General features: G+C 45.6%; 1 protein-coding gene and 2 pseudogenes across 8 annotated transcripts; 2 read left to right on the forward strand and 1 right to left on the reverse strand.

Moving 5' to 3' along the window:
* Positions 1-17,482: 17,482 nt before the first annotated feature.
* LOC136454433 (laccase-20-like) lies at positions 17,483-42,182 on the forward strand (annotated as a pseudogene).
* On the reverse strand, positions 33,194-34,639 carry LOC136451826 (NAC domain-containing protein 20-like; annotated as a pseudogene).
* Positions 42,183-46,096: 3,914 nt separating the features above from the next.
* LOC136451827 (uncharacterized) lies at positions 46,097-49,133 on the forward strand. 8 transcript variants are annotated; one of them, XR_010758655.1, is made up of 7 exons: positions 46,097-46,684; positions 46,795-46,937; positions 47,297-47,387; positions 47,589-47,740; positions 47,864-48,517; positions 48,608-48,678; positions 48,760-49,133. XR_010758655.1 is itself a non-coding variant. In XM_066452512.1 (6 exons), the coding sequence occupies exons 2-5, from the start codon at positions 46,881-46,883 to the stop codon at positions 47,919-47,921; spliced, it is 372 nt and encodes a 123-aa protein (XP_066308609.1). In that variant the 5' UTR covers positions 46,097-46,684; positions 46,795-46,880; the 3' UTR covers positions 47,922-47,927; positions 48,758-49,133. The 8 variants fall into 8 exon arrangements, 4 of the variants coding, with proteins under 4 accessions (XP_066308609.1, XP_066308607.1, XP_066308608.1 ...); XR_010758654.1 differs by having other exon boundaries at positions 47,864-48,678; XR_010758653.1 differs by having other exon boundaries at positions 48,608-49,133.
* The last annotated feature ends 22,956 nt before the right edge of the window (positions 49,134-72,089 follow it).

Raw genomic sequence — 72,089 nt, forward strand, 5'->3', positions numbered from 1 at the left:
TGTCTCAAATTGAAAAGTTTTGAATACCAAGTTTGTTTAGCTCATCAAGATCTACAATCATTATATAGGCTATTTTTTCATTTGAGAAAGTTTGAATAAAATGTAGTTTAAATTTCACAAGTGTGTGACATAGTTTTAGAAAGTCTATGAGATTCAAGAATTTGTGACTAGTGTTTGATAAAATTTTCTCAAATGGGAAAATAAGCTATGTAACAATTGTAGATCTTGCTAAGATGATCAAACTTGGTATTCAGAGATTTTTCATCTGAGGTCATTTAGTGTCTCATTTGAGCAAGTTTGACAAAGTCAAATTTGGTTAAATGAAAAAACAACACTTTGACTCTAGTATTATGAACTCTAAATGACTTCAAATTGAAAAGTTTTGAATACCAAGTTTGTTAAAATCATCAAGATATACAATTGTTGTTTTGGTTAACTTTCCATTTGAGATAGTTTGGATGGTTCAAATTTGTGATTTTTAAATTTCGACGCCTACAAACTAGTTTTCGGAACCCTAGATTGTCACAAATTGAAAAGTTTTGAATACCAAATTTGTTCAGCTCATCAATATCTACAATACTTATATAGGACATTTTTTCATTTAAGAAAATTTGAATAAAATGTAGTTTAAATTTTACAAGTGTGTAACATAGTTTTAGAAAGTCTATATGATATTCAAGAATTTATGACTAGTGTTTGATAAAACTTTCTCAAATGGGAAAATGAGCTATGTAACAATTGTATATCTTGCTAAGATGATCAAACTTGGTATTCAGAGATTTTTCATCTGAGGTCATTTAGTGTCTTATTTGAGCAAGTTTGACCAAGTCAAATTTGGTCAAATGAAAAAACAAAACATTGACTCTAGTATTATGAACTCTAAATGACTTCAAATTGAAAAGTTTTGAATACCAAGTTTGTTAAAATCATCAAGATCTACAATTGTTGTTTTGGTCAACTTTCCATTTGAGATAGTTTGGATGGTTCAAATTTGTGATTTTTAAATTTCAACGCCTACAAACTAGTTTTCGGAACCCTAGATTGTCTCAAATTGAAACGTTTTGAATACCAAGTTTGTTCAACTCATCAAGATCTACAATTGTTATATAGGCCATTTTTTATTTGAGAAAGTTTGAACAAAATATAGTTCAAATTTCACAAGTGTGTGACATAGTTTTAGAAAGTCTATATGAGATTCAAGAATTTGTGACTAGTGTTTGACAAAACTTTCTCAAATGGGAAAATGAGCTATGTAACAATTGTAGATCTTGCTAAGATGATCAAACTTGATATTAGAGATTTTTCATCTGAGGTCATTTAGTGTCTCATTTGAGCAAGTTTGACCAAGTCAAATTTGGTCAAATGAAAAAACAACACTTTGACTCTAGTATTATGGACTCTAAATGACTTCAAATTGAAAAGTTTTGAATACCAAGTTCGTTAAAATCATCAAGATCTACAATTATTGTTTTGGTCAACTTTCCATTTGAGATAGTTTGGAAGGTTTAAATTTGTGATTTTTAAATTTCGACGCCTACAAACTTGTTTTCGGAACCCTAGATTGTCTCAAATTGAAAAGTTTTGAATACCAAGTTTGTTCAGATCATCAAGATATACAATTGTTGTTTTGGTCAACTTTCCATTTGAGAAAGTTTAGATGATTCAAATTTGTGATTTTTAAATTTCGACGCCTACAAACTAGTTTTCGGAACCCTAGATTATCTCAAATTGAAAAGTTTTGAATATTAAGTTTGTTCAACTCATCAAGATCTACAATCCTTATATAGGCTATTTTTTCATTTGAAAAAAGTTGTATAACAAAAATACTATATTTTCTTTATTTTTATAGGTTCAACAAAAATTTCCTGTCATTTTGGTCAAAAAACCAAGAAAAAATTGAAACATTGACGTTACAATAATGTGATAATAAATTTCCTATCGAATAATATTAGTTTTATTAATTTTAAGTTACAAATATATTTTTGCATTAACAAAATACTTAGTATTAGTAACATTTATATTCTATATTCATAAAAGAAATTAAAAACTTTAGGTTACAAAATTTTCCTATTTACAATAAATAATTATTTAATCAATAGTATTTTTTAAAATAAATATTACAAAGTATTGAAGTTGCTATAGAATTAATTAGTATTAAATAAGGAGAACAAAATCAAAATCCCAGGCATTTCCAATTACTTTGGCGGGCTGCCAAAATTTTCAGGCCTTCAGTCCCGGCCGAGGCCAGGAACCAGAACTAAAGATCCTTTAGTCCCAGCTGGTAAGCCGAGCCAGGACTAAAGGGTTGGGCGGACTTGCCCGCCCAAAAATACCTTTAGTCCCGGCTGGTAACACCAACCGAGACTAAAGATCCTTTAGTCCCGGCTAGTAAGCCGAGCCAGGACTAAAGGGTTGGACCTTTAGTCCCAGTTCGGCTTACCAGCCGGGACTAAAGGGTCCCGGCCTATATATATCGAACGGTTCCTCTGTTCATCTTCTACTTTTCGATCTACAACGTCGATCTCGTCTCTGCCGCGCCTGGCCGCATCGAGCTCTGCCGCGCCGCCGTCGTCGTCTACCCCCGCTCGGCCTCGTCGTCGATCCCCGCCCGGCGGCCGTCGAGATCGTCTCCGCCGTACGTCGTCCTCGCGCGGCTCAGCTCGGCCCCGTGGCCGGCCAGCACGCTCGCCATGGCCATCCACCCCTAGCCTGCTAGCTATAGCGCTCAGCCATATTTTTTTAGATATTTTTTAGATAGTTTTTTAGATAGCTTTTTTAGGTAGTGTTTGATATATATGTTAGATTAAAATGTATTAAAATTTAATTAGTAGTTTATTCTTAGTTTTTTAGATAGTTTTTGATATATATTAATTAGATTTAAATGTATTAAAATTTAATTAGTACTTTATTTAGATAGTTTTTTTAGATAGTTTTTTATTATAGTTTTTGATATATTTAGTAATTATTATTCTATCTCTCTCTATATATGTGTTAGATTTAATTTTGATTTAGTAATTCTATCTATGTATATATGGTAGGTTTAATTAGATTTAGTAATTAATTCTATCTAGAGATTCTATATGTATACATATGTACTTAATTATTTCTATGTGTATATATACATGTACTTAATTATTTCATGTGTTGAGAGAGAGAAAATTGTATCTAGAGAGACATTCTATGTGTTATCACATGCATATCCTAGAGATATATACATATGCACTTATTCTATGTGTTGAGAGAGAGAGAGAAAATTGTATCATTCTATGTGTATATATACATGTACTTATTTCTATGTTTTTGGATCGAAAGTGTTTTTGATTCGATTCTAAAGCCTATACCTTATTATTGTTTATCCTTATAAAATATTATGTGTTATTATATTTAATTGGATTTAGTAATTCTATATGTGTTATCACATGTACTTATGTTATGTGCCATAGTAATTCTATCTATGTGTTATCTTGAAGATACAAATGGCTGCTCCGGATGATAACTTAAATGATGACATAATGGCGGATATTATCAACGCCGGCACCAATGCGGATGTAGATGACACGAGTCAGTACTTTGCTGATTATGAGGATATCCTGAATATCCCGGTGGTTGAAGATCAACAAATTATCACGCAAGAAAATACTGGCGAGGTATATTCGATTATCTATCATCTCTTATAGATGCATGCATACGTATATTTGTTGTTAATCGTTGTGTTTCTACTCATGTAGCTGGTCTCTGGATCTACATCAACCACCGGCAAGAGTAGGAAAGTCCGATGGCCAAAAAAGCCATTAGAGGGCCGTTTCATAATATCAGAATTCGACACCGACACCGGCAAACCATTGGGACCACATGCTCAGACATATGTCAATCAATGTGGGTTCATTGTAAGGGATAGGATCCCAGTTAGTGCTCGTGAATGGAAGCAGAAGATATCCGCTCCTAATGTTAGTTTTGTATCTGATCGTGACAAGAACCTAGCTTGGAGAGATATCACTCAGGCATTTCACATTACAAGCAGATGATGCTTTGAAGGAGCTAGTGAGGGATTGGACATTGAAGAAGATGGCAACATTGTTCCAGAGTTGGAAGAAGACATTGTATAAAAAGTTTATCTTGAAGAATGAAACGCCGAATTTCAATGCTAAGACGTTTGTCAAGTTGGAGTCCCATTGGGATGACTTCGTACAATACAAGACATCTCAAGAGAGTGAGAAACGTGTGATGAGGAATCAGCAGAATGCCCGACAGAAGCAATACCATCATCGCATGGGATCAGGTGATTATAGGAGTGCTATTCCCAAGTGGTAGAACCTAGAAGCAGAGATTACTGCCAAGGGAATCATACCTGAAACAATAGAGAAGAACTGGCCTCAACGCGCGAAGAATTGGTTCTACGCTCATGGGGGAAGCCTAGACCCAGACACTGGCAAGCTAATTTTCGGCCAAAAAATTGAGAGAGCAACACAGAGACTAGCTCGTGCTAGGGAAGAAGCTGATAGTGGTGTTTTCAAGCCCAACAGAGAAAAGGATGAATTGACATATGCCCTAGAGAATCCCAAACACGGTGGTCGAACAAGAGGCTATGGGGCGGTTCCGTGGCTACAAGCATTCCCAGTAGACAAGGATACCTATAGAAGCCACCAGAGAAAGAAGGTTGAGGAGGCAGACCGAATCCAGTGTATTAGAGCAATTTGTTAATGAGTCACGACAAGCATTGCTTGAATCACGTGAACGAGAAAAATCTCTTGAGGCAAGAATGTAGGAGGAGATCAAGAGGCAAGTGCAGCTAGCAATGAGTCAAATGCAATCGCAATCAACGCCGGGAGTCACCATTAGCCCCGTTGGTCAGATGAAAAGCAGTTGTGCTTCCACGGAGCTGCTAGTTATTCAAGGTGACGCTGGGTTGCGCTTCCCTGTTGATGACATTACCGAGCCTCTAACAACATGTGAGCTGCACATTCCAGATGGTAATAATGCATCAATCATGGTGGCTGTCAGGGGTTGTATATCCAATAGACCGAACAAAGACACCAAGAATCCATAGGGTCAATTATTCAACCTGGATATGCTAGCGTCTCGGTCGATAGAGTGCTCAAAGGTTACAACAATGTTCCTCTTGACATTGAAGGCGGTGATGGGGAGAAGACACCAGGAGAAGCAGAGAAGACATTTATTCAATGGCGCAAATGCTTCATCATCATTCCTAGGGCGCCACCGCTTCCCATACCTCACCCTAGGTACAAATGAAAGTGAATGAAATATTATTTTCCATTAATTTTATATTGGCTTCAAAAATAATTGACCCATAACTTGTTTTTGTAGCAGGGTCTCCCCCTAGCCTAGCCCAATCATTCATTCCCCATCACATCACAGCGTCGCGGGGGGCGAGACGACTTCATCCCCACGGCGATCTCCAACTCCTACACCGGCCTCCATCGCCTCCACAACGATCTCCAACTCCTACACCGGCCCCACCGCCTCCACAACGATCTCCAACGCCTCCACGCCGGACTCCAACACCGGCCTCATCGCCTCCACGCCGGTCTCCAACACCGCCCCCACCCCCTCCACAGCGACACACTACAAAGACGTCTAAGGTCCCGACGGCAAAGAAGACCCAAAAAAAGAGTTATTTCTCAAGAAATACTTCCTGAAAAGACTGATGAGCAAATAGTAGCTGAAGAAGACAAAAAAGTGAAAGATTTTTTTATAGATATCCAAAAGCAGAGACAAGCGAAGCTTAAGGAGAAGTCGTACTTTTACATACCACGAGATCAGCTGAGGCAGAAGGTCGAAGCTCACAAGAAAAAGATGCTTGAAGTTCGTAAGCCTCCGCCACTATCAAACTATGACCGCTCCCTCGTGAAGTCACATGATGCACATAAGAAAAGGAAAAGAGCATCAGGGAAGGATGTCCCACAGCTCGGACAATAGAAGCAACCAATGCAAAATCTTGTTGTTGCTAATGAATATGGTTCCAACATAGAAGTCTATCGACCAGACAACTCTGGAGAAGTGTCGGTTCAAGACCTTAATGCTTTTTTTGAACAAACTGGTTTAACCTTGGATCAATTGACGGGCAAAGCTCCAATCCAGAACCTGGAAGTTGATACCTGGAAGACTTATAAATTTGGCAAAAGTCTGTACAACCCTGCGGCTCTGAATGAATTGGGTACGTAAATGTACTTGCTCAACAAGTGGTACATGCAGGCGTGTGGTAGGGGTGAGCAGTGGATCTTTGTCAGATTTAGAGACCATCATTACTTCCGTGCCGATGACATCTTACATATTAGTTTCGAAGAATTGCATCAACTATACCACTTGGACGCTCTAGACAAATCAATCATTAGCTCCTTTTGTTTGTAAGTGATTCTTACTTTTATTTAATAAACTCACTTCCATGCGTACGTGTATATAATTATCCTCACATGTAACTTATATTTATATACAGATTCCAGATGTCAGAGCTCCAAAGAATACAAGACACCAGTGTTGGCTTCATTGATCCTTATATCGTATTCAAAACCGATATTATTGTCAAGGAGCACTGGGTATCTGAAGCACAGACGAATATCATGAAGTTCTTCGTGAAGCAGCACGACAAGACAACAATACTTTTCCCGTACAACTTTGAGTAAGTGTTAATAATAATGTAGTCTACACATTTTATGTAATATCAATACAACTTATATTCATGTACGTGTGTGTATAAACCAATACAGGTTTCACTGGATACTCATTGTCATTGAGTTAAACTCAAGTCGGTTAGTAATCTTGGACTCATTGAGAAAAGAGCGGGCACTATACCAAGATATGATAGACATTATCTAGGGGTAATTTCGATCTCTCGCGCACAACTATTATTGAATAGACTTTGCCATAATTTATTAACGATCGTACATTATTGGTCGCACAGGGTTTGGAAAGAGTTTATTCGGCAACACCGCAAGGATTGCAAGGCACCACTTAATGTAGTTGAAATACTAGTAAGTTGTACTATATATACTTCCCCACGTGTTTAATTACTATATCGTACTTCAATTTACGTGTGAGATGATGAGAATAATCTTCTTCTCGTACAGGGGTGTTTGCGGCAGCAACCAGGTAATAACTTGTGTGGATACTACGTTTGTGAATTTATCACCACACACATAAGAAGAACTCCTGAAGATGTCCTCAGAGTACGTATATATCAATTTTTTATTTATTTTAAATGAATATATATATATATATGTATTAATACTTTTCCTTTTATTTCAAATGCAAGACTGAATGGTTGAAACGAATAGGTCATGTAAAAAGACCATCTGAAAGCAGTTCAAGAGTCAATAGCAGGATATCTTCTAGAAAAAGTGCTAAATCCCAACGGCGAGTTCTACTTTGATCCTAAGGAACTAATGATGTAAATTAAATGTTTATTGATATCGTTATTTTCGAGAACAAGATTATGAAAGTGTTGTATATATACATATATATATCTATAATATATATAGTTTCATACTTTATTCGAATATAATAATGCTCGAGATGAGAATTAGATGTAATTATATGCGTGCGTGTATTTATATTAGCAGCGTTAGAATACGTACATAAAAACATATTATATATTAAACAAATATGTGTACCTGAACTGAAAATAAATTAAACAAAAAAAAAGAAAAAGAAAAGGAACCTTTAGTCCCGGTTGGGGTTACCAACCGGGACTAAAGGGTGCGGCCACGTATGCTCGGCTGGAGGGCCTTTAGTCCCGGTTGGTAACACCAACCGGGACTAAAGGTCCCTCTTTAGTCCCGGCTCGATGATCCGGGACTGAAGGTTCCACCTTTAGTCCCGGGATCGTTGTCCCGGCGCAGTAACCAGGACTAAAGGCCGTTACCGCCCGAGATAACAAGTCCATCCTGTAGTAGTGGAAGGAGCAGCAACAGAGATAGAAGCAAGAGCCCATGATAGCAGTGCGAGTGTTGTAGACCTAGTTTCCCGTTCCAACTTGTAATCTCTGTAGTCCCAAGCAGGAGCAATGCCTCGCCTGTAGTGAGGTAAGTCCACCATAGGCCCTTCACACCGTCCTCCAATCCACTGTTGTAGGAGACCGCTCACCACTCGCCGCTATCCACCACACCCGATCCCGCAAGACACTAGTGGCAAACCTTCGCTAGCCTCTTTCGACACCAACACAAACTACTTCAAATCTCACCCCCTCACGCCGCCTCTTCAACTACCGATGAACTAGCCTCCCTGAAGTTCACTTTATATGCAGTCCCTGACCACAAGATCCCTAGCCTTGACATACTTAAATCTAGAGGAGGAGGACAACCTACCTCATGAGGTGCCAATGGTTTAGATCTAGAGTGCACGGATCGGAGGTGGGGGGTTGTTGGGGGGTGGAGGTGGAGCGGGGGAGCGAGAACATTGCGTTGCAAACTGTTACCGATAGAAAGCAAATATAAGCTTGAGCTAGCAGTGTAGAATTTGTTTGATTCATATCTGATAACCGCATAGGTGTGCAGACGTGACAACTAACGCAAGCATATGCGGTAATAAAAAGCCATAACAAAAAGGTCACAATATAAACTCATACAGTTTAATGGTCAATTAATTTAGCAATCAAGTTTATATAATTAAACAATATACTATAATTCACATGCACACACACGCACACACGCGCGCGCACGCAGACTCACATATGCGCGCACACCCACACACACCGGTGTTCCTTGAACACAGGACATGAGGAAAGTGCAGGAGAATCCTGAGCAGTGTCATCATTCGATCCCAAGAATCCGGAAGCGTGGTTGTCATCTGATCCTAAGTACGCGTGGTGCGCGCAGCAGCAGCAGATGACGTCTAGAGCGCATGCGAGCCCTGCCAAGCGGTGGTGCTGCGCAGCGCTACAGCTGTTGACCACCGTACAACAATGACCCCCTCGATGCTGGTATAAAAGGCAACATCAACGGATGTAAGAGTCCAGGATAGCAGTGCAAAGTGTGAGAGCGAGTGCTGTAGTCCTAGTTTCCCTTTCCAACTTGTAATCTGTGTAGTCCCGAGAAGGAGCAGGGCCTCGCCTGTAGTGAGGTAAGTCCGCTCCTGTAGTTCGTGTGTTTGGGGCCATCCGAAAGAAAAAGCGGTATGTAAGTTTTACGGTTTTAATGGAGTAGTTTGTCTTTGAAAATCCATATTGTTATTTCGTTTGGTCGCATGAGATGAGTCTCTAGACATGCTCGGGACCCTATAGGAGAAGCCTCTTCGTTTGTTTTTGTTCTCGTTATAGCCGAAGATAGACGTCCGAGAGAACCCGATTGCCGTCCAGAAGTGTTCCCTTGGCTGGAACTTCCTAGGGAGACGTCAAAGTGTGCCACGACTAGAAAATATTAGGGAAAGGCAACCCATTCCTTAAATATAGACTCACGATAAATATGATAAGTACGAGTAGGACCAACACAACTGCGTCTGTACAAACCGGTCGTCTTGTTGGCTTCGCCAGCCATCAAGATCCTACACAGTCCGTCCATATATTTTATATTAATATATTATTTAATTAGTGTGTCTGGTATTTCTAAATTGAGATTTCTTATGCTTTTGGATATATTCTTTTGCAGCAGGCCCTATATAATAATTCATACCGCATCTTTTTCTTGCTTGTGTTAATATTTTGTCGATATCTTCATATTCTTCCACATTATTAGTTCTCCCTGATTTGTTCCTTTTAATTTTAAAGCTACTATATGATGCATTTATTCCTGGCTGCTTTCCATTAAATATTAAATATAAGGGTCTATGCTCTGGCAGGTTATCCTCTTCTAGTATATGAATCTTTCCATTCATCGTATTGAAATATTCAGCTAGGCTGTTCAATATTGAGAGCATGTATCCTTTTTCTTATCTTTTGTTGTTATATTGATACTAGAAATAATTCAAAATGCATTCTTGGACTTTATCTAGTACCACATGGTCATTTTTGGGTTCGAACTTGAATGAATTTGGGGGAAATATTCTTAGCTTATTTTCTGGCCCAAAAGTAAAATGTTCAATACCAGTGAAGCTCATTCCTTTCTTCATTCCTGTAAAATAGATGCACGAGAGAATATAGTCGTTATCCTTTCTTTAATATGTTCAAAAACTACTTTATAACAATTTCCAATAATAGTATCTTCGAACCGCGCCTGCTACACATACTAGTACTCCCAGCTGAAACAAAGCTTTGCAATTACAGCAGGCCGGCCTGGTTGCCCATAAATTTCAGATCCCGCATCCAGTTATATACACTACTAGTAGTAGTACTAAAAAAAAACTTTGGTCGCTCGATCCGTGTCATGTTCTTGTACACGTGAGACGAGACCTTGGAGCCAAAGTTTTTGATCAAACCAATTTGTTGACACAAACAGTCCATGGGCGAAAAGTAAGTGTTAGGATTGATCTCCCACCAGTTAGGCCCAACGGCCTAACTGGGCCTTATTCTCGCGCCCTGATCGGGGGCGCCCAACCCTACATGGTTGGTGGGCCCCCGTCGCACAGCGCTATAAAGGAATGGTGGGGGCCGGGGCTCGCAGTACGAGGTTTGCCACGCCGCCAGTCACCCCACCGACATCCTAACCCTAGACCCGATCTTGAGAAGGGGCGCTGCCAGCGATGGGAAGCACCACCGACGCCGGCAACGCCACCCCGACGCACACGCCGCCGCCGAGGACGCCACAGCGCCGACTCCCTCTCCACCGAACGTCGCTGCCGGCACGCAGATGGCGTCCGTCAACGAAACCCCGGCCGGAGCTTCGACAACTACGGCATTTGATGGTTTGCAACCTATCACCCCCTTTCTCTCTGTCTCTCTGTGATCCCGAACACCTATTCCTACTACCAATACATCCCGATCCGATGAACATGACTAAAAAGAATTCCTAACAATGGTACCGGAGCCACGGTTCGACAAAAATCAGATCGGGGAAGTGAAACCGACCGATCTGATGTGGATCGGGAAAGAAAATAGAAAACCGAACCCTAAGACCTAACCCTAATTCCCCAAATCAAATCGGAAGAAGGGGAAAAGGGAGGGTCGGATTCCGAGAACCCTAGACGCAAATCCGAAAGAGAGAAAAGGGGAAGAAGAAAGAAAGAAGGGTCGAAACCCTAACCCTAACCCCAAGTTTTCCATTCGGATGAACGAAAAGAAAGAAATCAAAAGCAAAGAAAACAAATCGGCAAGAACAAACCCTAACCCTAACCCTAGTTGTTTCCCCATTCGGATAAACCCGAAAAGAACAATTCAAAAGAAAGAAAGGGGAAAGTAGCGGTAGGGTTAGGGCGCATCAGATGAACCTTTTCGCCGGTGCGGGAGAAGAAGCCGAGCCGGGGGCGCGGGCTCACCGGGCTCGGCCAAGGAAGCGTCGCGGCCAGGCCGCTCGACGGCGGCGTGCTCACCCGTTGGGGAGCACGCGCGTCGGCGAGGGGGCTGGCAATGGCGCCAAGGCTCGCCATGGCCGCCCGCTCTGCTTTCCTCGCTCGCGGCTGCTCGGTGGCGGCTGTCTTCGCTGCGGCTGAGAAGAGAGAAAGTGCGAAGAGAGAGAAAGGGGAAGAGCCGAATGACCTAGGGTTTTTAGGCCCCCCGCGCGGCGTTGGTTTTGATCCGGCCGAAGACGACACGCGACCGTCCGATCAAAACCAACGGCCATGGATCCACGGGCCATCGCCGGCCCAGGCGGGCGTGAGGGCGCGCGGCGCTTTGCCGGCCCAGGCCCAGGTTGCGGCCTGGGTGCGGCCTGTGCGCGCGAGGACCGCTGGGCCGAGCCGGTTTTAGCGCGTCTTGGGTCGCGCTGGGCTGAAAAGAAGAAGAAAATTTTTCTTATTATTTTCCAGGAGCAATTTTAATGCATAATTTTTGATGAATTTGAATGATTTTGATACAATTTTCTGTGCAAATTTTATCCAACGATATTTTGCTCAGAAAACAGTGAATTTTTTAGTGCTTCTGGAAAATAATAATATGAAAAGATTATTAATGTTTCCATTGTGCATGATAATTATTGTTCTCTTTGATTAAATTTGAACCAACGGGATAATTTAATTTTAAGAGAAATGAATTTCTGATAATTTTGATGCGATTATGATATTGTTATTTTCTGACCAACGTTGTTAATAACAATATTATAATTTTTGATCCATGAGAAATTGTGCATTAATTTTACTTCTGCCCAACGGTGATGTAAAATGTTTGCATGGATGAATTATAAGTTTTAATTTGACCAACGTTGAGTTAAAGCATGGAATTTTATGTATAAATATTTCTTACTTACTCTGATGTGATTTCAGGAGGCAAATGCATTGTGAACATTGCCAACATCTCGACACTCAACGGAACCAATCACCAGTGTGTGGCGGAAGAAGTATGAATTGGAACTTGCGTTGGGAGAGGTCGATTTTGCCATCACCTCACCGTGTCCTACTGAGCCAGAGGACCCGGTGAGAGGTGACAATGAATCTGACGCTGATTTCGCTTCTCGGAAGCGTGATCATACTGAAATAAGAATGAAATATGACCTTGAACATAGGCAATGGACTCTCTCCAACCGTAAGTGCCTGTTGGTAGCCAAAGCCACCATAGAAGAACAGATAAGGGGCTCAATCCCTGAATGTGCTACTGCCAAAGAATATCTTGAGAAAATCAAGAGTCAGTTTACTGGGTCTACCAAGGCCACAGCAAGTTCACTGATTAAGAAGCTTGTGAATGAGAAATTCACTGGTGGTAGCATAAGAGAGCACATTTTGAAGATGAACACTACGGCATCCAAGCTAAAAGAAATGAATTTGAAGGAGAAGGATTTCCTGATTCATTTGATTTTTGCTTCTTTGCCAAAAGAATATGACACCTTCATTGTGAACTATAATATGCAGCCTGAAAGATGGGGTATAGAAAGACTCATCTCAATGTGTGCTCAAGAAGAGGAGAGGATAAAGTCCTCACAAGGTGAATCTGCTCATTTTGTGAAGGACAACAAAAGAAAGAACTTTAATGTCAAGAATTCTAAACCACAAGGGAAACCTAAGTGGGATAAGACCTCTTCCTCCAGTTCACAGGGAAAGAAACCCCAGGATTCTGAGAATCAGCAGTATGGTGGAGCTGAAAAAGATCAGTGCAAGCACTGCTTCAAGAAGGGACACTACAAGAGGGATTGTCCAGACTTCCTGAAATCTCTGCTAAAGAAAGGTGATGAATTTATTACATTTGTAGATGAATCCCTGTATTTATGTTATGATAAATCCACTTGGTGGGTTGATTCAAGAGCAACTACTCATGTTATAAATTCTTTATAGGGGTTAAGTGGGACGAGAACCTTGCAAAGAGGAGAAAGAACGATTAAAGTTGCAAATGGAGTGCAAGCCAATGTTGAAGCCATTGGAGTTTTTTCTTTAGAATTGAATAATGGTTTTGTACTTAGACTTAAAGAAGTACTTTATGTTCCCTCTTTGCGTCGAAATTTGATAAGTGTTTCGAAACTTGATGATGATGGAATTGATTGCCATTTTGGTGATGGCAAGTGTAAGATACTGGTTAATAATAAATGTGTTGGTCTTGCCTTCCAACAAGACAAGCTTTATTTATTATCTCTTGCTGAGAATGCGAACAATGTATGTGATGAGAATGTGAATGATTCCCCATCTGCGGATGTAACTAAGAAGCGGAAGAGAATTGATACTGTCTCTTTGAAATTATGGCATTGTCACTTGGGCCATATTTCGAGGGGGAGAATGGAACGATTGGTTAAGGAATCAATTCTCCCACACTTAGAATTTTCAGATTTAAAACAATGTATTGATTGCATAAAAGAAAAGTATGTCAAGAAAATTAAGAAAGATACCAAACGAAGCATAGGAATTTTAGAAATAATCCACACAGACATATGTGGTCCTTTTCCTGTGAAAAGTGTGGATGGTTATGACTCGTTTATAACATTCACAGACGACTACTCTCGTTATGGCAATATTTATCCAATTAAAGAAAGATCGGAAGCATTGGATAAATTCAAAATATTTAAAGCTAAAGTTGAAAATCAGCACAATAAGAAAATAAAGATAGTACGATCAGATCGAGGTGGAGAGTACTATGGGCGACATACCCCATATGGTCAAATTCCTGGACCATTTGCAAGGTTCCTACAGGAAAATGGCATAGTTGCTCAGTACTCCACACTGGGGGAGTCTCAGCAGAATAGAGTGGCTGAAAGATGTAACCGTACCTTAATGGATATGGTAAGAAGCATGATGAGTTACTTCACATTACCGATTAGTGTATGGATGGAGGCACTGAAAACCGCCATTCACATACTTAATCGAGTACCAAGTAAATCGGTGCCTAAAACACCGTATGAATTATAGACAGGAAGGGAACCCTCACTTAACCATTTGCGTGTGTGGGGCTGTCCAGCTGAGGCAAAAGTGTTTAACCCAAACATAGGAAAGTTAGACTCAAGACAGTCAGCTGCCATTTTATTGGCTATCCAGAAAGATCGAAAGGATATCGCTTCTATTGTCCTGACAGACATACGAAGATTGTAGAAATAAGACACGCTGTATTCTTGGAGGATAACATGATCAGGGGGAGCATGGTAGCACGAGAAATCAGCCTACAGGAGAAGCGGGTACATATACCCACTCCGATGGTTGAAGAACCATTCTTCACGCTACCTGCTGCTGTTGCACCGACAGTGTAGGACACTGTAGTGCCAACACCTGTTGCAAGTTCTCCCATGGCGACAATGAATGAACATGAGGAACCTGTCCTTGAGAAACCTATCCTTGAGGAACCTATAGAACCAAATGTTGCACATGAGGAAGAACAACAACAGCCAAATATGGAACAAGTGCCGGAGGCACCTAGAAGGTCTCAAAGAATAAGAAGATCAGCTATTACTGATGACTATGAAGTTTATGAAACAGAAGAATGTCAGATGGGGGATGATCCCACCTCATTTGAAGAAGCCATGAGAAGCGACCACTCATCAAAGTGGCTTAAGGCCATGGAAGATGAATTGAAATCAATGAGTACCAATAAAGTTTGGGACTTAGAAAATATTCCTAAAGGAGCCAAAACAGTAGGCTGTAAATGGGTCCACAAAATGAAATATGACTCCCAAGGGAATATAGAAAGATTTAAAGCGCGACTTGTGGCGAAAGGCTTCACGCAAAGAGAAGGGATTGATTACAATGAGACGTTTTCTCCAGTCTCATGTAAAGATTCCTTCAGATTATAATGGCACTTGTAGCCCACTATGATTTGGAGTTACATCAAATGGATGTAAAGACGGCTTTCCTAAATGGGGATTTGGAAGAAAATGTTTATATGGCACAACCGAAAGGTTTTGTCATAAAAGGAAAGGAAAATATGGGATGCCGCCTGAAGAAATCAATCTACGGATTGAAGCAAGCTTCAAGACAGTGGTATTTGAAGTTTGATAGAACGATAAAAGGTTTTGGGTTTGAAGAAAATGTTGAAGACAATTGCGTTTATGCAAAGTTCAAGAATGGAAAGTAGAAAGTACATATTCCTAATTTTGTATGTGGATGATATCTTGCTTGCTAGTAGTGATATCAATCTACTAATGGAAACGAAGAAATTCTTGTCCTCAAACTTTGATATGAAGGATCTCGGTGAGGCCTCGTTCATTTTGGGAATAGAGATTCACCGAGACAGGAGAAATGGGGTTCTAGGATTATCGCAAAAGGCATACATAGAAAAGGTCCTGAAGAAATTTAGTATGCATGCGTGCAGTCCTTCACCTGCTCCTATAGTCAAGGGCGATAGATTTGGGAAACATCAGTGTCCCAAGAACCAATATAAAATTGACCGAATGAAAGCGGTACCGTATGCTTCAGCTGTTGGAAGTTTACAATATGCTCAAGTGTATACACGCCCTGACTTAGCTTTTGTTACCGGGTTACTTGGCAGATATCAAAAGAATCCAGGAATTGAACATTAGAAATTAGTGAAGAAAGTCCTGCGTTATTTGCAGGGTACGAAAGGCCTTATGCTTACGTATAGAAGATCTGACTCCCTGCAGATAGAGGGGTATTCAGATTCTGATTATGCGGGAGATGAAAGAAAATCCACGTCAGGATATGTATTTACTCTCGCAGGAGGGGCTATATCGTGGAAAAGCTCCAAACAAACCGTAACTACATCCTCGACAATATATGCCGAGTTTGTAGCATGCTATGAGGCAATGGGGCAGGTGAATTGGCTAAAGAAATTCATACCCAGATTGAAAGTGATTGATGATATAAATGAACCACTGAGATTGTATTGTGATAACAATCCAGCGGTACAGTACGCTCACAACAATAGGTCAAGTGGTGCTGCCAAACACATTGACATAAAGTACTATGTTGTGAAAGATAAAGTTCGGAATCATATAATAAATCTTGAGCATATAAGTACAGAGAAAATGCTCGCGGATCCGCTCACAAAGGACTTACCACCCAACGTGTTCAGAGAACACGTAGCCGGCATGGGTCTAAGGGAAAGCCTATGATACCCGAACATACGAAGGGCCCAAAGAAAGTTTACATTTCAAAACGGAGAATTGTATTGTGGCTGTTAGTCTAACGGCACTAATTGCTGTGACGATGGGACAGTTCTATGCACTAATCTGTGATGAAATAGGATGGAAGCAAGAAAAATATGAATTGAAAGTTTTGAGTATGAAATTAAAGAACGAAGAATAGATGAGAGATCAAGGGGGAGAATGTTAGGATTGATCTCCCACCAGTTAGGCCCAACGGCCTAACTGGGCCTTGTTCTCGCGCCCTGATCGGGGGCGCCCAACCCTACATGGTTGGTGGGCCCCCATCGCACAGCGCTATAAAGGAATGGTGGGGGCCGGGGCTCGTAGTACGAGGTTTGCCGCGCCGCCAGTCACCCCACCGACATCCTAACCCTAGACCCGATCTTGAGAAGGGGCGCTGCCAGCGACTGGGAAGCACCACCGACGCCGGCAACGCCACCCCGACGCACACGCCGCCGCCGAGGACGCCACAAGCGCCGACTCCCTCTCCACCGAACGTCGCTGCCGGCGCGCAGATGGCGTCCGTCAACGAAACCCCGGCCGGAGCTTCGACAACTACGGCATTTGATGGTTTGCAACCTATCACCCCCTTTCTCTCTGTCTCTCTGTGATCCCGAACACCTATTCCTACTACCAATACATCCCGATCCGATGAACATGACTAAAAAGAATTCCTAACAGTAAGTTGTTTGGGTCCTGGAAGATTGACAGGGAGAACTGCAAATTTTTGGAGCCGAGATATTCATCCGCGTCACTATGGGCGTATTTGTCCAATTGACACGTCCGAAGTAATCAATGTTAGGCTTACCAGATCGTTAGGTATTCATGCGAGAATTGATCACTTGTGGGGATATATAGAGAGTCCCTTTTACGAAATATCTGAGAAAGCAGAAGAAAAAAAAAGAGGCAAGCACACGCATAACGTCTGCATGCCTTGTTCTTCAGCAGGCATCGTAGAAGACAACTTCCTTCTGAACGTGGAGCATGGCAAGACGTACATGCTCATCCGGCTAGTGAACGCGGCGCTCTTCTCCGAGTACTACTTCAAGGTCGCCGGCCACAGGTTCACGGTGGTCGGCGCCGACGCCAGCTACATCACGCTATACACCTTACACCACGACGCCATTGCGCCAGGAGAGACGTACGGACGCAGGGGCAGAGCCAGGATTTGGATATAGGGAGGGCCGAGGCTTCTACTATCCACAAAAAATATATGGTACCGCTATCAAATCTTGATGTCAGTTTAAAAATTATCATTTTGATGTTGGCTTAAAAAATTATTACAAATCGTCTTTAGAGCATGTCTAGAAGTTTTCTAAAACAACTCCCATTTTGATTTTTTAGAAAAAGAAAAAAGGTGCCCTCCAATAGTTTGGTAAAAGGGCTTCTTAAAAAAAAAAGATGCCAAATATCCTCTCCAACTCATAAGTTTCTGCACTCAAGAGAAACTCCGTATTCGCTCAATGTCTGGCATTTTTCTCGGTAGATCGACGTTAATTGGACGCATGAGAGTAAATTAAAATATAGGATTTCAGATGAGAAAGCGGTAAAAGACAAAGAAACTATTAAAAAAGTTTGGTTCGTTAAAAATAGTTCGGGATTCTCATGCAAAATGTTTAGAAGTTATTATAGGAGACTTTTGAAGAAGGACAAAATTTAAGGTTGCTATTTTTCTGTTAACCTGCTAGATCTATTAGTTTGGCAAGTAAACTATACCAAATTCATAGAGATGCTCTTAATCTTTTTATTTAGAAAAATGCTAAATGTCTAAATTGAAAATAAAAAGGTTGTTCATATGTCAACGATACATGGCCGCGCTAGACAACCAGCCGCCGGCCCCGGATCCCTAGATCCCAGTGTTCATATCCAGAGGGATAGTGCAGTACACGGACATCCCCACGACAGCGCGGAAGGTGCAGAGACCGGTCGCCGCCCATGCCGGACATGCCCAACCAGCACGACACGATGACGACGTTCTACTTCCATGGCAACCTGTCCAGAATGCCCACCCACCAGCTGCTGCCGCAGCTCCGGGGCTGTGTCGACGAGCACCTCTTCATCTCACCCGGCAAGGGCACCATCTGCCGAGGCGGCAGGCCGTCCTGCAAGAGGGGAGGCAGCGAGGAGGCCATCGAGGTGGCCTACATGAACAACGTCTCCTTCGGCCTTCCGCCTCCCCGAGAAGACGTCGTTGCTGGAGGCGTGGCAGTACAACGGCAACGACATGGCGGTGCAGGAGCTGAAGACCAGGCCGCCGAGCGTGTTCGACTTCACCGACCCGGCGCTGATCCCGGTCGGCCCTGGCGTGCCGCTGGAGAAGCTCGAGGCCATCACGCGGAAGGCCACGACGACGGTGCGGTGATTCGCGCACAACGCTACGGTCAAGGTCGTGTTGCAGAGCACGGCCACGATGCAGAGCGATTCCAACCCAATGCACCTCCACGGGCATGACTTCTACGGTGCGGCGGTTCGCGCACAACGTTTCATGGACATTGGCTGCAACATCTCTTCGAATGGAAACAAAAGGTAGACCGAGGAGGACAAACAAATAAAACGGCACAACCCAACAATTGGCCTTTCCTGAAAGGATGTACCTATAATACATAGCTGCACAACTTATAACAAAAAAAGAAATGAGTAGGATAAAAATAATACTATTAGAAATATTTTTGGCATTAATTCCTTTTGCTGGAGGCCTCCGCCACCGTCCACCATAGGCCTTTCACACCGTCTTTGTGGGGGGTACGACCCCGGATATCCTACGGCAGATCACATGGGCTGCGCCCTCAGGGGCGGCCTAGCCCACAAGACGAAGCCTTACGGAGCACGACTCTGGTCGGCGGCTTCCGCAAGACATCTGGACGATATCTTGAAGATACTACGAGATCTGTTAGGATATGTATGATCCCAAGATTTCTGTAATCAGTTATTACTTTCCGGTTATCTCTCAGATCTAACCGACTTGTAACTCTACTCCCCGGACTATATAAGGCGGGCAGAGACCCCCTCTAAACACAGGCAATATCATACGATAGCTAATACAAACCAACAGACCACAGTAGTAGGGTATTATGTCATACTGACGGCTTGAACATGTCTAACTTGTGTGTCGCTGATGCCTTCTTGTTCTTAATCTCACGCTCCTCAGCTGATCAATCTATCTTCATGGGAAACCCCTCGGAGGACTGCCAACGATGTTATGTCGACAGTTGGCGTGCCAGGTAGGGGACTGCGTGTTGTTTCCTTGTCGAACGAGATGGTTTTTTTCGCAGGCTCTTCGTCCCTCCTGTAGCCCGACCAGATCTTCACGGTCGGATTGATCTCCTAGATCATCAACGCTGACGGAGTCAGAGAGCTCCTCGAGCCGGCGCAGATTGTTTCTGCGCCAATCATCCCCGCACCTGTGACTGTAGATCCGATCTCAGAACCACCTCCGAGGTCGCCTTCATCAGCAACTCGCTGCCCGCTTCCTCGCTACCAGAGGAGGCAGATCAACAACGACGATTTGGTCGAGTCCATCGATTGGGTCGGTCTGAAGCTTGTTGATTGCCTCTCCATCGCCGAATCGGCCCTGAACACTTTGGTTCAGCGCTGACCACCCCCCGATCCAAATCTATCGGAGGCTGCTCGAAAAACTCCAGGAGTTGCGACTATGCCCTTTGGGCTCATCAACATCGCCGCTACTTACCAAGACGCCCTGAGGGGAAAATTCGCCAACCAGGTGGAAGACGCCCATCCACTCACCGACCAGCTCGCCGTCCAGCCTCCGCCAGCAGTCAACATGCTACACATAGGCCGGTGCCCCGGGGCGTCCCTCCAGACCATCCCGGAGGAAAACTCGGGCTCCGAGTCTCAGGACTCTATGGAGACCCTCGCCGAAACCTTCTCCGAGCAACTCCTTCTCCCACCCTTCCGGGGTGGCACAATCTTCAACGTCAACGTCGGCAGCCCTCCTCGGAACGGCAAAACCGAGGAGGAACATGACACTCATGAGAACCGGAACGTCAACTGCGCGCAGCGCTGAGAAAATAAGGCAGCCATTGCGAGTGCCGAGGCTGCTCGAAATAATCGGCTCGACTCACAAGGAAGGCCACTCCAGCACCACCGCGACCTCGACGAATAATTTCTTCACGTTGACGGCCACTGACGTCTTTAAGACTCCAAGCGCCAATCTAGCAGTGGCTGCCAACGAGCTCACCCGCCTCCCCAGACTCCCAAGCTCGCCAAGGTCGCCGCTATGCTTAAAGCGACACACTGTCAAGTCAATGAGATCTGCGAGGATTAGAGACCTTCGTGCTCTACGAGCATGATTCATCGATCAGCTGTGCCAAGATCCAATTGCCGCCCTAGTCAAAGCCATTTCGCCGACCAGTCACTGCCTCTTCAGGGGGGAGCCAAGGGCCACCGTGCCGAACACCATCACCAACACGACTAGGAGGTCGAACAGGACACTCGAGTGCACCTCAGCAACCTCCGAGATGCACGACGGTGTATCGAGCAACGTCGCTTCGGTCACCATGAAGACGAAGTACGCCGCCGCTAGGAGTACGAGCAGGAGTACGGAAACCCGGACTCAGCTCTCGAACCGATCAACGTCGGCAACGCTGCGGCTGACGCCGACCACAACCCCGAAGGCCCCCCAGCATTTACGAGGGCGCTCCGAACACTTTAGTGGCCCAGTGGTTTCAAAATCAGTGGGGTTGAGCCCTACGAGGGAAGGATGAATACAACACAGTGGCTACAGGCTTACGCCACCGTTGTCCACGCCGTCGGAGGAGACACCAGTGTGTCATGGCGAACTATCTCCTTGTCATGCTCACGCCACCCGCCATGAGCTGGTTTACTAGACTTGCCCAGGACTCCATCGGATCCTGAGAAGAGCTAAAAAAGTCTTCACCAACAATTATATGGCTACGTGTACTCGGCCGGGCACCAAGTATGATCTCAACCGCATCAACCAGAAGCCGTCTGAGCTCCTCCACAGCCACATCCGACGCTTTTTTGAGATGAGGAATTATATTCCCAACATCATGGAAGCTGAGGTCATCACCGCCTTCACCTGAGGACTCCACCATCGCGAGCTTCACTCCAAGTTCAACCGCAAGCCGCCCACAAGAATTGGCGAGATGATCAATACTGCCAACCAATACGCCGATGCCGAGGAAGCCGAGGTGCGCTTCAATGAGGATGCAGGCACTCATCGCCCACCTCGCCGCTACGACGACCACCCTGACGACAGACGCCACAACGACCGCCGCTTCGATGACCGCAGTTACCATCATGACAATGACTGTGATCGAGCAGAAGGACCCAAGTCTGGCCAAAATCGCCACCGCCGGCCAGACCACATCGTCGCCACCGTCAGTCAACCTCGCGGCAAGCGCAACTACGACGAGCAGTACCAAAAGATCCTTGATGGCCCGTGCCCTCTTCACAAGAACACCAAGCACAAGATGAAGAACTGCCTCGGCTTGGCTAAGGAGTTTCAGGACAAAAAGCTAGAAGACGACACCAACGACGGAGCCGGAGGCTGCCGACCGCCTGGGGGCAACAACAATGCCTTCCAGGACCACGACAAGGTGGTTGCCACCATCTTCGGGGGCCTCGCCTCCACCGAAAGCAGAAGAGAACGGAAGCTCGCTGCACGGCGGGTGCTCTCCATCGCTACGGAAGACGCCACCGCTAACCCTAGTTATCGCCCATGGTCTGAGGTACCCATCACCTTCAGCAGGGCCAACCAGTGGGCAGACATCCCCTACATAGGGCGTTTCCCCCTCATCCTCAACGCAACCATCCAGAAGGTGCTTTTCAAAAAGGTGCTCGTTGATGGTGGAAGCGCTCTAAATCTCCTCTTCGCTGAAGCCCTAAAGGAGCTGGGCCTCGGGTTATCAGATCTCACACCCTCCGACTCCTCCTTTTGGGGTGTGGTACCTAGCAGGGCCTCCAAACCACTTGGAGAGATCACCCTACCAGTACAGTTCGGCATGGCAAGCAACTACCATGCCGAACACATCAACTTCTACGTCGCCGACTTCAACACCGCCTATCATGCCATACTTGGTCGCCAGCTCTGGCCAAGTTCATGATTGTACCGCACTACGCGTATCTAGTGTTGAAGATGCCTTCGCCTACAGGAGTTCTGGTCCTGCGGGCCAACCTCTCCATCGCCTACGCCTGCGAGACAGAGAGTCTCGCTCTCGCCGAAGCCACCGACCTCTCCATCCAGATGGCCAGCGTGATCATCGAAGCCAAGACGTTGCCCGCCGACGACATGGAGATCCCAGAGCTGGAGCCTCCCTGTGCCTCTGCCAAGTCTAAGGAAATAAAGGAGGTCGGCCTCGGCCTCGACGACCCCTCCAAGAACATAAGATTGGGGCTCACCTTGACCCCAAATAGGAAAGCGCGCTTGTCTCCTTCCTACGTGCCAACGCCGATGTGTTTGCTTGGAAACCTACAGACATGCCGGGGGTACCACGGGAGAAGATCGAGCACTCCTTGAATGTCTCGCCGACCGCCAAACCGATCAAGCAGAAACTCCGACAATTAGCACCAGACAAGAAGGAGGCTATTAGGGTAGAAATAAAATGGCTCTTAGCTGCCAGATTTATAAAAGAAGTGTATCATCCTGAGTGGTTGGCAAACCTTGTTCTCATTCGAAAAAAGAATAAAGAATGGAGAATGTGCGTTGATTACACTGATCTTCACAAACACTACCCTAAAGACCCCTTCAGTTTGCCTCGGATAGACGAGGTTGTAGACTCCACCACCGGCTATGAACTGCTCTCCTTCCTTGACTGTTACTTCGGCTATCACCAGATATCCCTCAAGGAAGTAGATTAGATCAAGACATTGTCCATCACGCCCTTCGGTGCGTACTGCTACACCGCCATGTCCTTTGGACTCAAGAACGCCGAGGTGACCTATCAAAGGGCCATCCAGATGTGCCTCGATCAACAGATCGGCCACAATGTCGAAGCTTACATCGATGATGTGGTCGTCAAGTCCAGGACCGCCAACAATCTTATTGCCGACCTCGAAGAAATGTTCACCAACCTGAAAAAGTACTGATGGAAGTTGAACCCTTCAAAGTACATCTTTGGAGTTCCATCCGGAATACTGCTGGGCTACATCGTCAGCGCTCGTGGCATCGAACCCAACCCTGACAAGGTCTCCGCCATCACCAACATGAAACGGCCAACATGCGTCAAGGATATACAGAAACTTATAGGCTGCATGGCTGCTTTAAGCCGCTTCATATCGCGCCTCGGTGAAAAAGGGCTACCGTTCTTCAAACTCCTCAAGGCCTTCGAGCGTTTTTCCTAGTCGGAGGAGGCAGATACGGCTTTCGAGCAGCTCAAGTTGTTTCTAACAAAGCCTCGATCATGACGGCACCATGGCCAGACGAAACTCTCCTGATCTACATCGCCGCTACTTCTCGCGTCGTCAGCACAGCCATCATGGTCGAACGCGAGGAGGCCGAGCACGCCTATAAGGTGCAACGTCAGGTATACTTCATCAGCGAGGTCCTTAACGAGCCCAAAACTCGTTATCCTCAGGTCCAAAAGCTGCTATACGCCATCCTGATTACATCGCGTAAGCTCCGCCACTACTTCGAGTATTACAGGATCGCCGTGGTCACCGAGTTCCCTCTAGGGGACATCCTCTGTAACAAAGAGGCCAACGGCTGTATCATCAAGTGGGCTATCGAGCTCAGGCACTTACTCCATTGAATTCAGAAGCAGGCCTACGATCAAGTCTCAGGCACTTGCTGATTTCATCGTTGAGTGGACCGAGATCCAAGAGCCCATCGCCGACACCTGCCCTGAGCACTGGGTGATGTACTTCGATGGCACCCTTAACATTAATGGTGCTGGTGCAGGCATTCTATTCATTACGTCAACCAAGGATAAGCTCCGATACGTTCTCTGGATACACTTTTTGGCCTCCAACAACGCCACCGAATATGAAGCATGTCTCCATGGACTCCGTATAGCCATTGAGCTTGGCAGTCAAATGCCTCATGGTATACGGGGACTCCGCGCTAGTCATCAACTAGCTTAACAAAGACTGGTCTTGCTCCAGCGAGAAGATGGATGCATATTGCGCCGAAATCAGGAAGCTTGAAGGAAAATTCTATAGCATCGAGTACCACCACATGGTACGCGACCAGAATTAGCTCGCTGACCATTTATTCCAAGTTGGTCTCTTCTCACGCCACGATCCCACCTGGGGTCTTCGTTCAAGATCTCCTAGCGCCATCCATTAAAGAAGATAAGGAAGTTTCCCCCACCGAGCAGCTGGTACTGGCGGTACCTTCGCCGGCCACTGATTTGAGGGAATAATTCATCAAGTACCTCACCAGCACCGACATACCCTGCCAATAAGACTGAAACCGAACGCCTAATCCGTCGAAACAAACATTACGTGCTGGTGGACGACAACTTGATGAGGAAAAGTGTCAAGGAAGGGATTCTGCAAAAATGCATCACCCAAGAAGACGGAGTGAAGTTACTTCTCGAAATTCACTCTGGTTCCTGCGGCAACCACGCGGCTTCAAGAACACTGATTCGCAAAGCTTTCCGAGCTGGTTTTTACTGGCCCACGACCATCTCCGATGTAGAAGACCTCGTCCGACATTGTGAAGGATGCCAATTTTTCGCCAAGCAAATACACGTGCCGGCACAAGAGCTGCAGACCATTCCAGCTTCCTGGCCCTTTGCATGCTGGGGACTGGACATGATTGGCCCTTTTAAGCCAGCGCCAGGTGGCTTCTGGTACGTATACGTCGCCATTGATAAGTTCTCCAAGTGGATTGAGTATAAACCGCTCGTCTCAGGCTACTGCAAAGAAAGCAGTCGAGCTCTTCGAAGATATCATCCACAGATTCGGTCTCCCGAACAGCATCATCACCGACCTCGGAACTACATTTACTGGCCATCACTTTTGGGACTTCTGCGAAGACCATTGCATCTCCATCAAATACGTCTCCATTGCTCATCCTAGAGCCAACGGCCAGGTCGAACGGGCGAACGGCATGATCCTTGATGCCCTCTAAAAAGAGACTATATCAGAAAGAAGAAAAGCACCCTAGGCAGATGGATCAAGGAGCTACCAGCTGTAGTCTGGGGACTATGTACTCAAGCTAGTCGCAGCACTCGGTGTGTCTCCATACTTCTTGGTCTACGGCTCAGAAGCCATACTACCAGCGGACATTGCCTTCCGAGCACCTAGGGTGGAAAACTATGATGAAGGGCAGGCCACAGCTGTTCGGACAGAGGACGTCGACAGGGCCTGAGGAAGAATGCCTAATCACCTATGTCCACATAGCCAAATATCTAGAAGGCTTGTGGAGGTACTACAATAGCAACATCAAAGGTCATTCATTTGCTATCGGCGACCTCGTTCTCCGAAGAAAACAAAAAACCGAAGGGATGCACAAGCTCTCCTCTCCTTGGGAAGGGCCTTACGTCGTCAAAGATGGTCACCCGACCAGGGTCTTATCGCCTATGTGACTTAGAAGGAATCGATGTTCCCAACTCGTGGCACATCGAGCACCTCATACGTTTCTATCCTTGAAACGCCCCTAGATATGTACTCTCCACTTTATGATGAACAAAGTTTTGGTCTCCATAAATTGTCTCCACTTTTTCTCCTATTATGGTTTAATCTCCACTTATGGTCGCCTAGCACCATGCTACTCTATAGCGAACTCCAATATGAAATTGCCATAACTGCGACAACCACGTTTCTCCAAATCTCCAATGTTATCGCCGAACGGTTTTCTCCAAATCGCCGAACGATTTCTCCAAATCGCCGGCACATTTTCACCAAAAAATGCCGAATAAGTTTTCTCCAAATCACTGAACACGTCTTCTCCAAATCACCAATGTATTTCGCCACACATTTTCTCCAAATCGCCGAACACGTCTTCTCCAAATCGCCAACGTATTTCACCACACGTTTTCTCCAAATCGCCGAACACGTCTTCTCCAAATCGTCAATGTATTTCGCCACACGTTTTCTCCAAATCGCCGAACACTTTGCTCCAAATCTCCAAGATTTTTCACCGATCAATGAGCAACATACTTTCTTTTTTATTCTTTTTGGAGAAGACCTAGTCTCCGATCTCTCCCTACATGTGCCACGGGCTCCGCGCTCTACGTTATGGGTGGTCGGCTATGGTTCCTTGGTCACGCCTGTTCCTCCTATACAGCCCACGGGCTCCGTGCTCGACGTTATGGGCTATGGGCTGGCCAAGGCCGAGAGCTCAGCACAGAACTAATTGCTCGGACGCCGCTTATACTGTCTATATCTCCAAGTCATTTCGATAACCACCGAGCAGCACACGTTCCGCTCTGTTCTCTATAGAGAAGACCCAGTCTCCGATCCCTCCCTACATGTGCCATGGGCTCCGCGCTCTGCGTTATGGGTGGTCGGCTGCGGTTCCTTGGTCACGCCTGTTCCTCCTACACGTGCACGGGCTCCGCGCTTGACGTTTTGGACTATGGGCTAGCCGAGGCCATGGGGGTCAGTAGGGAACCAACTGCTTGGACGCTACTTGTACTACGTATAATTGCGTTATGGTTAAAACTATGAAGATTTTTTTGCCGAAATATAAACTAACTGCATACACATGCACCTTATAACATTTATCATATACACAAGTGTTTTTTGCGCTTTCGCGCATTCTAACTACCCCAACCAAATGTTACAAATGTTACCCTCTAAGCAGATCATCGAGCTTCACCATCGCCATCTGTCTCACCAAATAGGTCGATGTCACCGGCCAGCTCATTCGCCGCAGTCCTCTACCTCATCCTCCAGCTGCTGAATCTCTGCCTCACCTAGCCCTTCAGCGAATCTGGCCCCTATCGCCTGAAGGTCAGTGTCTGATAGTGGGACCGAAACCATAGCAAGGGCATGGGTAGTGGCGGAAACAACGGCGTCGCGTTTGAAGCTCTCCCACGCCGTCTTGTACCTTTCAATGACGATGTCCAGGGCGCGGCGGCCTAGCCATCGAGCTAAGGAACCACCTCTGGGTCGATGCAGTCGAGCACTGGTTTGATGCCGGCAACTACAGCTTCAAACTTGTCCCTCTAGGTCCGAGCATCATGCTCCAGCACATCGAACTGTGCCTTGACCCTCCGACGGTAGTCTGCAAGCATTACAAAGTTCCATCAAGCAAGGAAATTACTTCAGCAGTAACCCCGACCAGGGAGTACTCACCGTTCAGCTCTTCGGCCAGTTTGTTTCGCTCGCCCTATCTCCTTCGCCTTCTCCTCTCGGAGTTGTTCGAGGACCTGGCACAGCTGGCCGAGCTCCACATCTTGCTCTACAAGCACAACAGTCATCACCAAAAATAAGCATATCCAACTATGCAAAGCGCTTTCGCCGATCACACGTACCTTTCTTCTGCTCGAAGATTTTCTATAGCTGCTCCAACTGCTTGGAAGCGTCCTTCAGTTGTGTGGAGGCAGTGGCCAGCTGCTCAGACTTGCTCCATAGCTATTTCGGACACTAGCTGCCAGCTGCTCAGACAGGACCCCCCTCTGGTGTTCTAGGTCCCGCACGTTGGACTCAGCGAGGTCTCGCTCACGCCGGGCCCTCTAGGTATTTCTCTTCGAGAGGTTCATCGCCTCCTTGAGTTTTTGGTTCTCCTCGGCGAAGGGGCTCCATCCTCTTTATCAACTGGTGCCGGTGTTCGGCAGTCCGAGTTATCCCCTGAAAATGCACGGTGACAATGATGGAATTCGATCTCCAACGTCAAAGACGAGTACTCAGGATTCAGTACTAACCTCGATTTGTTTTATTACTCCAGCGAGGGTGGATTTCAATCTTCTCATCTCCTTGGGGGTGTCCTCCTCTTCGACAATTACCACTTTGTCACCAGCTTGTGGAGGATTCGACGGATTGGGTTTGAGGTTCGGCACGAATGATCTCTTCCACTTCGTCCTCCTCCGCTGTAGCTGGAGGCACCGCCGGGGGGCTCTGCGGCTGACAGCGGGACCGACCATGCCCTGCGATGCCTCAGGCGGCGCCAGTTAGCTCCTCGGAACGCCACTGGATTCGCCGACCCAGATTCTAGTGCATCACTGGCAACTCCAGCTTCAGCTCCCAAGGGTCTGGCAATACCCGCCGTTGCTTCAGGTATTGTCAACGACCGCCCCCCCCTGGTGCTGACCTCTTCGACATCTCCAAGTCCACCCCCTAATGGTGGTTGACTCTTCTGCCGGCTACCGAGCACTCGGGGATTCCGATACGGGAACCGTCGGTGCTGCCTCCACTCCTAGGATCAGCCCAAGGCTGCTCGTCAGTGTGGGCAGATGGGTCTAGACCCTCCATATGCCTTGCACTACATCAGATCATTTTATCAAAGTGCCAAAAAAGCTAAGATAAGACAACAAAGTAACTCCAACACAAGGATACTTACCGTTTGTTCTGCTGGTAAATTTTTTGAATCGGTGATGCCCGCCCGAGCCCCCAGAAGGGGCTGTGGGGTTGACTCCCATGCACTGGGGTAGAGGTCTTGCCTCTTCCACAGTCAGCCTCTGCTCTGCCTGCTGCTCTAGGACTTCCCCGCCCATCGCTCTAGGTTTACCTCCGCCTGTTGCTCGGGGACTCCCGTCGCCCACCTAGCGGGGACTTTCGTCGTCTGCTGCATGGGGATTTTCTTCACCTGATGCTCGGGGAATCCACTTGCCCACTGCTCGGGGACTTCTTCGTTTCCCCTTGATTGCTCCTCCACGCATGTGCTGCGTGAGGTGCCTGTGTGCTCGGAGAAGGAGCAACTGGAGTTTCAGTCGTCATCAGACCACTCGATCACCGCGGTCCTTCGTGTTCGAGTGGTCTGGTCACCTTCAAGCGAGATGCCACCCAGTTTGAGGGGAGCGGCAGCCACCGTCTTTCTCTTCTTCTGGGCTGGCTCATCTGCCACTGCCCTCTTCCCCCGGACTTTCTCTAACACCGGGGGCAAACTCTCCGTCCGACCAACATCGGTGCCTCCGGACTCTGAGGAGGCGCTGGCAGCATCTTCCTTCAGGCCGAGCCGGTGGCCGGGCATCTACCCCCCTTGGCCAATCACCCCTAGGCACGCCAGAGAAATACACCGCTCTTTCCTAGCGAATGGATCTTTGCATAAGTGAATCAGTTCACTGCTCGGCAATGCTTCAGGGTTAAAAGTATCGGGAATAAAAAATCGAGATGATTACCTAAGGAGGCGGATATGTGCAATTGAAGGCCCTCGTTTGCTTTGGCCAGATGAATGAAATGTTGGGAGTGAACAGCTCTACGGCCCGCTCTAGGACATTCTTCTTCGTCAGCCGCTCCATCCTCTCCCGGGTCCCGTCGTCATCACCTCTGTAGTCAAAGCCCGGGTGGGCCCTCTCCTTGCATGGCTGGACGCGGTGCACTATGAAGCTTGCTGCCACCAGTTCGCCTCTAATTTCCACTGCCTTTAATCAGGTCGAGGAGCTCCCTCACTTGTTCCATGTCAGCACTGTTTGGTTTCTCCGACCAGCTCCTCTGGTTCTCCGGGATATGGTGGACGTCGCAGCGGATTGCAGGGTGACTCTATTTCATGTAGAACCACTTGGAATTCCACCCTTTCAGAGAAGTGTTCAGTGGTACATTAATGTACTCACTGGCCATTCCATCCCAGAGCTGCAGATATACGCCGCCGACCACCTTGGAACCACCGCCGCCTTTCTTCTTCAACCAGAACAGGTGTCTAAAGAGGTTGAAGTGCGACAGAACCCCTAGAAACGTCCTCACAGAAATGGATAAAGATCGAGATGTGTAATATGGTGTTGGGGTGGAGATTGCACAGACTAATCGCCTAGAACTCCAGCAGATCCCGCAAGAACGGATGAACAGGGAACCCCAACCCACGCCAGAAAATAATCCTCAAAGACTACAACTTCATCAGTGTTGGGCATCAGGAAGGGCTCACCGTTGGCTGGCCGCCATCCGGCGGTGACGCGGTCAGGAAGCACGCCCGCCTCCACCAATCTCTCGAGCTCCGCTTCCCCCATGCACGATAGCACCCACTCTTCGTCATGACTAGCTCCTGCTCCTGCTTTCTTTAGGCTCGCCTTCTTCGGGTTCACAGCTCTCCTCTTCGGCGCCATCTCTCAGATCTGGATGGGGACTGGCGTCGGAGCGTGCGTGGATTCGAATCTAGAAATGTGAGGACTGAGGATGAAGACGGGATGGCAAAGTGGCAAAGGTATGAACGCGGGATGCAGCGGTTGCTGTTATAAAGCACTTTCCCCATCCTTTCGCTATTCGAGGGTTTTTGGGAAACCGTTCCTACGATTTGCTGCCCCTCCGAATTCTCCGGACGTGGCTTAATGGGGCCATAGCCTGGGCTTTCACACAATCGCAACCCATGTCGCTCATTTATCGCCGCCGATTGGTTATTACTCGCCGAATAATCGCCTGACTTCTCTGCCATTTATTGAGGCTCAGAAACAGTTTACTGTACAGCCATTACTCTGGTTTTCTCTCCACGGTTGGGTTTTTCAGATATGTCCGTAAACGGCTCGAGGACTGGCTGCCTGCTCGGCTGGTCTTTTACTATTCTTCTACTTTGGACCCTGGCACCACATGACTACATCATCTACTGTTCAGGCTCGGGGACTAAGTGGGCACACTTCACCTTGCAGGTGAATGTGCTCTCTCTCATTTCAGGGCTACGCTCGAGGACTGAGCTGCCTGCTCGGCTGGTCTTTTACTATTCTTCTACTTTGGACCCTAGCACCACATGACTACGTCATCTACTGTCAGGCTCGGGGACTAAGTGGGCACACTTCACCTCGCGGTGAATGTGCTTGCTTTATTCCGGAAGACTCCACGCCTCTTGAAGTTGAAGAAGACTATCTCCTTTTCTCAGTGGTCGGACTCTAAGTGGGCACACTTGTTCCACTGCGAAGAAATTTTTGATTCTGAAGTTGAGCTCCTTACACCCTTATGGCAAGCCGTGCTTGGGTTATGCTGCTCAGCTACGGTTTGTGCTGCTCGGTTACAGTATGCGCTGCTCGGCAACTGCTAACAACTGCTCGGCAACTCTTCAATGTGGTCGGACCATGAGTTTCGACTGCTCGGCTTCGTTCGCACCTGCTCGGACAAGCTCAAGACGGCGTTGCACTACGGGTACAAGGCGCTCGGGGACTAGCTATGGGGGGTACGACCCCGGATACCCACGGCAGACCACATGGGCTGCGCCCTCAGGGGCGGCCTAGCCCACAAGACGAAGCCTTGCGGGGCACGACTCTGGTCGGTGGCTTCCGCAAGACATCTGGACGATATCCTGAAGATACTACGAGATCTGTTAGGATATGTATGATCCCAAGATTCCTGTAATCAGTTATTACTTTCCAGTTATCTCTCAGATCTAACCGACTTGTAACCCTGCTCCCCGGACTATATAAGGCGGACAGGGACCCCCTCCAAACACAGGCAATATCATACGATAGCTAATACAAACCAACAGACCATATTGACGGCCTGAACCTGTCTAACTTGTGTGTCTCTATTACCTTCTTGTTCTTGATCTCACGCTCCTCTGCCGATCAATCTACCTTCGTGGGAAACCCCTCGGAGGGCTGCCGACGATATTCTGTCGATAGCCTTCCAATCCACTAACCAAGGAAGCCGCTCACCACTCGCCGCAATCCACCACACTCGATCACGGACGACTCTAGTGGCAAACCGTCGCTAGCCTTTTCCGATACCAACACAAACTACTTTGAATCTCAACACCCTCACGCCACCTCTTCAACTACCGATGAACCAGTCTACTTGAAGTTCACTTTATATGCAATCCCTAACCACAAGATCCCTAGCCCTGACATGCTTAAATCTAGAGGAGGAGGACAACCTACCTCATGAGACGCCAACGGTTTAGATATGGAGTGCATGGATCAGAGGTGGAGGTTGTTGGGGGGTGGAGGTGGAGAGTGGGAGTGAGAAAATCGTGTTGCAAGCTATTACTGATAGGAAGGGAATATAAGGTTAAGCCAACACTATAGGATTTGTTTGATTCCTATGTGATAGCCACACATGTGTGCAAACGGGACAACTAACATACACATGCATATGCAGTAAGTAGCCATAACAAAAAGATCACAATATAAACGCATACATTTAATATTAATTTGGCAATCAAGTTTATATGATTAAACAACGTACCATAATTCAGAGAGAGAGAGAGAGAGAGAGAGAGAGAGAGAGAGAGAGAGAGAGGTTCACTATAATATTGTACCAAACTCCAATATGCTTCATACAATACAACTATCAACACAACTAAGCAGATGTTATATATCTAGATATGCATACCACCGTGCCCCAGATTACTAAAACCAAACAACACACACATACCACACATGCAACGGGTGCATATACTAGTACATGCATACACACATATATAGCTTATTACCGAATAGTTATTACGGAAATATACAAACGATGCATCATTTCACAAAATGCAAATGCAATGCAGATATATATATATATATATATATATATATATATATATATATATATATATATATATATATATATATATATATATATATATATATATATATAACATGCATATTTATGCGAAATTGTCTTTGCCTCCACCCTCCATGTTCACTTCTTCAGTACTTGTACTTCCATATGCCATCCATCTCTATGGTGGTGGTCGCGGAACCTGGGCCAGTCACCGACATCATCGACGAGATCTCAGTGGCATTAGCCTGCTCGTCCTTCTGCGACACCATCGAGGACGGACTACTCTCTGTTGCAGCACCATCGAAGCCGCCAGCGCCAGCTACTCCCATGTCCATTTGGGCAACTGCTGCTCCCAATCCCATCTGGCCTGCCGCTGCCCCCATGTTCATTTGGCCAGCTGCTGCCCCCATGCCCATCTGGCCAGCTGCAGCCACCATGCCCATCTGGTGGTACAAGTTTATCTGCGGCGGCATGACTATCGGAAGGCCGAACAGGGCGCCGTTGATCTGGAGCCCACCGGCACCACCGATACCTACCATAGGCGGCATCCCAGCCCCAATGTCGGGGTAGTAGGGGGCCACTAGGTCCACGGCGAAGTCTGGCAGGATGGGAAATTGCATCGGCACGGGCACGGGCACGGGCATGGGCACCGGCAGCTGCAAGGGCATGGGGATAAGGATGGTCGGGATGTTGTTCTGATTCTGATCATTCTCAGCGTTGGCCATGGGCACCTGGTATGCTGGTGCAGTCGTCTTCTTGATCCCAGTGGTCTTGTGGAACACACGACATACCACCCACTCATCCTGCGCGAATTTCATTTGTATGTCAAGAGCGAAATCAGATTAGGGTAAGCAAATAAGGCAAGTAGCATATGGATGTATGCACCATGCAGTGATGTTACCACTACCACACACCTTGGAAGCTGAAGTTGGAGCTTTCATGGCCGCCGCGGCGTTAGCGGCTGAGCTGGATGCAGATGCAGGGCCGGACAACTTGTCGCTGCCTTCGAGCCTGTACTCATGCATCACCCAGTTGGTTTTATCGCCCCTGGGAGCCCTGCCCTTGTAGAAGACGAGCGTCTTCTTCATGCCGACCAGCAGCAGCACCCCTTCTATGGTGCTGTAGACCTCCTTGTCCTTGCCAGTTGCTTTCCAATAACCGGCCTTTGTGGCCCGGTTCACCCTCGGCCCCATCGGGTACTTGCGGTCCTTCTGGAAGAAGAAGTACCCGTCTTTCTCACCCCATTTCGCTTCCTCTGCAGCATGCGAATCAAGCAGCATATTTTAGTCGATCACTAGCATAGCAGTATGCACCCACTGCACAGATCAAACAAGAACAAGGAGTATATGTATGTACAAATCGAGGCTGCTTGTTACATACTCGGGAGGTCCCATGGCTCAATCTTGTTTACATCGACCTCTCCAATGGCGGTGCAGGGTGAAGTCTGTGTTGCGCACCTTGTTCATCAAGTAGTGGCTGACAATCTCATTATCACTCGGGTAGAAGCGAAACCCTGGAGGCAGTTCGTGGCCACTGGCATGAACAACGTTCATCTCCTCCTGCTGGGGTTGCGGCTGCTGCTGGTCCGCCATGGTTATCTTGCTCCTCAACTGAGATAAGAATATCAGATCCAGGAAGCACCAACAAGGAACAATCTCTAGATAGTACTGAAAAAATAAAGTATACATACATGCACAAACTCTTCTTGACCTGCCAGTCAATCTAGGTCGTCTCTCACTCACTCACGAAGACGGATGCAGGATGGGTTGTTCTGGTGCAGTGAGCCGGGCACTGCAGCATGGCTGAAATAGGCAGGAGGCGTGTTCGCGCAAGCATCTTTCCGCTGAAGCTTCCGACCCCTGCCTGACTCCCCTCTTTTTCGGTGGTGTCTGTTTCAACTGGGCATTGGACTCTTGTTCTTTCCAACAGTGCCACACTTGTCCTCACTCACCCGGGCTTGCTTTTCGTGCCGGGGCCTCGGCTGCTGCTGGCAACAGGTGCCCGGGTTGTGGCGTGCAGCCTGCCGTGACCTCCCTCCGGTTTGCCTGCCCTGGCCTGGGATTCCTGTGGGCGTGCGCCACTCATGCATGTAGGCCTGCTCCGGCTGTCGTCTCATCTGCATGGATAATAGGGCTGCACGGCTGGAGATGTGCATGCATTAGGGAACGAGGGCTGCTGTACAAGGCCATGTGGCTATTATATGCTACAAGGCCTTCATGATGCAAGGCTGCGGACAGGCCGGCCGGCGCGGAGTCCATGTTGTCTCGCATGCGGTGCAGGGGCTGTTGTAGATGTAGGCATCCATCTAGGAAAAGCAGGCTAGTGACAGGTCGTCGTGATCTAGTGTTGAGCATTGCAGCTGTTGGAGCGTCGTGTTCTTCACTACTCGATCAGTTTCAAGTGCACGGAGAAACGCTTGCACGCTCGGCGTTGTACCGATGTGGTGTGCTGTCTGTGGTTGTGTATGTATGTAGACACCCTAATGTATCTATCTGTTGGACGACATGATGTGTATAGCATGTACTCATTGTCACTCAAACACCGTCCACAGATTTAGTGTGCGTTCAAGCGCGCCGGCCCTGGAAACCATGGTCAGTTTGCATGTTATTGAGCCAGCCGAGGGACAGGGGTGGCAACGACTGCTTGATTTATGCATGCACGCAGGGGATATTTTCCTTACTTTTTAAGGAATTAATTTAGTAAACTACATTCTGATCCATATTGATTTGTCATACATTGTGCATGTATACAGATGACTAGAGTCCATGGCTACGTGCAATCTAGGCTGGGTGAAATAGCATGGCATGCTAGCTTTCCCTATAAAAGTGGCGACAACGTGCGCTTGTCTATGGGCGCCATCTCATCCAGGAGTGGCTTTTGGTGTGTATACGTAAATGTACATGCATGCTTATCAATTTGCTTAGCTTGAATGGGGCTAATCCACTACAATCATCCTATGGGCATGCCCCAACCAAAAGGAATCGACCCAATTACCACACAAGCTACCGCAGCCACACTTTAGATATGGTATCAAGGAATATGCCCGACATCACTCTTTTTCCTATTCTGGTGCACTCGTCTCATCAGCAGGGTCTAATTTCATATTGGTATAAAAACTATATAAGTAACATATAATTGTCACCATACGATAGACCACCCGCTGCATGCTGCCGTAGCTCCGGGGCCGCGTCGACGAGCACCTCTTCATGTCGCTTGGCAAGGGCACACCATCGAGGTGGCCTACATGAACAACGTCTCCTTTCGCCTCCCCCGAGAAGGTGTCCACTAGTACAGAAACGGGCTTTACTTCCCGGTTGGGAAACCCCTTCAGTCCTGATTTTCCAACCGAGAGCACGAATCCAGGACTAAAGGGGCTTCTCCTTTAGTCCCGGTTTCTCGTCCGGGACTAAAGATGCATCTTTAGTCCCGGTTGGTCTTACCAACCGGGACTAAAATTTTTTTTTCTATTTTCAATTGATGATTCGTTTTGGTTTTCGAATTGGTTTTTGAATACGCATTCTACACTGCTAGTAATATACGTATTCTACACATTTATAATGTTCGAACATTTTGTACAAACTAAAGGATGAAACTAACGTATATATTACATGCATATACATATATTGTACGTTATTTTATGTACATATAATATGTGTGTGTATATATATATATATATATATATATATATATATATATATATATATATATATTATATTCTATCATATCCTTGGGATAACAAATTCACTCCATCTGGTTTGGCTTTCATGTTTCGTTGACGTTATTGTAGAACTCGCCAGCGGGGTTGAGGACCTGGTCATTAAGAAATCCTGCTATGGTCTCTTGAATTGCTTTCAGTTGGTCACGTCGTATGACTTTTTCCTTCAACTATAGAGTCTTCAATAAAAGTTAAAGGAAAAGTATTAATATATATCTATGTTGGTCATGTGATTACATATATATATATATGAGCAACAAAAGAAATTGTGAATATATGAATATATTTATATAACATACTTTGAGGATCTCTTCAGGAGTTCTTTTTGCGTACGCCATAATGAACTCGCAAACATAGTATCTGCATTAGTTGTTCCCCTGTTCTTGCCTCAGAACCCACTTTTACGAGAAAAAATATCCGGTGAATTGAAAGCATGCATGGTGTTAATTGAATTATATATATATATATATATATATATATATATATATATATATATATATATATATAGTACTTACTTTGTGTGCGATTACATCAAGTGGCGCTTTGCAATGTTTCATGTGGTGTTCCTCAATGAAACTTTTCCAAACACTGTGCCCAATAAAATAAAAAATTAATTTAGCCTTTAATAATTGTTGCAGTTAAGAGATCGGGGTATATATAGTTGCTAGAGAGACCAAATTACCCTTGGATAATATCTATCATGTCTTGGTACTCTGTTTGTTCTTTTCTTAACGAGTCTAAGATGCTCAACCGACTATTGGCCATATCGATGACCATCAATATCCAGTGATTGCTGCATATGTTTTTATACACAAATATGATCGACATTAACTAGAATCAACATATATATATATATGGAAGATAGCTTAGCCAGTAAGCAAATAATTGAACAAATGTCCATATGATCGACATTAATTATTTAACACTTACTTGAAGTTGTAGGGGAAGAGTATGTCCTTGTTTTGTTGGTTCACTAAGAACCTCATGAGATTTTTCTTGAGTTCAGCTTTCCATTAAGGCGGGGGTTAGGGTGTTTGAATACGACATTTGGATCAATGAAACCAACATCATTATCCTTTCTCTTTCTGAGTTTTGTCATCTCATATCTGCATATATAAAAATATAGTGTGAGGATATATAATTTATATATATACATGTAGCTTTATATATATACACTTTAATAGTAGAAAACAATCACACTTATAGACAATAGCAGCTAATGAGACTTTTGTCGAGAGAGTCCAGGTGGCATAGTTGGTGTAATTCTATAAACTCGACATATATAATGTCATCGCCACGGAAGTAATGTTGGTTTCTAACTCTGATAGGAACAAAGGCCTCTCCCCGTTCACACGCCGTCATGTACCACTTGTTTAGCAGGTACATTTACGTACCCAGTTCACCTAAGGCCTCAGGGTTGTATATACTCTTTCCATGTTCAAATTTTTTCCAAGGATCCACTTTCGGAGCAGATGGTCCTTCAGCGAGCACTTGGGCAAGGTCCAAACTAGTTTCCTCGTAAAACCGAGCCAGCTCCTCAAAATCGACGTCTAAGTCTAAGTTCGAACCATATTCATTACGAACAACAAGACGGGGGACTGATTGTTGCGATTGTTGTCCGAGTTGTGCAACACCTTTCCCTGATCTAGTCTTTTTCTGTGCCGCCTCAAATGACTTGGTGAGAGAGCGGTCGTAGTCCGATTTTGGTAGGGTCTTTTGAGATTCCCTCTTTTTCTGGTCCACCTTCTTTCTTAGAAGATCTAGAGGTAGGTAGAAGTACGGTTTCTCCAGGTTCTCTCTCGCTTCTCGTTGCTTTTTTCACTTTTTCGAAGAAACTGTCCACATCTTTTTGTACTGCAGCATTTAATTCCTTTTCACTTTTCTTGTAAGATAGTTTTTGAGGAATAACTGGATTAGATGAGGCTTTCTTCTTTGTCGGCTGGTGGGCCAACGGCTTCGTTTATGAGGGCGGACCTCTTAGGAGCTGGCTTCTTCTTAGTCATCAAGGGAGGCGGGGAAGCTGTTGGAGACCTCTTTGGAGGCGTTAGAGACCTCCTTGGAGGTGGCGGCGGTGGCAGCGTTGCCACCTGATTGCCCGAAGCACTATGATGATCTGGAGATTGAATAATTGGACTTAGGTTGGCAGAGACCCTACTGTGTGAGTATAAAAAAGAATAATTAGATATAAGAAATTGTTATTTTTAATCATGCATGTCAATAGAAAATTAGAGAAAAAATTTTCGTTCACTTTTGTCCGCACCTATTGTCTGGCAATTGAGGAAGCGGCGGTGGACTCAGGTTTGTGCTCATCCCACACACGTACACCTGGTCTGTTCCACAAAAGTAGAAGTTTTTCAACTAGTGGCCTCAGGTACACATCAATGTCGTTGTCAGGTTGCCTTGGCCCTTGGATGAGCACTGGCATAATAATAAACTTACGCTTCATGTATAACCAGGGAGGAAGGTTGTATATACATAGAGTAACAGGCCAAGTGCTATGACTACTGCTCTGTTCCCCGAAAGGATTCATACCATCCGTACTTAAAGCAAACCTTAAGTTTCTTGCGTCATTTTCAAACTCCGGGAATTCTCTATCGATTGCTCTCCACTGGGACCCATCAGCAGGGTGTCTCAATATATTGTCTACTTTACGGTCTTCTTTGTGCCAATGTAACAACTTTGTATGGTCTTTGTTTCTGAACAGACGTTTCAAACGTGGTATTACAGGAGCATACCACATAATCTTGGCAGGGATTTTCTTCGTGGGACGTTCGCCCTCAACATCACCAGAGTCATCTCGTCTGATCTTATACCGCGATGCATGACATACCGGGCATGCATCTAACTTCTCGTACTCCTCACCATGGTAGAGGATGCAGTCATTAGGACATTCATGTATCTTCTGGATTTCTAATCCCAAAGGGCAGACTACCTGTTTTGCTTTGTACGTAGTGGCAGGTAATTCGTTATCCTTCGGAAGCATCTTCCTTTGGATTTTCAGTAACTCCCCAAATCCCTTGTCAGATACACCATTCTTTGCCTTCCATTGCAGCAATTCCAGTGTTGTACCCAACTTTTTCTGCCCCGTATCACAAGTTGGGTATAGCAATTTCTTGTGATCCTCTAGCATGCGCTCGAACTTGATCTTCTCCTTTTCACTTTTGCATTCTCTTTGTGCGTCATGAATGGCCTGACCAAGATCATCAGCGGGCTCATCTTCTGCCCCTACCTCTTCTTCAGCTTCCCCCATTGCAGTATCATTGAAGGCCCCATATTCAGCAATAATGTCATCATCGTCCTATTGTTCTTCTTCACCTTCTTCCATTACAACCCTGGTTTCTCCGTGCTTCGTCCAACAAATATAGTTTGGCATGAAACCCGACTTCAACAAGTGTGAATGAAGACTCCTTGAGCTAGCATATTCCTTCAAATTCTTACATATGGCACATGGGCAGCACATGAAACCATCGCGTTTGTTTGCCTCGGCCACACGTAAGAAAGAATACATGCCCTCAATGAACTCTTGGGAGCGGCGATCAGCATTGTACATCCAATGCCGACTCATCTGCATTACATGACATACATACCATATTAAAATCTAGAACATAATTAGTTAATTATACGACATGCATACCATCACACAAGGTATTAATTTATGAAAGTCTCGCTACAATGTAGACAATCCCAACTACCACTAAAAAAACTAAAGCTAAAATGCACTTCAGCAGCATAAGGATTTCGCGACCAATCCCAACTAAAACAGATAGATCATGCGTTTGTTCAACATCTATGGGCTTCTTCCGCAGGATCACTACCTCATCAACCGCCGTAGCCGCCTGTGCAAGAGAGTTTTGCACGTGTTCAACATACTCTTCCTCCCAGTACCAGCCTGAGCATCCAGTGCCATCCCACTGAAATTAAAACAAAAAATTAGAACTTTAATCACAATCATCATGAAAATAAGTATAAATTAACCATAATCATCAAATGCGACAAAATAACTCACAATGTGATCCGGACACTTGTAGAAGATACGGCCCTTGTTGGGGCACTCCTTCCTCACCCGGTACTCCATCACAATCTTCTCCTCACACTTGCCGCATTCAATGAGAGGGAGGTCCGGCCTCAGTCGCTTTGTAACTCGATGAGAGGCCGAGGACCCAGAAGCAGTTACCATATACTCTCTATACTCATTTTTAATATAATATAAATTTCTCATTTTATAAACAAATAAAATTAAAAAAAACTCTAAAATTCTCTATATCTCTAAAGCATGAAGTGTGCTATGCATGCTAGAAATGAAAGCTCAATACTAGTTTTGAATAACTACTTTAACCTTCCTTCATCCAAATATGCAAACTTTAAAGTGATTTTGAGCTTAAATGGCTTACAAATAAAAAAAATCTACCATAAAAAACCACATATATCTAGTCCACAAAATGAAATAAGCTACTGATAAAACATGAGAGTATAAAGTTGGTAACCTTTAGAACCGAAGAATCGATAGAGGAATGGAAGAAATCTTGTGATCACCGATGATGAGGAAGAAGAGAGGCCGGCGATGAAGCAAGAACATTGAGCTCGAAGTGGCTCGGGCTCAGGGAGGAACAAGGGGTATATAGGAGGGGGCCTTTAGTCCCGGTTGTAGACAGAAACCGGGACTAAAGGTCCCTTTCTAGTCCCGGACGGAGCCTCTAGCCGGGAGTAGACCTTTACTCCCGGTTGGAGGGACCAACCGGGAGTAAAAGTGAACCTTTAGTCCCGGTTGATAGCTCCAACCGGGACTAAAGGTTTCTCTAGTCCCAGGCGCGAAAAATACCAGGACTACAGCCAAATTTCAAAGTGGATCAAAGGTCATTTCTCTGCTAGTGGTCACTGCTGGAGGCACGGCAATACAGCAGCAATGACATGGCGGTGCAGGAGCTGTCGACCAGGCCACCGAGCGTGTTCAACTTTACCGACCCGACGCTGATCCCGGTCGGCCCGATGCACCGCTAGAGAAGATCGAGGCGACGTGGAAGGCCATGACGGTGCGGTGGTTCGCCCACAATGCCACGATCGAGGTCGTGTTCTAGAGCATGGCCACGATGTAGAGCGACTCCAACCTGATGGACCTCCACGGGCATGACTTCTTCATGCTCGTGCAGGTACATGGCAACTACGACTCAGCCAAGCACGTGAGGAGCTACAACCTGGTGGACCCGCTGCTCAAGAACACGGTGCAAGTGCCGAGGCTTGGATGGGCGGTCGTCCGGTTCATCGCTGACAACCCAGAGGCGTGGTTCATACATTGCCACTTTGAGTTCCACATCACCATGGGCATGGCCACGGTGTTCGAGGTGGCCAAATGGAGCCACGTTGAAAGACACACTGCCCCCGCTGCCATCAGACTTCCAAAGTGCATACACAAGAAGGAATAAGAATATAGGAAATGCAATACAATATTAGTATATGTTTATATTCGAGGAAGTTTGCAGAAGATGGACATCATATTTATATTTGAAATGAAAAGAAGATCCACACTATGGTTGTTAAGGCATCTTTCATTGGAGAAATGCTATTGTATTAATTACCTTATTTTTGAGTAATTCTTGTGACGACACACAAGGTCTGCCTAGTCCTCTACCCAACAATGGTGGGTAGACTTCAGGCCACCGGGACCTTTCAGGTATAGGTTCAATTCTGGTTTCATAAGCCTTCTTGAACTTAGCCACTGAGTAGTATTCATGGACATAATCTTCAATTTTGATGCCCCTATTGGACAATATCCAGGCCAATGCATGTATGTAGGGCTTCCTAGTGGCTTGCCACTCCCTACAAGAACATTTGTTATTTGCAAATCTACTGTATGCCTTCTCTAGTTGTCCAAAATGGTGACTTCTGCAATGTCATCATCACTTACTGTGACTTTGATCACCTTGAGTTGGTTGCTAATCAGATTGAGTTCTTTCATCACATTAGGGGAAATTTTGTCATGCCACTGCCAAGCCAATTTCTTCCTCAAGTATCTCTTCTCCATTATCAACTTCCTCAGCTTAGCTCATGCAGCAACAAACCTTTGAATTTCTTCACTTGTGCATTGAAACTCTCTAACATATTATTTGTTAAGTGATCACACTTGTTGTTCTCAGAGAACCCACATCTGTACCATATCCTATTGTGGTGGTTCTCAAGATACTCAATAGTATCAGGTGCAAACTCAAAAATTTTCTTCATATGCCACTAAAAGAGTTTAGCTGCATAGCTTCTAGCTGCTGGATACAAGTGATCAGTGAAAACATCACTTGTGTAGTGCTTCATGAAGTTCTGGTACAGGTGTCTCATGCATTCCCTATACTCAGCATTTGGGAATACAGCAGACTTCTCTAACCCTTTACTTGCATTTGTACAAATAACCAATTTTGGAAAATCTCCAATGACTCTGTGCAACTGCTCCATAAACCATTTCTAGCTATCTTTCATTCTCAGTGTCAAAAAATTGCATATGCAATATGATACAGCCAATTGTGACCATCCACACCAGTTGTAGATGCCAATTGTCCTCTATACTTGCCATACAAACAGAAAGCATCAACACCTATAAAGGGTCTGCACCCCTCTAGGAATCCATCAATACAAGACCTAGGAGCTACAAAAATCCTCCTAAACCTTTGCTTCTTTCCAACCTTCTCTAACTCTATCTGCACTAAGTTGCTAGGTGATGATTTCTCAATCTGAGCTGCCCAATTGAAATGAAGCTGAAAACTCTCCTCATACTTTCCATGGATCTGCTCTAGTGCTACCTTCAGCCAGACCATGCCTTGGAGTACTTGAGCTTGATACCATAGACCAAAGGCACATTGGCCCAGCTTATACTGAAAGCTTAGCTTGATACCGTAGTCACCTTCTAATTTGTCTTTACAATTCAGTTGGACCTTTAGTTGGATTCCTCTTTACCCAATCCCCTAACCTATCTGCACACTAGCCTTGTGTTGCCATTTTCCATTCTCTGAGTTTAGTAGTAGGACAATTATGCTTTGCAAGGAGTACTTTGATCTGCACACACAGAAATAACATTAATGTGAGAAGGAGGACTTTAAACTGGTAAGTAAATGAAGGAGATGTGATAACTTCAAATAACCTCTATTGTCTTGCCATTATAGATCCTTGAAGCATGTATACACCAAGGACATCCCTCAGCTTTACACATGGCAATAAACCTAGTCTTGTTTGTAATGATATTAGCAAATTCAAACCCTGTGACCACTACATGATGTCTCACTGCCTTCCAGAATGCAACAATATAAGGAAACCTTTCTCCCTTCTCTATCCTGGGGTTTTCAGGATCATGGATAACATGAACCTCTTGTGAATCTGCATAATTTACCTCTGCCTCAAGAGGAACACCTCCTTTAGCAGCAACAACATCATCAAATTCATTAGCATCATCAACAGAATCATCAGCATCAGCAGTACGAGTATGGTTGTTAGATGGTTCTGCATTTTTAGCTGCATGTGCAGATGCTATACAGTCCCTCATCATCAACACCAACATACTATTCATCATTGTCAAACATGTCAGGCTCCCTGTCTAGCTCAAGTTTAGGCTCTAATGGATAGTCTGCATTTCCATGAGAATTACCAGAAGGCTAGGTTGCATGGTTGTCATCAGGGCTAATGGTATCCCCATCTCCTAATGGAATGTCTTTGCTATTGGGGTCCTTATCATGGTTGTCAAGAGCAGAAAACTTTGGTGGAATCACACATATTGGTTCTAGGGTTGCAAACTCACCAGATTCTCTAAGACAACTGTCAAACACACCTACAATAACTTTGCAGTGCATCTGATCCTTATACATTTCAAACAAAGTCATGCATCTGAAAATCATTTTTTCTAGTTTGACATCTTCGCACATCCTTTTGTCAAAGAACCTATTGATAGAAATATTGTCGGCAATCCTCTGAGGGATATCCCACGAAGGTAGATTGATCGGCAGAGATGCGTGTAATCAAGAACAAGAAGGCAACAGAGACACAAGAGTTAGATAGGTTCGGGCCGTCAGCGCGACGTAATACCCTACTCCTATGGTCTGTAGGATTGTATTGGCTATCGTATGATACTGTGTGTGATTCGATGCCTTAGGCAAAGCCTAGGATCCGTATGGGGATGTCGACTAGGGGATCCCCTGCCTCTTCTTATATACTCTGGAGGGGTAGGGTTATAAGAAAAATATCCTATTTGGTATTATACAATATCTAATAAATCATATCTTCTTGTAGCCTTGCGGTGCACGCCAATCAGTGCCGTGTGCCGCACGCCTAGATCTTGTGGGTTGAGCCACCTCTGATGGTGCGGCCCATGTCTTGTCCTGTGGGTATTGGGGGTCATACCCCCCACAGAACCATACACTAGGAGACTGGCTACTGGACCACTGTAACTCATTGCGCAGGCTTGTCAATAGCAAATCGAAGGAAAATGAACCTACTACAACATCCCACTTAATCACACATCCCTTTGTGTATGCTTTTCTACCAGTATTGTCTCTGGTACATAATCCTTCCACTTTAATCTCTAGCGAGAACAACGAAACCCTAGCAACAAACAAAACCATCCCCAAATCCAATCAATCCCTTTCGATAGCGTCTGCATCCCAACCAAATCTACCGGCAGCGAGCTCATACGCGACAGGAAACAAAAAGAGGTAGTGGATCCATACCCGCCCTCATCGTCCGCCATCTCCAGCGGGACGCGCGGCTGCGGATCACCCATTGCGGTCAACAGGGTGCATCGCAACACGCACTCGAGCTGGGTGCTTCTGGTCACCGCTGTCTATGTCGCCAAAGTTGGGGTCGCTGTTGTCCTGGTTGCCACCATCGGGGTAAGGTTTTGGAACACTGAGTGTGGGTGAGAGGTGGAAGAGATCGGGGACTAGGGGAGCGCGTCGCTTATCCACTTGACCCGAGGTGTCTGAGTCTATACATAAATACAACCCCATCGTATATGCCTGCAGCTCGACCTGGCGTTTGTGTCAGAAAAGAAGAGTTGCAATGGTACTCTTCCCAATAGGCAAATAGTAACGTTGCTTCTCCTAAGGCCTTGTTTAGATGAGTGTTAAGAATCAATATTCGACACTGTAACACTTTCGTTTGTATTTGACAATTATTGTCCAATCATGGTCTAACTAGGCTCAAAAGATTCGTCTCGTAATTTACAATCAAACTATGTAATTAGTTATTTTTTTATCTATATTTAATACTCCATGTATGTGTCCAAAGATTTGATGTGACGATGAGAAGGTGAAAAAATTGTAATCTAAACAAGGCCTAAGTTCAAAAATCGTAATGGTAAAAAAAACCCCCAAAAAAATACCGCGTGCTGCCCGGCGCGCCTCCAAGGGCCCTCCCTCGCCGTAGCCGACGCCGCCCTGCGCCCGTCCTTGCGGGGGTGGCAGCGGTGTCGGTCGGCCGGCTCGCCCCCACGCTCGGCAGGTGGCCCATGGCCAGCCGGAGCACGGGCCGCTTGCGCGCGGCGGCCGGCTGGCCGGCTGGCCATGGCGGCTAGGAGGTCGGGGCGGCGGCGGTCGGGCCAGCCAGCTCGCGGTGGCCGCCGTGGCGGCGGCCGGCCGGGCCAGCCAGTCCGCGGTGGTCGCAGCGGCGGGAGCACCAGATCCGCTCGCCGTCTTCAAGTGCAGCCACTCGCTCACCGCTCCACGCCGCCGGCCGGGTGCGACCTCCCCTCCTCCATGGCCGGCGCGAGCTCAGGACCAGGAGGCCGCCCAAGTTCCCGTGCCCTGTAGAGGTAGCCACCAGGAGGATGGGGCATTGTTGAAGGACGCCCCTGCCCTCCTCCATCCCCCAGCACTTCCTAGCAGTCCAGCCCCTCGAAACCCTAGCCCAAATCCTCTAATTTATTTGGCTGCCTCCAATCCATACATCCATATTGGTATGTTCTTTCTCTTTTCTTGTTGATTTTGTTTTAGTTTGGATCCAAAAATAGGCGTGCTGTTTTGGTCAATTACTCAAAATTTGATGGATGTTGCTTTGCTTATGAAGTGAGAGGATCAAAAGAGAACAATCTGAGATGGGGAATAGCTGTTCAAGAGGGACATCCAGAGAGGAAGGCATTAGCTGTTCAAGGGATGACAGGGGAGACAAGGCAGTCAGAGGAAGAGTGTCATCTCCACCAGATCCTATCAGTTAAGTAAGTATCCACAAGATCTTTTCAGTTAAGCATTCATGGTTCAAAATGACAGGCTAATGCTTGGTACCTCGTACATGAACCTCTGTTATTCATATACTTGGAATATCCTTGGGGAGCTCATGGGCTAAGAAATTAGGCACTTTGATATCCCCTGTACTTTGTTTCTGATGTACTACCTTTGGAGAAAATTCATAGAAGCCATTGGTAAATTGAGTGTGTACACGCTGCTTTTAAGATTCTGCCTCCTGTTCCTACACCCTTGATACTGACTTCATACTGGAAGCTCTTTTGTTGACTGGGACATGAATCTTTCGTGACTTACTTACTGATTGATACTTCTTTTATTGATTGCAGGGCACAAACATAGTTGATGAATCACATGATCACGACACAACTGACTTGCACAAATGTGTATCATTTATCACAAGCGATCTCCCTGTCCCATGTAAGTCTAATGTAGTATATTTAAATTGATTAGAAAAACATCCATTATAACTACGCAATGTCAGCTTACCAGATTTTACTGTGATTTCTCTAAGTGCAACTGTGTATTCTTGTTCTTAGTGCACTTGGTGTAATTTAATAAAAAAGCAGTAACTTTGGTATATCTAACTTGATTTTTCACCTGCCTCTTATTTTGGTACAGTGGTGAGGGCTGTCTCACTGAGTCACCAGGTCACGGGTTCGAAGCAGCCTCTCAGCAGATTTTGCGGGGGGAAGGCTTGTCTTGGTTTTTCCCTTCCCCAAACCCCACTTATGTGGGAGCCTCCGGCACTGGGTCTGCTCTCTCTTATTTTGGTAAGGATATGTAACTTCATCATACCACTATGAAACTGCTAAGATAGAACTCTTGTCCATTGAGAACCTGTATTTAAACTTGTTTGATATTTTCATATTGCTATTTGAGGAACTGACCTACAGGAGGCTGGAGGCCAGAAAGCAATACTTGAGGAGCAAGCTGAGGAGTATGCAGCCTTGATCATGGAGGAACGTGAATCTTAATGAATCTGATTGTTCGTTTTATTTTTTTTACAAATTTTATCGTTTTTTCTATTTTAACGTAGCGTTAGCATAGGCAATTTCATAATAAAGCTTAATGATTTATCTTGTTTAGTACTGCTGATCTATAATGACAGGCTAATGCTTGGTAGCTTGTACATGAATCTTATAGTATTGTTTTTTAGGGGTGGAAATCTGTGATCAGGTTATTTCAGCTGAGTTGCTAGGGTGTTTACCCCTACTGGTTTTACCTGATAAGAATGACTTCAAATCAGAAATCAGTAGTTTACACACCCGTAGGTTTGGAGGCCATAGTGTACTCACAAATTTTCAGAATTTTTGCAATGGAGGTTTGACGCAATTAAAAAAAAAAAACTGTCTTAACTTTGGGCAGCATTTCTGACAATTGAGTTGTTGCTGTCTGTTTTCTTCTGTTAGACATTCAAGATTTTGTTCCCCAAATCTATGTCAAAAGAGAGCTCTTGAGCTGATTTTGTTAGTGCTCATGGATCTGCAAGCCCCAATATTTGGTTTGCTTAATATCATAACAATCCTTGTAGCACTCGAAGTTGCTTTGTGAGTATCCATTACTCTTAAACTCAGTGTCCCATGTTAAATAACCAGGTTAGAATGATCCATTTGTCATCTGTTGACATTGATATGTAGGGTGCAACCATCTCCAAGTGATCAAGTTCATCAAGAACCCATGTTACCTTGCATTTCTTTGCCATTTTCCTGTAAATGTTTGGTCACTATAAAGTTTTGTGTGCTAATATACAATCTAATTTGCATTGATAAGTATATACTATTTCGTGCAGGAATCAGGCCGCCAGCTCCCAATTGGCAAGAAAGACACGTCATGCTGGGTTGCATAAGGCTTGGTTCAGCAGCATCTGGCACTCATCCAAATACAAGGTAGTGGAACATGCCAAATTCTTATGTAAAGGAAGCTGGTGTCAGTCCAGGCGAGCCCCAAATTAAGATTTGCCAAGATCAGTGAGACACAACGCAAGTGGTGTATTTTGCACGTGACTTTTTAGTTTGCTGTATTATTTGTATTGCTTCAGAATGTTTCTGAAACCTGGAAGAGATTTGGTAAAATGTTTGTTTTATGTTGGGAACTCTTGATGTTTCGCTGACTTCGAGTGAAAGCAATCAGAAGTTTGGAGCATAATACTCCGAAATCTTCTAGATGGCCTATTCTTTTTCCCATTGGCAATATATTTTATTGTCATCTCATTTTAATTTCCATGCATTCTTTTTCGCATTGGACAATATATTTTATTGGTTGTTTGATTTGCATTATTAGATATAAGCCGTAGCGTTAGCACGAGCACTGTACTAGTTAGAGAAATGCTATGGTATTAATTACCTTATTTTTGAGTAATTCTTGTGACGACACAAGGCAGTCTAGAGGGTTTTGCTCCGGTAGTCTTATTAAAAAAAAAATTGCACGAATCTTATAGCATCAGGGTGTTTAATTATAATTAATTTTGTCTTAGATATGGATTGGGCCGGTCCTATCCGTGCCCAAAGAAAACCCAGCCCTTCGCGTACCACAGCCGAGATTCCTCACGATCTCTCATCTCCCGTAGCAGGGCACTTTTCTACAGACCTGCCTTTTCGAGAGGGCGGGCGGCGACACCAGCCAACTCGATCTCCCGTCAACTCGATAGCAGGCAGTGGCACAAGCCATCGAGGCGCCTTCCCCACGCTGCATCCCTGCCCTGGCGCTAGTCTCCTAGTCCGTGCGGATGGCGATGGCGGCGGACTTGGCAGACGGTGAAGGCGGCAGCCGACGGCGGTGGCTGGTGGACTCTAAGACACGACAGGACGAGCGACGTCACTGTCTGATTCAGGGGCGGATCCAGCAGTGGGGCGGGGGCTCAAGCCCCCCTACCTAAATTGAATCAGTGCAAATTACTGTAGAGCCTCTATGAATTTTTAGGCAAAGTTCTATAGTGTAGGGGGCTGAGACTTAAGATCGAGCAGCAGTGTTGTTTAGTTCTCCCTAAAATATTTCCTAGATCCGCCGCTGGTCTGATTGGCTCCCGCTCGACCTCCCCTCGTCGTTGTGCGTGAAGGGTGATTCCACGACAGATTGGAAGGACAGAGGTAGCTCCTGAGAGCTGGTCAGATGACTGAATTAGATGCTGGAAGAACTGAAGTGCGGAATAAAGCAGCTATAGCCGTTCAGAGTAGATTTCACACTCATGTTGCTCGTGAGCAATTCCACGCAACGAATGACATCGAGCAAAATAAGATGCAAGTTCCTCCTCTGAAAACATATGGTGCATTCTACACCATATCCTATTACAGAGAAATCAGATATGTAACGCTTATGCTATAGCGAGAAATCCGGAATACGATGCGAGGCACCGTTCCACACCGTTCGCCAGCACTACGACTCTACGAGACCAGCGACAGAGCGGGGGATGCGAGGCACGGAACCACGAAAGGCACCTCGGTGGCTGGTGCCGCGGTCGTCCGGCGTCCGCCCTCCCGTTCGAGAAACTACACTGATTCTACGAGGACGTCCGTCCGCAACTCGCATCAGCACGCGGCACCGATACGTGAACCCCCCACTCCCTTGTCGACGCAACCAGCGCCTGGACGTCCGGCATGAGCACGCGTCCGGACGCACCCTCGGGGCCATCCGATTTGGAGTAACAGGAACCGTCTAATCTAATCGAATAAACAACGGAAATAAACGCACCTATCCGATACAACGGAACGAGCGCGGCCCCATGTCTACTCGCGGCGGCCCATACCCCGCCGCGCCGCCGTGCCATGTAACGTCACCATCCCCCGCCGCGCTGCCATCCCCTGCGCGTCCTGTCGCCCTCTGCGCTCCATCCCCACCACGCACCATGACCCTAACGTCCAATGAGAAATTTTTTATCAAATGATCCGTTGCAACACGGAGCAATACGAGATGTAACATCAGAAGTATTGCTTATTGCAACATCAGAACAAGGCTGCTGTAACAACAGAAAAAAAAAGAACAACATCAGAACAAGGCTACTGCAACATCAGAACAAGACTACTACAGAATAAAAAAAAGAGACTAATGCAACAAAGAAATATTACTTATTGCATCAAAACAAGGTTATTTCTATACGAGATGCAACAACAGAAAAAAAAAAAAAGACTAATACAACGAAAAAATATTACTTATTACAACATTAGTACAAGATTGGACGGCTCCTGCAACGAAGAAATATCACATAGACGCGGGGGTGCGCTCGTTCTGTTGTATCGGATGGGTGAGCTTATTTCCATTGTTTATTCGATGAGATTGGACGGCTCCTGTTACTCCCAATCGGATGGCCTCGAGGTGTGTTCGGACGCGTGCTCAAGCTGGACGTCCAGGCGCTAGTTGCGCCATAGGACAAATGACCAGAGTCGCGTGAGTGGATGAGTGCATGAATCTAGGCTCTGGTACGCGAATGGCTGGGCAACTTTGGGCATGGATAGGGCCAGCCCAATTCTGATCCAAGATGAAATTAATAATAATTAATCACCCTAGTGCTTTAAGATCCATGCAAATTTTTTAAAGAGAGACCTGTCGATGTTTCACCACCGATAGCCTGCCACGGGGGTCCCCGGGGTAGTTTGTTCGGGCTTCAGCGTATGCAGAACTTGACGGTAAATGCAAGAGACAGTCGGTTTATCCTGGTTCGGGCCCTCGACCATGATTGAGTAATAGCCCTACGTCCAGTTCGGCGTTAGCCTTTGCGTTGGATTGATTGTAAAGTGTTGTGTTACGTTGTGTTCTGCCTGTTCTCTTCTCCAGGAACTCCGCCCTCCTTTATATAGTCAGGAGGCCAGAGTCCTAGTCGATTTACAATAAGATTCCTAGTAGGATTACAGAATAATACTACTATTAAGTTTACAGGAAAAGAAATCCTAGTTAGACTAGATCTTCTCCCTGCATTATGGGTAGGGATGAAAACGGTACGAATATTTTCCGACCGTATTGGAAACCGAATCCGTTTAGAAAGGTTGAGATCTGTTCGTATCCGAGTCCAGATATCCAACATCCGATACCGTATCCATATCCGAATACTCAAATCGTATATTTATGATGTCGATATCCAATCGTATCATATCCGACATAGTTGATACTATTCATATTCGAATCCGAATCCGGACAGAAATATGAAAACAAATGTAATATCGGTGATATCCGTCCGTATCCGGTCCCGTATCGATAAGCCCCCGAGCACTTCATGGTTGAGCTCTGGAATCCTCATCTTATTCCTTCAGATCTTGCTGAGCAGGAACAAGCGTTGTCCGAGTGCTTTTCCTGAGTGAAACTGTGTAGCGCTTCTTGGGATCTTCGATTGGTGTGTGCTTTTTTGAAGAAAAAATACGTCCGCCTGAAGAAAAAATACGTCCGCCTTAGTGTAGCCCCCGAGCCTCTTGCTATTTGGAACAAGAAGCTGGAGGGTCTTGTCTTGAAATTATTCTGATTCCTCGTCCAAGTTCTTTATCAAAAAGAACTCGGGTATTGCTCGGTCCGGGTTTTTTTTGACATGAGTCCTTGAAGTTGTTTGTCTTGAAGAAATCTTCTTGGTGACGTGCGCTTTTTTCAAGAAAAAAAGTGCACTCACTGAGTGTAGCCCCCGAGCCTCTTGCTATTTGGAACAAGGAGTTGGAGGGTCTCGCATCTTATGTTGTTTAAAGGAGCTGAAAAAACCTCTTCTGTTGCAGCCCCCGAGCGTATATCCGGGTTCTTTACCCAAAAAAGAATTCGGGTGCAGGGTCTTGGCATATTCTCTGGTAGTCTACTGTTGTCAGATGTGGTTGTATGGTAGTGGTTGAGTGTAAATGCCGTTTGCTCACGAGTTGTACAGTGTTGGTATATCCTTTCGAATATACTTGTTCTTGAGTACTGTTCCTTCACGCCTGGGTCCTCTTTTATTGAATTCTGTCTTTTCAATGTGCCCTTTGTTAGGTTTGTTCCGTTGGTGCTCTTGGTCCATGTGCACTGCTTCTTTGGTCTATAAATACCCTCCTGGTGTGCTGTTTTGATTCATCGAGCATTTTGTTGAGTGGTCTGAAATCTTCGTAGCCATGAATATGATAGTTTCTGAAGCAGAGCAGCCCCCGGGTGTATCTCGTAGTTCTTGTATATCTTGTCGTAGCTGGAGGGAGTCTTGTGATAGAGATTAGAGGTAGACTAATCTCGCAGTGGCATTGTACCAGGAGGTACGTTGCGGTAGTTGGAGGAAGTCTTGTGATGTGGGATACGTTCCTTCATCCAGCAGTTCTGGGTAAATCCCCCTTGCCTGCCCTGCGACTGTCCGGTGCAGATCAACGCCTCATCTGGTGTCACGTTGGACTTGGGTAGACAGATGCCTGCTGGGCTTCCTTGTTCCATGTTGTCCCGCCGTGCTGCTGACTTCCACCTCGGATGTTCTATATCTGTCCTTTGAAGAAAATAGTGTAGCCGAGTGCGGTTTGTTCTACCAAGTAGCAATTTGGAACACGTAGTCGTTCCAGAGCCTAGTTGTGTCCGGGTTCCTTTTTGCTACCTTATTCGTCGTAGTACTAAGTTCGTTGGGTCTTGTAAGACGTGTAATCTTGTATTTTTTGAAGTCATTTATAATGGAAAGAATCTTGTCTTCTGGGTTGTCATTCCTTTTTTTGCTACCTTATTCGTCGTAGTACTAAGTTCGTTGGGTCTTGTAAGACGTGTAATCTTGTATTTTTTGAAGTCATTTATAATGGAAAGAATCTTGTCTTCTGGGTTGTCATTCCTTTTTCTGCTGATGTCCTGGTTGTTTGCGAGATTTCCGAGTTCTTTCTATAAGAACCGAGTTCTTATGTTCCTTGTGAGGCAACCCTTCGCTGCTTCATTGTTGACGAGTTCTTTTTGTAGCGATATGTTAACTCTGCCTTGATGCTGGATGGATAAGTCTGAAATCTGCCCGTTGAACTGTACCATTGTGTAGAAGTGTGCCGCCCGTCATTTCAGCTTTGTCAGTTGTGTTGGGAAATGAACCATTGCGTTCTTATGCCATATTAAAACGGGCCTAATGGGCCGTAAAAATATATTTAAATGCCTTCTTTTTTCTTTTTCTTTACTGCCCTGCTTTTGCCTTGAAACCCTAGTTCTTACTCCGCCGTCGCCATTGTCGCCGTCATCTGAGCGCCGCCACCTGACCGTCGTCGTTTCTTAGTGCCTTATTGCCTTCGCTAGTATATGGGTAGGAAGAAGTCCGCGAGCAAGTCCGAGGCTTCCTTTGTAGACGAGGAGGCATCACTTTCTGTGATCGAAAATCAAGAATTCATGGCCACCATGAGGGCTGCTCAGAAGGTCTGACCGGCTCTGACTACGACTGAGGATCAGTTGCACGAGCTGGTTAGTGATTGTCTGATCCAGGACAAGGAGATTGCTGAGTGGAGAGCTCCAGGCCAGCATCGGGTTCCAACCCTAGGCTCTAGTGAGATTGTTCTTTTTGTCTCCTTTATCCGTGCTGGTCTTTGCCTTCCTGCCTTCGCTTTTCTTCATTGCTTTCTCAATTATTTTGGGATTAGCCTAAATCATCTTACTCACAATGTTGTCCTTCATCTTTCTGTTTTTGTTCATCTTTGTGAAACTTTTCTTGGGATTCCTCCTTCTCTTTCTCTCTTCCATTATTTCTTCCGTCTTAAGCCCCAACCCCGCAGCGATGACACCCATGTTCTTGGTGGCTATGGGATTTAGTTTCGTTAAGGTCGTAAGAGTAGATTCTTTGACTATGATTTGGTTGATTCTGTGAGGGATTGGCGTGCCGACTGGTTTTATGCCGCCAATATGATCCCTCCTCTTGCTGTCCATTCTTCTTCTGGTCCTGTGGTTAACGATCGATGGGAGAAGAATCCCATGATGGCGGATGAGCTCTAGGCGATTAAGCCATTTTTGGAGAAGATATGTGCTCTGAAACAGCAAGGCTTGACCGGCTTTGGTATCGTCTCTAGTTTTCTTCGCCACCGTGTTCAGCCTCTAAAGGAGCGAGAAAACTACGGTTTTGAATACTCTAGAGCGGAGGACCCTTCTTGTATGGTCCCTGCCCTTGAGTTGACTGATGAGGAGGTACTCGAGCGCCTCCAAAAGATGTTGAAGGGAGTGAGCGTCGTCCCGCTTACTGTCCCCGAGTACTGTGCTAACAACCCGCCTCCTGCTGTGAGTTGTTTTTTCTTATGCTGGTACTTTTCGTATTTCCTTTGTCGTCTCCACTTTTCGCTTAATAGTTCTCGTCTGGTTGTTTTACTCTTTTATAGGAATTGGGGCGTAACTTTGTTGACCCGATCCCCCTTGAGGACTTCCCTGCCATTGTGGAGCTTGGGGAGAATCTTGCTGGGGCATCTTTAACCAGTAAGTTTCAAACCACTATGATGTTTCCTAGTGTTTCTTCTGCCATTCTTGACACATATGTAGAGTATGTTCCTCATCCAGTTCCTCGAGCTCCCCGCAGTGTCAGAAAAAGGGGGCAAGTAGATTGTTCTTCTTCCGGTTTGTCTGCCACCAAGAAGTCTCGTCAATCGAGTACTCGTCCAGGTACTCAAGTTATAGGTAGCGTGCTCCTAGGTGAGCATATTAATATGTTTTGTCTTTTTGTTGTTTGCTTTTGCCTCTAACCGAGTACTTTTCTTCTTTTTCAGATGGCGCTGTGGTTGCCATGCTTGAAAGTGAGGAAGAGGAAGATGATGATGCAGCCCTTGTTACGCGTCGGTGAGTTGTTTTCCTGCTTTTCTGTTGTTGAACACTTCTTTTTGTCCTGATTTTGACCTTATTCTCTTGTAGTAAGCAGTCGTCGACCTCGAGTTCTTCTAGAGCTCTGGTTCTGACCACGCCACTCCCGTTGCAAGGTGGTGGCGATATTTTTGCTTCTATAGTTCCCCCTCTAAGGTCTTCTGTTGGTCTTGGGGGTTTTATGAAAAAGAAGATAGCTAAGTGAGTGAATCCTGGTTATGTTTCTCTGCTTCTGTTTTCCCCTTCTCTGATTCATATTCTTATCGTCGATTTTCTTTATCATCTTGCAGGCCTTCGCCTTCCCTCAACCCTCAGTCGACTTCTTTTCAGTCTTCTGACATGCCCCTGCGTTCTGAGTCTCTGGACTCAGCATGTGCTGTCAGTGAGGTGGCTATGAGGGTGATAGGGTTGTCCGCTGATGCCGCTGCTGCTGATTTGCTGGCCCCGGAGGTGACCGTGGCCGTGGCGGTGGAGCCATCTGGGGAGGTAGCCGGGGCTTCCTAGGGTACGACACTGGTCCTGTCTTCTTTGCCTCAGCCGGCTTCTCCCTCTGCTCCTCTTCCTAGTGGCATTCAACGTCTGGATGATGATGTGGTGCAACAATTCGATGCCACTCATCGATTGTCAGAGCTGACCGCTGCTTGGGGGACCCTCGCGACTTCTTTTGGTGAAAAGCTCCAGGTAAGTTTTTTCTGAAGTTCTTTCTTTGGATGTTTGTCTTTCTTCTTGTTCTTATGTCTTGTTTTTCTCTTTCTCTTTTTGCTCAGTCTTTTTCTCGGGATCATACCGGCTTCTTTTTCTCGTCTGAATCTGAGAAAAAGTTGTCTTCTGAGGTTAGTGCTCTAATAACAGAGCTTGATCTCTGTCGAGCCGAGATGGAGACCAAGCATCAAACGTACCAAAAGGAGGAGAAAGCCCTCCGTGCCCAGGTGGTTGAGGCAGGAAAGCAGAGGGATGCAGTTGTGGAGGCCATGAAGAATGAGTGTAATGGTATTGTGGGTTCTTTTTGTTTCCTCTTGTATTTGAATTTTCCTTTCTGTTGACTTGTTTTTGGTGCCTGGTTTAGCTCTCTGAGTTGAAAAGCAAAAGCTTTCGGAGGGTATTGAGGAAATGAAGACACTCGCTCGCAATAGCCACAACAGAGCTGAAGAGGTAATTATTCATGTCGAGGAAGAACTTGCGCTTGCCAAGTTGATTAGGCGTGGAGCTGACAGGGATCTTGTGTAGGCCCAAAAAATAGTTGAAGCCTTGACTGGTAAGTTGGCGATGGCTACTAAGAACTGGAATGCTTTGTGGAAGTCATTTCAGTTAGTAGCCAATCTTCTCCGGACTCCATCGGATGATGGTCAATCTTGGGCTCAGTTTATTCCCCAAATTCCGACCTGTTTCCAGGAGTTCATGAAGAGATGCGCCCAACTATGTACCAGAAATGTTCTTGCCCAGGTCTGGGTTCTTGCTCCGGAGATGCCCCTGTCCAAGATTGCGAAGGAAGCCAAGAGTCAAGAATATCTTGATGTTGTTGAAAAGATGGAGCCTGAGGTCGAAGATTTGGCTAGGAGGATTGTAGACAATCTTGATATTGATATTTCTTCTCCTAATGACGATGCTTGATGTATTTTGACTTTAGTACTCCAGCCTCTGTAATAAGGATATTATACTTCTTTTTTGAATGAAAATCCTTTATTTTTTGTTGTTGTCTTCTTTGCCTGGATGTCTTTGATTTAGTCAAGTGTTTGTCATGCTTTTGACCGCGCTGTGTAAACAACTCGGTATTTGTAGATTATTGTCTTGACAAACTTTCTTGATTTGTCGAGTGCTTGTCTGGCTACCATATGCGCCGTGTAAAGAACTCGGTTTTAGTAGATCGTTGTCTTGACAAACTTTCTTGATTTGTCGAGTGCTTGTCTGGCTTTCATATGCACCGTGTAAACAACTCGGTATTTGTAGATCATTATCTTGACAAACTTTCTTGATTTGCCGAGTGCTTGTCTGGCTTTGTTCTGGTTGTAGAAACGTCTTAGGATTGGTTCGGGTGTTAGCTTATTAGCTACCCTCATCGGCGGGCTCAAGCATCTTTTGAGCTCTTTTGCTCTCAGCCGGTATGCTCAGGCGTGATTTCAGCCATTTTGCTTTTCGGATCGGGTGTCAGCTTGTTAGCTACCCTCATCAGCGGGCTCAAGCATCTTTTCAGCTCTTTTGCTCTCAGCCGGTATGCTCAGGCATGATTTTAGCCATTTTGCTTTTCGGATCGAGTGTTAGCTTATTAGCTACCCTCATCGGTGAGCTCAAGCATCTTTTCAGCTCTTTTGCTCTCAGCCGGTATGCTCAGGCATGATTTTAGCCATTTTGCTTTTTGGATCGGATGTCAACTTGTTAGCTACCCTCATCGGCGGGCTCAAGCATCTTTTCAGCACTTTTGCTCTCAGCCGGTATGCTCAGGCATGATTTTAGCCATTTTGCTTTTTGGATCAGGTGTTAGCTTATTAGCTACCCTCATTAGCGGGGTCAAGCATCTTTTTAGCTCTTTTGCTCTCAGCCGGTATGCTCAGGCATGATTTCAGCCATTTTGCTTTTTGGATCAGGGTGTCAGCTTATTAGCTACCCTCATCGGTGGGCGCAAGCATCTTTTTAGCTCTTTTGCTCTCAGCCGGTATGCTCAGGCATGATTTCAGCTATTTTGCTTTTTGGATCGGGTGTCAGCTTATTAGCTACCCTCATCGGCGGGCTCAAACATCTTTTCAGCTCTTTTGCTCTCAGCCGGTATTCTTAGTGAAAACAACTCGGGAAGATTCATAATAAGACATCTGTTGTCGAGGAGAACCATCTTTATTGATCATGATCGTTTACATGGTTATTGAAAACAACTGGGGGAAATCCATAATAATACACATATTGTCGTGGAACACCATCTTTATTGATGTTGATCTCTTGTGGCTTGTACGTGTATTCTTCCTTGATTTGTTTTTCACACGTAGAATCTTCTTAGTTGGCTGATGTGCCATGTATTGTTGACTTCTTTTCCATCTTCATTTTTTAACTTGTACGTGCCTGGTCCGGTGACTTCTGTGACAATGAAAAGACCTTCCCATGGACTGAGTAGTTTATGGCGTCCGTTAGTTTTTTGTATTTTTCTTAGTACCAGATCTTCGATTTGGAGTGATCGAGGCTGGGTATTCTTATTGTAGTGGCATCTTAAACCTTGGAGGTATCTTGCTGATTGAAGGGTAGCGTTTACTTTGACTTCTTCTGTACTGTCGAGTTCTAATCTTCGGGCGTGTTCTGCTTCTCCTTCGTCGTATTGTTCTATCCTTGGTGACATCCAGATTAAGTCGGCCGGTAGTACTGCTTCTGACCCATAAACTAGGAAGAAAGGTGAGTATCCGGAGGCTCTGCTTATTTGAGTCCATAGCCCCCATACTACTTTGGGCAATTCTTCAATCCATTTGGATCCATAGTCCACTAGTTCTTCATATAATCTTGGTTTTAATCTGGCTAGTATAAGTCCATTAGCCCTTTCCACATGTCCGTTGGCTTCTGGATGTGCGACCGAATGCGTAATCTATGCCGAAACCGCAATCCTGTGCCCAACTTTGGAATTCTGTAGCTGTAAAGGGAGAACCCAAATCTATTATGATTCGATTGGGCATGCCGAAGCGGTGCATAATGTCTTGGATGAACTCGACTGCTTTGGCTGCGCTGTATTTTGCGAGTGGTTTGTATTCAATCCACTTGGTGAACTTGTCGACTTGCTACTGAAGATGTACTCAAAACCGCCTTTTGCTTTCTTGAGAGGTCCTACTTGATCCTAGCCCCCAGCAGGAGAAAGGCCAAGCGGGAGGGATGCAGATGAGATTGTGAGCTGGTACATGAGCTTGTCTTGCGAACATTTGACAACCTTTGCATTTTCTGACTAGTTCTTCTGCGTCTTTCAAAGCGGTTGGCCAGTAGAATCCGGTGCAGAACGCTTTGCCAACTAGTGTTCTTGAAGCGGCATGATTCCCACAGCACCCTGAGTGTATTTCGACTAAGATCTCTTTGCCTTCTTCAAACGAGACACATTTTAGGAGTACTCCTGATTATGCGGCTCTTCTGTACAGCTTGTCCCCTACTAGGACGTAGTTCTTGCTTCTGCGAATAACTCAGGTAGCTTCTGCTTTATCTACTGGCAACTTATTCTCTTTGATATAATCGATGAAAACCTGGGTCCATGAGGTGGTGATTACCAAAATCTGGGTGCCTTTTGCTGGGAGTTCAGGGGTTATCTCACCGGGTTGTTTGATAGAGGGAGCTGATAGCTCCTCTATGAATACGCCAGGGTGGGACCTTTGCCCTGTCCGATCCAAGCTTGGCAAGGACATCTGCTGCAATATTAGAATCGCGTAGGACATGTAGAATTTCCAATCCTTGAAAATGTTTTTCGAGTTTTCGTATCTCAGCGCAGTAAGCGCTCATATTTTCTTTGGTGCAGTCCCAATCTTTGTTGACTTGGTTGATGACTACTGCCGAATCGCCGTATACGAGTAATCGCTTGATTCCGAGGGTAATTGCTATTCGTAGTCCATGGATGAGGGCTTCGTATTCTGCTTCATTGTTTGTAGCTTGCCATAGTATCTGAAGGACATACTTGAGTTGTTTTCCGTCTAGAGAAATGAAGAGAACGCCTGCACCGGCTCCGCCTAGATTGAGCGATCCATCAAAGTACATCTTCCAATGGTCAAGGATGGTATTTGGCATGGGTTGTTGAATCTCTGTCCACTCAGGCCACGAAATCGGCAAGGGCTTGAGATTTAATTGCCTTCCGTGGGGTGAAATTGATATTGAGAGCACCAAGTTCAACTGCCCACTTAGATATGCGCCCTGTTGCGTCTTTATTGTGTAGGATGTCTCCGAGTGGGAAATCTGTCACCACGGTAATCTTGTGGCTTTCAAAAGTAGTGGCGAAGCTTGCGTGAAGTGATCAGGAGGGCGTAGAGTAGTTTTTGCACATGCGGGTACCGAATTTTTTATTCTGACAGTACCTCGCTGATGTAGTATACGGGTCATTGTACTTTATATACGCGCCCTTCTTCTTCTCTTTCTACGGCTATCGCTGTGCTAATCACAGTAGAAGTTGCCGCAATGTACACATCATGTCCTCGTATTTTTTTGGAGGTGTGAGAACGGGTGAGGTTGTGAGGTACATCTTGAGTCTTTTGAAAGCTTCGTTGGCTTCTTCTGTCCACTCGAACTTGTCTGTCTTTTTAGTAGTTTGAAGAAAGATAACCCTTTTTCGCCAAGTCTTGATATGAAGCGATTAAGGGCCGCCATGCAGCCTGTTAGTTTCTGCACATCTTGACACTTCGAGGAGGGCCCATCTCTATTATGGCTCGAATTTGCTTGGCACTGGCTTCGATTCCACGATGGCTGACCAAGAATCCTAGTAGTTGTCCTGAGGGAACTTTGAATACACACTTGCTTGGGTTCAATTTCCACCTCCACCTCTTCAGGTTTTCAAAGGTTTGCCTTAAGTCTTCAATCAGTGTGTCCGGGTTCTTTGTTTTTACTACTACGTCATCCACATATGCTTCTACGTTTTTGCCAATCTGATCACCAAGGCACATTTGGATAGCTCTTTGGTATGCAGCACCAGCATTCTTGAGTCCAAACGATATGGTCTTGTAGCAGTAGGCGCCGAACGGAGTGATGAAAGATATCTTGCTCTGGTCTTGTTCTTTTAATGCAATCTGGTGATATCCTGAATAGCAATCAAGAAAGGATAATAGGGCAGATCCTGTTGTCGAATCAACTATCTGGTCAATGCGTGGTAGCCCGAATGGATCTTTCGGGCAATGTTTGTTGAGATCTGTGTAGTCGACGCACATTCGCCACTCATCCGTGTTCTTCTTTTATACTAGAACTGGGTTTGCTAGCCAATCTGGATGAAGGATTTTTCTGATGAATCCGGCTACCATTAGCTTTGTGATTTCCTTTTTAATTGCTGCCTTCTTGTCGGGTGAGAATCGTCGTAGCCGTTGCTTCACAGGCTTTGATCCTTCATTGACATCGATTCTGTGCTCAGCCAACTCTCTTGGGACACCTGGCATGTCGGTCGGCTTCCAAGTGAAGATATCTTTGTTGTCCTGAAGAAAGTTGGTGAGCACGAGTTCCTATTTTGCCGAGAGGTGGGCGCTGATGGTTGCCATTTTGGAGGGATCACTGGTGCCCAGGTCGATTTGCTTGACGTCGGCTTCTTTTGGTGGTGCGAGGATGCTGGGCTTTTTAGCCGGTATCTCTAGTTCTTCTGGGCTCATTTCTGCGGCGATAGTGGCTATTTCTTTTCTACCATCGGCGGCTTGTGCCTTGGCTGCAATTTGAATTGCCTGAACATCGCAGTCAAAAGCGCGCTTCAAATCACTTCGAAGGGAAAGGACACCGTTAGGCCCTGGCATCTTAAGCAATAGGTACGGGTAATGCGGTATTGCCATGAATTTTGCTAGTGCTGGGCGCCCGAGGATTGCATGATATGATGAATCGAAGTCTGCAACTTCAAACTTGATGAACTCTGTTCGGTAGTTTGAGGGAGTGCCAAAAGTAACCGGTAGAGTGATTTGTCCAAGTGGCATAGCTGCCTTGCCTGGGTACTATTCCATAAAAAGGGGTGCTTGTTGGTGTAATCATCCCGTCGAGTTGTAGTCCCATCTTCCTTAGCTGTCTCTAAAAAGATAATGTTGAGTCCTGGCTCCCCCATCGATTAGTACTTTAGTGACAGTCATGCCAGCGATAGTTGGATCTAGAACCAGTGGATAATGGCCCGCGTTCCCTACGCTAGTCCATTGGTCTTCTCTTGAAAATTGGATTGGATACTTGTGACCAATTGAGATATCTTGGAGTAGCCGGTTCTGCTGCCATGATGGTTCATAGAGCTAGCTTTTCTTGATGTTTACTTCTGGAATCTGGAGCTCCAGCTGAAGATTACTGCTACTAGTCCCCCTAGATTTTTGGAATCCCTTTCCTTCGTGGTTGTCTTCATCTTTTTTCTGATTGTCTTCCTTAGTGTTTACCTTATTATCCTTTCTCGTGTATCGCTCGTTGAATGTGTAGCAGTTTCCAGTGGTGTGATTTCCCTTAGGATGCAAAATGCAACGCATATTTTCAATGTCGTCATACCCTCTGGGTTTGGAAAACTTTCTTGATTTATCAGCCATCGCCACGGTGTTGTCTGGTCCACGTTTTCTTTCCTGATGTCTGATGTTTCGATGATTTCGCTTGTCAGAGTTGTCTTGATTGTTTTTATCCGGGAACCTTTCTCGTGTCTTTTCCTCTGCAGTAATCATCTTTTCTACTGTGCGTCTGAATTCTTCATTGCTTCTCGGGTTTTCTTTGCAGAAGTCTTGAAATTGCCATCTAGCCATAATTCTATGAGAGAAGGCTTCGATTACTTCTCGTTCGGTGATGTCATGTACTTGGGCACGTAGTTCGCCAAATCAGTCGATAGTAATTTCTGAGAGTTTCGCCTCCTTTCTGATTGAGTCCTTTTAATTCTGCGTGGGTGATGGGGTGCGTAATGATACCAGTGAAATTTCCACAGAAAACTCTTTGCAAGTCTTCTCAATTTCTGATTGACCCTGGATTTAATTTGTCGAACCATTGGAGGGGCATGGTTTCCAGTGCCATGGGAAAAATAAGGTCTTGATATCGTCGTCTCCTCCAGCTAGTTCAATTGACTGCGAGTAAATTCTGAGCCACTGCCTTGGTTCGGTCTTGCCATCATATTTAGAGTGGTTGGACGGCTTGAACTTGTGGGGTAGTCGTATTGAAGCAAGTCTGTTTGCAAAACAGGGGAAGTCTATCGTGTGTTCCGGCTTCTTTGTATTCCGATTCGGCACCTCCTTCCTGCCAACTGTCGTCTTGGCGAGAATAGTCCTATGGGGATGTCTGAATAGGTGATTCGCTTCTAATCTTCCTTGGTTGTTCGATTCGGTAAATTTGACTATGGTCCCTTCTACTTTCTTTGTTGTGACTTCCGCCTGGTCCAAGTCTCTCGGAAGCGGATTTCTTTTGGTTTTGATCTTCCTTCCTATGGGATGTTGACCTGGCAGGTAGTCTTGAGCGGGCTCTTCCGTCGTGCGTCCTTAGGGTTGCTGACTGGAGGAGGTCTCGGAGTTGTTCCTGTTTTTCACTGGGAAGTGATGTGGCTCCGAGTTCTTCCAGTGCTTCTCGGATTCTGTTGTAGGGTGTATTCACCGTGCGTCTTTCTTTGACTTCTTGTTCTGATTTTCTTCTGTCATACTCAGCCAGGTCTGACTCATACTTAATCCAAGCTTCCTTGCGCTGCCTAGCATGGCATTGGCGTCCTTGTTTCAATTTGTTTCTTCTTTCTCTGACTTGCTTTTGACTCTCGGTCTCACCATCGTGCCCCTGGATAAAGGGTGATATGTTGGACTCAGATTCGTCCGATGATCTGATATCGGGTGCTTCTGGGGGGACCAGAGGTGATCGAAGACGGCGAACCATGAATACTTCTCGTGTGTGAACTGTTCTGTTATTGGTGTTGGTTTCCACACTGTCGGAGTTGTTGATGATTTTAGTAGAGGCTTCAAGGTCGCAGATCGAGTCTCCTTCTTGATAGGGTAGAATTGCTGTAGCCGTCGTGCCGACTAGTTGGGTACCGCTGTCTTCAGGAACAGAACCTGGCCAGTGGACGATGCAGTCTTGAGATGTTATAGTTAGTACGAGGCCTTCCTGAGCTCCTTTTAGTGGCATTCTCAGCATCGGGTCGAGGGATCCTTCGGGCTGTGCTCGATAAGATTTTGCCATGTTGTGGAGTCCGAATGGAAAAGGACCTGACTTCTTCAAAAGACTCTCAGTGTATCCCGAGTCGTTTTCCTGATAGGCTGAGGCCGCGCTCCGGAGCCCTTTCGGAAAAGAACTCGGTTTCACGAAAGAACTCGATAGGAATTCCATCTCGGATGCGGCGCCTGAGTTTGAGTCGGATGCGGAAATCCACGAAATCTGAGTTGGATCAGATATCACGACCTGCGTGAATCTTCCGGCGATTTGATCTGTCGTAGTCGCCGAAATGGAAAGGTTTTCATGGTGATCCGAATCTTCAAGGAGACGGCCTTGAAGCTTGCCGTTGTCGTCCGCCTCGCAGATCCATGAACCGAAGATGAAGGTTGATCCCGTCGAGAAGATCATGTTGTAGAGGTCCGTCGAGCTCTCAGATGCAAATTCGCCGAAAGCCCCTACCTGGCGCGCCAGCTGTCGATGTTTTACCACCGATAGCCTACCACGGGGGTCCCCGGGGCAGTTTGTTCGGGCTTCAGCGTATGCAGAACTTGACGGTAAACGTAAGAGACAGTCGGTTTATCCTAGTTCGGGCCCTCGACCGTGATCGAGCAATAGCCCTACATCCAGTTCGGCGTTAGCCTTTGTGTTGGATTGATTGTAAAGTGTTGTGTTACGTTGTGTTCTGTCTGTTCTCTTCTCCAGGAACTCTGCCCTCCTTTATATAGTCAGGAGGCCAGAGTCCTAGTCGAGTTATAATAAGATTCCTAGTAGGATTACAGAATAATACTACTACTAAGTTTACAGGAAAAGAAATCCTAGGTAGACTAGATCTTCTCCCTGCATTATGGGGTATCCGGTGGGTCCCGTATCGACAGGACCATCGGAGCAGAACTCTTAAATAAATTGATTATTGTATTTTCTTATTTTGATAAACACGAGAAATACAAAAGGTTTGTATTTACATGGATGATCTTTTTGTTCTTCAAAATATTTTTATCTTGTATAAATTATGCATGTTGCTGGTGCATGAACAAATTGGCATGAAGAAGTAAATATAATAACATGATCTTGATGGTTAATCCACCAACCTTCTTACTGGTCACTACTACTGTACTAGGTTAAGCTCGGTTTTGGACTCTGGCAAAGTTCGTCATTTGCCGGCAACCCGATCATCGGCCCAAGTGGGCACCGCGTTGAAACAATCCACCAGAAGTCTGGGTTTGATACCACCTCCCAGTCAAGGGTACGCCCGCTTCTCATGACTATGTTCGTAGGCCAGTTTTAATGGAGAGTTTTATTACGTTGTTTCCAAAACTGCCATGTCATTTGAAATGAAATGAAACTTGAATGAAATACACACTCTCAATGAAGAGTTTCATTCCATGGTTTCATATGCATTTAATTTCAAGGCTCATAGGGAGTTGGTAATCGTGTCAAGACTTCTCTCTCTTCTTAAATACACTGTCATGTCATCAAAAGTGTCTATGTGACAACCTATTTAATGCAAATGAAACTCACATGAAACTCCATTGAGACTGGCCTTAATGGTTCCGCATCACTTCCGTTGTTCGAGGGTCTGGGGGCTCGCATTACTAGTCGTTCTAATGTTCTAGAGCTCACATCAGTCGTATAGCAAGCTGCTTAAGATGGATTTTCCTTCCTTTGATGGGGACAATCCTAAGCTCTGAATTAGTCGCTGCGCTAATTATTTCGATATGTATTCTATCAAGTCTACTATGTGCATCAAGGTGTTTTCCGTGCACCTTGCTGGGGCTGCTCCACGTTGGCTTCAGTCTATTGAGGTCCAAGGTTCCGGGCTTATAGTGAGGAGAATTTTGTCAGTTGGTGTTAGATCACTTCGGCAAAGACCATCATGAGCTGCTCCTTCGCCAATTGTTTTACATTCGGCAATCTGGTACTGTGTCGGAGCATGTCGACAAGTTCTCTGGCTTAGTGGACCAGCTCGTGGCTGGCCGCCGCAACACCGATCCATTGTTTTACACGGTTTACGGGGATGACATACGTAGTGCTGTTCAGTTGCAGGCTTGCAGCGTCCTTTTACCTTCGATGTTGCTTGTGTTCTTACCCAATTGCAAGAGGAACTGATGGATCCGGCCCAGCGGCGGGAGCTCCACAAACGGGATTCATTATCTAGAGCCAAGTTGGTCCCGAAGGGGCCATTACCACTGCCACTTCCTCCTCGACTTGACAAACCGTCGCCCCTGGCTTTGCTGCCTGAGGATTCTTGACGCATTCGTGGTGTTGATGATAAGCTGGGAGCGCTGCGTGCTTATTGCAGGTTGTGCGGTCTCTGTGTTCGTTGTGCGGACGAATGGTCTTGCGGCCATCGTTGTCTAGAAAATATTCAAGATCAAGGTACTAAATTGCGTATAGTAGGTTGGTAGCGTATTGGTGTCAAGGTAGTAGATCGTGGATACCGGGCGCTATTGTGGACGCTAAGTTCTAATAGCGGCATATGACCATTACATATAAATTTAAGCATATATATCATGAATAATTGGTATAAATAAACATTTAATTGTACTAAAAAATGATGTCTCACATAAATTATGAAAAAATATGGTATTTCATATATTACATATAAGTCATCAAATATCATAGTAGTTTATAAAAAAATAGATTATGAGAGCCATAAATAATTTGTAAGACCATCATTCGTTGACATTGTTAAAAATCAACGACATCATCATTCTCATGGTCACTTAAATCATCTGTATATCTTAAGTGTGCTGGAATTATTTTGTTGCATACCATATCTTGTTATTGCGCCCGCTCGAAATATTACAGACTGCTATAGCGAGCCGCTACCTCAAATAGCGGCCGCTAAGTGTTCTAACTTGTTAAATATAGACCGCTACGTCGTAGCAGTAGCAATAGGAGGTCGCAGCCGCTATTGCGACCGCTAGTGACCGCTATGACCACTATTTAGTACCATAATTCAAGTTCATGTTCTTTAGGAAGTTTGGGAACTATTGTGTTGAGGATGCGGATGCTTGCCATCCCGATGAATCTCTTTGGATTGTCGTGATGTCCTCTCTCCCTGGTCTCCCGTTATCGAGGACGCTGAGCCTGAGATCAGAAGCAACGGTCATAGCTTGGCGGAGCAGATTCCTGTAGCTTGCTGTCGCGTGCCTGAGGCTGATCGGGGAATCAGTCAGGATGCAACACAGCAGTGGTGTTGGATCCGTCCTCGGGACCCAGCGTGGATCCAGCAAAAGGTCGTAGACCTTGTCGAGGATGAACTCCTGGCTTGGCAAAGATCTCATGAACGTAGAGATCCATGTGCTGCGCCGGCCTCCACGGTGTCCTCGAGCCCGGAGAGGAACATGTAGATCGCAGGTGGTTGCTCCTCCTGCTCGATGGGCTTGGGTTCCTGGAGGTGCAGGTTCCCAAGCTGATCGACGACGAAGTCCAGGATGCCGAAGGTGATCTCAGCGTCTGGCTGCATCTTTTTTCAAAACCGTCGAAGTGGAAGATGATCCCCATCTGGAACATAAGGAAATCTATGCGCAAGAGACTTCTACCTGGCACACCAACTGTCGGAGGTGTTTGGTCTAGTAATACGGATCAGCATATTGCGCATACAGAATCAGAGGGGTCATACACGAAACACTAATTGAGAGTTGGGCTCTCTCTTGATGAACTCGATGTAGATCCTGCCTGTAGCCTCCTGGACTCCTGAGAAGGGAGTTGCTTTCAAAACCCCTCGCAGCGTCTAATAGATCGATTAGATGGGTTTAGGTGTCGAGGGATTAGCCTTAATCCCGAAATCACCTTTTGACTCTGGATAACCCTTAACCGCTGATCGCAACAAATAATCTAATAGTTTGGCACTGATAGGTAGACCTAATAAATATTGCCAAGACAAATATATTGTCCTGATATCACATTCCAACAAATTCATTTGTTAAGCCAAGGACTTTCCTCCGACGCAGGCCGACTGAGAACAATGTTGCATTGCCAAGAAAATAGATTATGTCAGGCTTGTGTGGAAGGACCAAAGCAATGACAGGCATAATGTACAGCTGCAGGCCCGCAGCCCTATACCAATCGTCAGCCCAAATCTCTCTAAACGACACCTTTTGCTCAAGTGTCCAAAGATCAATGCATTATCCATCGGTCACTGGCTATCCACTGGCGGACCATCTAGTCTGCATAGGGTGATTGTTCTCTCAACATCGATCTGCACATATCGTAGATGGCCTCCGCTCACACCAACACAACTGGTCTTGAAGATGTTGTGCAAAATTAGATCTAGAGTGGTGCTGAAGTTCATTGAAACACCACACTCTCCCTTGGGAACTCAACATGGCGCAAGATCGTCTCATCAGGGAAGGGGTCACATTTAAGCACTTACTGTAGCCTGAATTCCATTCCCTCGAAAAAAAGAAAAAAGAAAAAGAGTTGTTCGAGTCGGCTGGATTTGTTGGGGTTTTGCTGGTGCCTGGAAGCGGGGTGGCGGCGGCGGCGGCGGAGGCGCACCCTGGTTGTCGCCGTCTCCATCACTGTCGGTCGGGCCACCAGCAGCAGTGATGGCGCCCAAGATACGCCCGCAGCTGCCCACCAACGATGCCAGCACAGTTTTCGAGGAGGTTGGTGCACTACCCGCCGTGTCCCTCGATTTGTATTCTTCCCAAAAAAAATTGTTGCGATCGCACCGTGAGGATCTTACAATTTGGAGGCTCTCAAAGTTAAATCTCATTGGATTCGTTAGAAAAAAGTATAAAATCCTACAATTCTCTGGATGATAAAAGCCATATGGCCTTTAGTTCAGTTTACTCTAATCATCGTGCTAACAACAGGGTTTGGATCTACAAACTTAAAGTACCTCAGCTATTTAGGTAGTGTTTAGTTGGGAGACACCTAAAGATGATGTTAGTTGAGGCACCAAACATGACAGGGCGAAGGAGTGAAGAAGGAAGAGAGCCAAACTAGTGATCAGCAGACTCCCCCCTCTCTCTGCCTCCCCTCTCCCCCTTTTATAGGGGAGGTGGGAGGGGAGGTTTTCATTATTTCCCTCGGTGGGGCTTGTATTTAAAAAAAGACCACAAGGGCCTACAAATGGCCCTTGAACCTTATCTTACAAGCCCTAAGCTAAGTAAATGGGCCCAAGAGCACCGACGGGGTCCCTAACATACAATACACCCTCAACATATGTGATGATCTCGTTTTAGATTTTAGGGGCAGAACGATCATGTTTCGTGTTTGGTTGATGGAGGACGAGATTGTCTAGTTTTTTGTTTAGTTTTTGTTTGTTTGGGAGACATCAAAAGTGGCATTGGATACCTGACTGGTAGGCCCCATCCGGTGGCGATCACCCTCCTGGCCACGTGCCAGGGCTAGGGGTGGATCTCACTGGCACAACCATGTGTGCCGGGGTGAAGACAGAGCTCGTCGGGCAAGCCGTGCTCGCCAGGTCCGATGGCATGCCGGAGCTCCTTCCTCCTCTCCTCAGTCGGTACCTGTGCTCCTCATGCACGCGCACAAAGGGCTCGTCCCACCTGGGACGGTCCTTTCCATGAATTTTTTGGGGCGAATTGAGTCCAGATCTGAAAGGTATATTCACTAGTGGATGGTACCGTCTCTAGTTGACTCTGAACCAAATTCCAAGCCGAGGTGGGATATCCCACCTAAGTTATCTTTAGTAAGAGTGACTCCTTTTTGTAAATACCATAGGAAAATCTTAATTTTCAACAGTACCCTTAATTTCCATAGAGGGCTTTTTCTAGGGAGAACTCCCTGCCGAATCATTGTCCTATACATGGACCGAACTTTGAACATGACATTCCTACTAATAAGATTCCACTGAAAACATCTCTCCCATTTGTGAAGTGAACTGGTAAAACTTTTGATACTAATTGGATCCCAAGAGACCCAATTTTCATTAACCAACCCTCTCATACACGACACATTAAGTGGTACAGCCCATAGGACGTTTGCCACCATGTCATCTTTCCACCTCCACCTCACTATTTTGTATAGGTTAGGATAAACTTCACTAAAGGGTTTGTCTCCCAACCAAATGTCCTTCCAAAACCTGATTTGCTCATAACTTTGCACCTTAAAGAAGTTGCCGGCTAGGAAATTATCATTTGCCTTCATTAGGCCGGCCCAGAAATGAGAATCTTCTGGTCTGTGCCGTACTTGTATTAACAACTTATTAGATAGATATTTCTTTCTTAGAAGATTTTGTCAAACCCATCCTCATTAATCAACCTAAACAACCACTTGCTCAAGAGACATCTATTTTGAATTTCTAGGTTGTGTATTCCTAGTCCTCTAAATCTTTCGGCCTGCAGAGAACACTCCATCTAACGAGACGATACTTCTTTTTGTGCTCATCGCATTGCCAGAAAAAACGGAGCACTAGTAATCTAGTTTTGAAAGTATTCCTCCAGGGATTTCATAAAAAAGATAACATGAACATAGCTAAGCTATTTAGCACCGAATTAATCAAGACTAATCTCTCCCACTGAAAGTAATTTTCCTTTTCCAATTACTGAGTTTCTCTGAAAGTTCTCCTCAATGCAAGCCCAATCCTTATTTGAGAGTTTTTTTATGGTTCATCGGTATACCTAGATACCTGAAAGGTGAACCACCTAACTGGCATACAAACAATCTTGCATATTCTTGTTCAGTCCTTGGCAGCTCCATAGCAAAAAAAAAAGTTCACTTTTTATGAAAATTAATTTTCAATCCCGACAATTGCTCAAAAGTGCTAAGCACTAGCTTAAACTCGTTGGCCTAGAGCGCGTGTCGTGATCGAGAAACAAACAGTGTCATCCGCATATTGAAGGATCGATAGACCATCATCAACCAAATGCGGGACACCACCCCTGAATAGTGTCAGTTCTTGGGCTTGCCTCTCTGATGCTGAGGGCATCCTCCGAGGAGGGACACTTACGGGCTGTCAAGCCATTTCTTTTCAACCAGAGCGTATGCATGAGCATACCGATGGGTACAGCCCTTGAGCCCCTGGCCGATTCGAATTCCATGGATTTAGCGTACCCCTACGTTAGACTCTTGTCAAGGTGTATGACAGGATTTGTCCTACCTGTAGCAATATACGGGTACTTAATTGTCTCTACTTCTATTATAACAATTATTATTTATGAAAAATAAATTGGTTAATGTCACTTTTTAGGCCCATTTGGATACCCCTCTGATTATAAGAATCAGGTTATATAATTAAATTTTTACCCAAACATGACTGATTATATGATGGATTAGATTACATAGTCCCATAATCTAGTTGAGACCAGGTTATAGGAATTTCCCCAGCTGATTGCCCAACTTATCAAATTACAAAGAATAAGATAGGAATTTCTCACTTTAACCAACCATAATCAATCACCATATCTATTGACCCAAACACTCTGATTATTATAATACATAATCCTGATTATAATAATTTTATGCATAATTGAGATTACAATAACCGAGTCATGATCCAAACAAGCCCTTATTAGTACCCCTTGCCCCTGTGACTCTCTTGGGCATGTGCACAGGCTGCTAGCTGGGCCTTCCTAATCCAGTGCCGAGTCTGATTGAGTTTTCTTGATTGCGATAAATATATTACTTACGCGTGGGTAGAGCACACTTGCCTTTTGTTCT

Source organism: Miscanthus floridulus, chromosome 5 (assembly GCF_019320115.1).
Source record: "Miscanthus floridulus cultivar M001 chromosome 5, ASM1932011v1, whole genome shotgun sequence".
Taxonomy (NCBI): domain Eukaryota; kingdom Viridiplantae; phylum Streptophyta; class Magnoliopsida; order Poales; family Poaceae; genus Miscanthus; species Miscanthus floridulus.

Bases quoted from the DNA above. Each gene is read 5' to 3' on its own strand.
- LOC136451827 (XM_066452510.1), top strand. From the start codon at position 46,881: ATGACAGGGGAGACAAGGCAGTCAGAGGAAGAGTGTCATCTCCACCAG. The intron at 47,741-47,863 runs GTAAGGATATGT...ACTGACCTACAG, and splicing joins GTCTGCTCTCTCTTATTTTG to GAGGCTGGAGGCCAGAAAGC. The intron at 47,928-48,757 runs AGGAACGTGAAT...ACTATTTCGTGC, and splicing joins GTATGCAGCCTTGATCATGG to AGGAATCAGGCCGCCAGCTC.